The sequence below is a fragment of the Gymnoscopelus microlampas genome, assembly GCF_963454915.1.
Source record: "Gymnoscopelus microlampas genome assembly, chromosome: 21".
In the NCBI taxonomy this organism is placed as follows: domain Eukaryota; kingdom Metazoa; phylum Chordata; class Actinopteri; order Myctophiformes; family Myctophidae; genus Gymnoscopelus; species Gymnoscopelus microlampas.
This window is the reverse complement of record NC_139958.1, coordinates 4,031,308-4,103,396: the sequence shown is the minus strand read 5'-3', so window position 1 is coordinate 4,103,396 and position 72,089 is coordinate 4,031,308. Positions and strand designations below refer to the sequence as shown.

Below are 72,089 nucleotides of genomic sequence, written 5' to 3'. Positions count from 1 at the left end.
TTCTTTTGGGTCTTGAGTCGAACCAATTACTCCCGCGGAGACATCAAATTTCTCTTTTGGGCCTTGAGTCTTGGGACTCATGGCCCAAAAGAGAAATTTGATGTCTCCGCGGGAGTAATTGGTTCGACTCAAGACTCTTTTGGGTCTTGAGTCTTGGGAAAGAAAAAAAAGTGTGCCAGTTGGATTTGAACCAGGAATCTTCTGGTTGCAAGTCCTGTATCTAAACCACTGCACCACAGAGGTCCTTATATGTTCTGTTGACTTGCGTGGAATTTGTCTGAAAGATTATATAAAGGTAAAAGCCCGAGGTAAAAGTTAGAAAGATGTCCTTGCGAGATTTGAACTCAGGACCTTCAGTGTGTAAGGCCTGAATCTTAACCACTGCTCCATCATGGTACATACTTTCTATGGTGTCTTACACGCTGTTCAGTGAAAGATCAGATAAAGGTGCAAGAGTCAGGTATTTGTTGGAGACCTGTCCTGGTTGGATTTGAACCAGTAACCTTCTGGTTGCAGGTCCTGTATCTAAACCACTGCACCACAGAGGTTCTGACTTATTCTGTTAACTTAGCCTTGAAAACTTTGTACCCTTTTCCCTTTAAATATCCATTGCCATTGACAATGCATTAGGCACTTAAAGTTAAATATTTCAAAAACTACAAATCATTTCAAAGTAAAACATCTCAAGGATGCATGTCCACAGAAGGGGGAATTTTTGAACTGTGAATGGAGTTTCTAGGTGAAAGTGTTTTTTTGAGGTCCCAAAACCTTCCATCCGCCTCCATTCTAAATCTCTGAACTTTTAAAGGAGTACAATTCTAAAACTATGCAACATTTCAAAGATTCCTTTTCAGGCAAACATGTCCAGAGTAAGACGAACATTTTAAAGTATGAATGAGGTTACTAGGCGTAAGTATGTAGTTGTAAGCCTGCCTTTAAATGTCCATTGCCGCATCGACAATGAATGGGGCGCTTAAAGTTAAATATCTCCAAAACTACAAATGATTTCAAAAGAAAAAATCTCAAGCATGCATGTCCACAGTAAGGTGGAATTTTTGAACTGTGAATGGAGTTTCTAGGTGAAAGTGTTTCTTTGAGGTCCCAAATTCGTCCATCGACCTCCATTCTAAATCTATGAACTTTTAAAGGAGTACAATTCTAAAACTATTAAACATTTCAAAGATTCCCTTTCAGGCAAACACGTCCACAGTAAGATGAACATTTTAAAGTTTGAATGGGGTTTCTATTCTATATATGACATTTTGAATCATTACAGTCAGTTCACCTTCTTTTGGGTCTTGAGTCGAACCAATTACTCCCGCGGAGACATCAAATTTCTCTTTTGGGCCTTGAGTCTTGGGACTCATGGCCCAAAAGAGAAATTTGATGTAAGGGGTGTGTTTTTGGGACGAGCGTTCCGCAAATGGTAGATAAGCAAACTGAAAACAGGCTAACGACTAGCCTCAGTTAACATGCTGAACCCGCTGAGGCTGCGTAATGCTATCGTCAAAGATGTTTAATTTAGCAAGATACGCATTCTCCGGTTTACCTCCCGTTTCTACGTGACGTTGGTGGACACGCCTTTTTAGGAGACCGGAAGCAAGTTGGAGTCCACCTACGTCACGCAGAAACGGGAGGTAAACTGGAGAATGCGTATCTTGCTAAATTAAACATCTTTGACGATAGCATTACGCAGCCTCAGCGGGTTCAGCATGTTAACTGAGGCTAGTCGTTAGCCTGTTTTCAGTTTGCTTATCTACCATTTGCGGAATAGCTCGTCCCAAAAAAACACCCCTACAGTTTTGGCCATAATGAGGTTTCCGCCCGACAGACAATATATTTATATTTATATTGTACATGCAAAATTGCAGCTATACGAAAACGTATTGTTACTGCACTGTTTCTTATTTTTATTTTCATTTGTAATAAAATGTCACTGACATCACAAGGTATTTTTCATTTTACGTATGGTCCCAGTATATTATTAATTCATATCAGTCACTGTATTCCAGTGGGACATGGCAGCCTACTGTAAGTCTTAAACACATATATATAAAACAACCCTAACAGTGGGATAAAATCAATAGAGAGTAAGCACATGACATGCGTCACTTTTCCACCAGGAGATCTGAAATACATTTTACACCCATATCCTCAGACAGATGTAGTGTCTGCTAATGGACACTAGATGGCGTCCAAACAGCAGTTTTTAGTCTTTTTAGTCAGTCTGTCCAAAAAGAGGGTTAAACACTCAATCAAACATACCCCAAACACACATACACGAAACTTCTTTTTAAAAGCTGTTTATTTAAGATGTGACGGATGTCAACACAACAATCTGAAGGGAACAACAAACGCTTCAGTTAAAATAAGGTGACCGTTATTTAAAATGATTAAGCAACAAAAACAGAACAATTGATGGAGTAATAACCAAGAATTAAACATGACTAAAATACAATAATTATGGGTCATCAACCATCTGTAATCACAAAGAGACACAAGACACAATTAAGGGAACATCTTTATGTATCAGCTAACAGTATGGAAACTGTATAAGGCTATAAATATGATTTGTAATCAAACTGAACAATTTATTCAGTTAAATACAAAAATGTACCAGTCTGGTATTCACACTGTCACAAAATAATATATTTAGAGATTAAGCATCATTAGAATAATCTCATTGCGTTTATATACAAATGATAAATTATCAATACAAATAATCAGTTTTATTCCCCTACATATTCATAATCACACAGGGAAATATGTTTGTCACAGTCAAGTCCTGACAGTAGTACTGTATATCTGTGCTGTCGGGCAGAAACCAGCTGTGTCCAAAATATTAAGTAATTGGTTCGACTCAAGACCCAATAGTCTTGAGTCGAACCAATTACTCCCGCGGAGACATCAAATTTCTCTTTTGGGCCTTGAGTCTTGGGACTCAAGGGCCAAAAGAGAAATTTGATGTCTCCCTGGATCTAATTGGTTCGACTCAAGACTCTTTTGGGTCTTGAGTCTTGGGACTCAAGACTCAAATCCTGGAAATCAAATCCTGGAAATGGCAAATCAGCATGTGTCTGTCTCCCTGGGGTCTAGTGCTGTAATAGGGATAGACTCCTGTGTTCTTGGCTGTTGCTGACAATAAGCCCACTTGTTAAGTGCATGAGCCAAATGGCTTTAATTAATTTGGTGGAATGACCCATCACTGTGATTTTATTTTATTCTATATTTAATGATATGATATACTATATTTAATAAATACCCTTTGTTTTGCCGTTTTCAAAAAGTTTTTTTCACAGAATCAAACGTTTTATGGTCATGATTCACCAGGATCCTGGATAGCTTGATTCTAGGCTTAAATTCATTTATATAAATATCTTTGTAAAAGTCAATGGGAAAAATGCATTGAGTATTTACTTCCTGCACCAGGAAGTGGGCGGGAACTGCGACGCTCTATAGCTGAATGGTTAGAGAGCCTGCCTGTCAAGCCATAAATCCCAAGTTTGATCCCAGGCCTCAGCAATGTGTCAAAGTGTCCTTGAACAAGACACTTAAAAGAATAGTTCACCCAAAAAATACTTATTTTCTATCAATTACACACTCCATGAAGCCTTGAATTCATGGAGACTGTTTTTGTTTTTGACACATTCCTGAGCACAGACTCAGACATATTGGTTGGATGCATGGCGCATATAATAGGCTATCGCATTGTAGATTAGTAGGCGATAATTCCAATATTCACTATACATTCCTCATGTTTAAGCCTAACTGAATTATATATTTATGAACTTATATTTTAACATGCGTGGGTGTGAGAGAGATAAACACAACCAACCTGTTAATGGAACTCCAACCTTCCTCTCTCGCCTCCTCTCTTCTGCTCCTCTCTCTCGATCTCCACCTCCTCCTGTTCCCATCCGTCAAAGTCCACTTCCTGCTCTAGCCCCTCCTCTTCCTGTTTCTCTATCAGCGCTCGCACTATATACAATACTTAATAGACCAGAGAGAGTATGAACCATGGTGTAGCAGTGGTTAAGATAAAGGCCTTGCATACAGAAGATCATGAGTTCAAATGCTGCAGGGACATCTTTCCAACATTTACCCGGGGCTTTTACCTGGCAATGGCAGTGGACATTTAAACTGGGAAAGAGTGCAAACTTTGGCAGGCTACTAGTTCTACATACTTACTGTAGATCTATAAACCCCATTCAAACTTTAAAATGTTCATCTCAATGTGGACATGTTTGCCTGAAAAGGAATCTTTGAAATGTTTCATGGTTTTAGAGACATACTCCTTTAAAAGTTCAGAAATGTATAATGGCGGTCGATGGAAGATTTTGACATCTAAAAAAAACACAAAAAATACTTTCACCTAGAGACTCCATTCACACTTTTTTAAATTCAGCTTAATGTGGACACACATGCGTGAACTTTTTACTTTGAAATGTTTTGTAGTTTTTGAGATATTTAACTTTTAAAACTTACATCTTAAAACTTTGGCAACTCGCTGTTCCTTCATACTTTAACCTATAAACTTGATTCACAATTTAGAAATTCCACCTTACTGTGGACATGCATGGTTGAGACCTTTACTTTGAAATAATGTGTAGTTTTTGAAATATCTAACTAAGCGCCCAATGCAATGTCAATGGCCATTATAAGGAGGAAAGAAGTTAGTAAACCAGCTCTGATGCTGATTTACCTGTGCTGGGAGTCGATCCCATGACCTTCTGGTCTGGAGTCAAGAGCTCTTCCGACTGCATGCACAGCAACATCCTATGCCTATGCTTGAACCACAATGAAATTAAAACATGCAGTCAGCATGTGGTGAATATTCTGTGTTGCTCAGTATGCAACCATCTTTCACATGAACAGCTTTGTCGCTGTCTATATCAGTCTAAAGCCCATTACAGTGTCAAAGACAGCCCAAAGTACTACTACTACATCTTCAAATATCTCCCCTGTTCAAGGGAGGGGCTATATACAGTATAGTGGTTTGGCCTTAGGTGTCCCTTACCATGCTGGAGACTGGGGTTCAAATCCCGACCGGTACATTCAGAAATTTCCAAAAAGTGCCTATCTACAATCTGCACTGTATGTATGTTATTAGACACTAAGCTATCCATGTCTTTAAGTCTTTAAGCCCTAGGAGTCTCAACAGTTATAAGTGACTACTGTTCAATCTGGCTGAAGAGGCAATTCATTGACCACAGTTTTGCACAACTTTAACATCCCAGATCGATCGAAATATTTACCCACTGTGCCGACTAATACACCATGACATAGGAGGATATAGCCCTGGGATTACCTGTGATTCCATCTTTACCACTAAAGATGTAATCACAGGTAATCACAGGGCTATCTGCTTGATATATTCTAATAAAAAGTGCATTCAGGTATTATGAATCAATGAATTGAGTGCTAACATTTAATGTAAACATACGTTTCAGGCAATTTAGAGTTGATTGGTAGTACTTTGTAGTGACTTTTTTGGTCCCTAACACCACAAATGGTTTACATACTCTTTACGAATGTCTTACGCATCATTTGCTTAACATGAATGATAATTCTAGTAATTGTTTGGTGTCTGCATTCATGAAAGCCAGGTAGTTTGCAACAGGTAAGGAGAAAGTCCACATTAACAGACAGTCATAAATGATGAACTGTCTTCACTTTACTGTAGGGCACATAATAACATGTACAAAGGATTTATAGATATTTTAGGAATGTTTTACAAAGCATGTTAAACATGAACAAACACATTAACAGACAGTTGTAAATGATGAACTGTCTTCACTTTACTATAGGGCACATAATAACATGTACTATGGATTTATAGATACTTTAGGAATGTTTAACAAAGCATATGTTAAACATGAACAAGCTACCAATAGCTTGTATGTATTATGTAACATCAGTTACAAATAATCATTTACAGATGTATTATACATGGCTTATTCATGAATAGTTACTAATACCTTTATAGATGATTTGTAACCGTAGTTATAAATGTAACCAGATGGAGTCACCAAGTACTCCTTTATACACAGTGTGACTACGCCACTCCCAATTACAGGGTGGGAGACCCGAGGTACATGTTATTATATCCAGTTAACTTCCCCAAAGGTAAGTGTTCAGTTTGAGTGAACAAATAATGGTCGGTTTGGAATGCAAAAATGTATTTATTCACAATTGATAAAGTACAATGTATTAGTAGATTTAATGATTAAAACTCTTTCCACATGTCAACCAGTACTAAAGTGCATAGGGCTACTAGAGAGACAAAAAGCTTGGCCAAATAGCTGTACTGAAATGTAGGCCTACTCATTGAAGTCTGCACACACACTAGTTAAACACTGCAAATCAGCAAGATATAAACACTCAGAGCCATGTGTAATTTGGCATTAAAGATCACTGCAAATGTACACTCAAAAAGGCCAAAAGCCATGAACACCACAAAAAGAGACAGCAATCAATTAAGTGCCAATCTGCAGTATAACTATTAGCCAAGTATCTTCTCTGTCTCAGGCCGTAGCCGAATTAAACCTGTGGTTGGTTAGACAGCTTGTTGTGACGTTTATAGCCGCATGGGCTGTAGCACTCTTACTAGCAGTGCACAAATAATAATAAAAAAGGTAGCAACATAAAGCATAAAAACAAAGGTTAAAAGAACAGCGGTCAACAGTAAACAGGCACAAGCTGTAATAAAAACAAAACATTGAATTAGTCTCACGCTCTACCCTGGTGCTATAGATGTTCTGCTGATGCCTGGTTGCAATCAGAATCACATTCTGACTACCACATCAGCATCAACCAAACATCTACAACAATTCACAAGTACCAGTAAAATGCATTCAATATACTTTACAAAGTTTATCCTTAAAATCAACACATACCCTGTTAACATGTGAGGGAATGCCCAGGTTGTTGTCGGTGCAACACAGTGTAAACGGCAAGCTCTGTCCTAGCACCGCCTGGATGACAAAATAGACCAGCGTGAGAACTCATTCATTTCATTCATAAAAAGAGTTGTACTGTTGAACCACAAAAAGTCAGCCTACCTCTAGACCCGTGTGTGAACGCACACACACACACACACACACACACACACTCTAACAGGGCTCTAGTTGGCGCACGTCTAAGAAGAGATAAAGACATACATAAATAACCTGTAGCATGTTGACATATGAAACTACAAACAGATCACGCTACATCATTAAAACAAAGGCTTACCTCGACGCTATGAGCACAAACCAAACGACCCGCCATGAACAATGAAGTGGGCGGGGAACCTGGACAAACGCAGTCTGACACTCTGCCTGGCCAGCTGACTCATATAGTCATAGACATATAAAGGTAGACGCCTCCTCTGGCTCTGAAGCGTGTGTATCTCGGACGCACTTCCGCTTCCTCTATGCTTGTGGGGGCCAGCTGGAAACTTCCGTGTGCGTCACAGAAGGGGGCGTTCGGTAGGCCAATCAGAGGAAGGTGGGGGCGCGTCTTTTCCCGGAAAAGACGCACTGTGATTGGCCAATAGTCAACGCGCTGTGATTGGCCAGTAGTCAACGCGCTGTGATTGGCCAGTGCCCGTTCCCCCCGGAAATGGCGGCCACCATATCAAGCACGTCGCTCCAATGAACTGCAGAGGCCAATGAGGTATCTAGGTTTATATATCTATGCATATAGTGCTCTTAAAGGGGCGGTGTCGCTAAGCGCACCAGTTACCAGTCCCACTGACTACATTCGCCCCCCCGAAATGCATCGTCGCCCCGACGATGTACCAACGGAGTGACCTGACCACTTGGTACTGAGACTAACAGCCACTTATTCTCCCCCACTGTGCTGGTGACATACTGGCTGTCGGTATGGCAGCCGGTGAGGGTTTGAATGGAAACCAGCATCGCGTCGACCGCTGCGGCGTAGACCAGGGGCAGTTGGGGGTAGGTTTTCGTCTGCGCTCTCGGTTGCTTCTGGGTCACTTTCCTGGTCTTGTCCCGGACTGCCAGGTTGCGAAAGGTTCTCCTGATTCTCCATTTCTGGTGTTCGTACCCCTGGGCCTCTTCTCCCATTGTCCTCCAGGACCAGAATTATGGAGTCCTCAGAGTCACTGGTGGCAGCAACCGGAGGCGTGCAGTCCTGGACAACACATACTGGATTTGCCGGCTGGGCCTCGGGTCCCTCCCTCTCGGGTGCGCTTCGCAGCTCAGTCCGGTGTACTCGCAGAGCGGGGCCAACCTGGTGGACAGGGGTGATGGTGTACACTTGCCCTTGGTCCTGGGGTCTGTTCACCACTCGATAAAGGCAGGAGTGCCAGAGGTCCTGGATCTTATTCCTCCCTCTGACCTGGCGATTCCTCCTATAGACGAGTTTACCCTCTTCGAGACCAGGATCAGTCACCTGCTGGTTATGCTTTTGGTTCCTTTGTTCCGCTTTGGCATCTAGTTGTTGTTGGACATGGTCATACACGGTCCTTAGGGATTCTTGATGTTTCTTCACCCATTCCTCTGGGGCTCCAGAAGATCTTGGGTGCAGATCTTCTGGAGCAGAACATCAGAGAGTAGTAGCAGCTCCAGGAAGTCGAGGGCCCGGTTTCCCGGCAGTAAAGGCGATGACGGTCGGATGCCAGTCTGTGTCAGACCACTCATCCACAGGATCTGCAGCTGGACCGCTCTTACGAGCTGTAAATTATAGAAATACATAATTACCATTATTTTTATTTTTTAAAAGACATTTGTAGAATCCCCCAGAAGCAAAAGAATGGATTTAAAAATGTTCGCTTTAAAAAAAAAAAGATATATATATTCAAAGATTTGCACACATGTTCACTATTTTTGAAATGCCCAAAGACATCTAAAATGACACTGATGTGTTCCCGGATTTAATGGGTTAAGGGGGTTCCGGGGGGGTCCCCACCAAAATCAGTTTAACCACTTAAACCCCATTTTATTATTTGACTATTACATTATAATATCCATAATTTTTTTTAAACACATGAAAGATCTGTGGGTTAACATTAGGTGAAAATCACAAATCTTGCCGTCTAAGCAGGGGCAGCCGATAGGCTGATAAGCTGCCGTGTTATGTGGCATCATGACACATTGTGAGCTTATAGATCTGCTATTTTCACAATTCATATTTTTGGGGGAAAATCTTTCCAAAAACAAATTGGTATTAAGAAGAAAATGTACTCTGTCATTTTTACTTTGTAGTTGAGAGTAATATTTGACCAGGAGTATCTATACTTTGTATAAGTACTGTGGTTGAGTATTTTGTGGGGCGGCAGTCGCTCAGGGGTAGAGTGGCTGGGTAGAGTGAACTGGAAACCACAAGGTTACCAGTTCGTTCCCCAGAAGTGTCCTTGAGCAAGACGCTGAACCCCTAATTGCTCCCGATGAGCAGGTTGGTGCCTTGCACGGTTTCCTCCGCCATCGGTGCATGAATGGGTGAACGTAATGCACAATCTATGTAAAGCGCTTTGGATAAAGGCGCTATATAAGTGCACCATTTACCATTTCTTTACTTTGTCTACCACTAAAAACATAGCAACTGTGATGTCATAAAAATACTGTCCAATCAGCACTCAGCTGTGTGATGCACCTACTTGGGAGACATTGTTTGATTATATAAAAATATACATTTATTTGATTACATAGTAGTTGAGATTGAAGCACTGAAATGCAATTGCAATAATGGTTAAAGAGAGTGTTGTGCGTGGTTACGCTTATATGCTGAAAATAGAGAAAAGACTAGAGACCGCCTTCCTGAAAGTCAGTCAGGCCTTCACCAAGAAGAACAAATGTGGAGAGACGAAAGACACAGGAGACAACGTTAAAGACCTCGAGGAGGAGAGGAGGGAGACGAGAGGGATCAAGGTCCTAAAAACGGAAAAGAGGTTGGAGGGAGTGGAAGAAGAGACGACAACAACAACCTACCATCTGACATCTGCAGCCCTCAAGGAAGAGAAGAGGGAGGACAGAGAAAAAGGGTACTTATCACAAAGGTTTCTCTCAGCACAGAACAAGGTAGAAAGGACAGAAAAAGTAAAAGAAAGGCTAGAGAACGCGGGGAATGTTCGACCAGAGAACAAGTGGACGAATCAGTTCTCCTCATCGGGCGCGTGTGAACTCACACCGAACCCGAACACGGCAAACAGAAACATCTCTCTGTCCGAGAGCAACAGGAAGGTGACGTGCGTGACGGAGGAGCAGCTGTATCCTCCTCACCCGGACCGATTCAACCGCTGGGAGCAGGTTCTGTGCAGACAGGTGCTGACCGGACGCTGTTACTGGGAGGTAGAGTTGAGCGGATGGGTGTCCGTGGCGGTGACGTACAGAGGAATCAACAGGAGAGGGTTGCACGACGACAGTCTGTTTGGATACAACGACAAGTCCTGGAGTCTGGAATGTGACGACGGCCTGCTCGGGTACAGCTACACCGTACATCACAACGGGACGACAACGGAGATCCCCGTCAGTCCGTCCGACTCCAACAGAGTAGGGGTGTATCTGAACTGGCCCGCCGGCTCACTGTCCTTCTACAGAGTCCATGACGCTGACGCACGGACGCACCTGTACAGCTTCCAGTCCAGGTTCACCGAACCGCTCTACGCCGGGTTTGGGTTCTTATCGTATGACTCCTCAGTGTCTCTGTGAGATATACACGAGGGGGGGTACTGTAGCATCCTGTGTCCTCCGAGAGCACCGTATCTCCAACGTCAGGAGGACCACCAGGGGTTTAAATGGACCCCTAAGTGCAAAATACATACGCCTTCTGACGTCGGGGGTTCGGACAGGCTTTACCAACGACTATAGTTGAGAGTCAGGACATCTGAAGGTGCCACGTACAGGTTCCGTGACTGCCCCGATCCGAAGTTCGATATGGTCGTCAATTCGTAGTTATGTCACCTCCCTTTCCGAAAGAAAGGTTCGGAGTGTGGACCGAGGAGTTGGTCTGTACGTGTGTGTGTGTGTGTGTGCGTGTGTGTGTCTGGGTCTTTTTTGTTGTTGCATGCAAGTACAGTGTAACTGACGAGTTGGCATTTCAGTGTGTACACCGGCGTACTGCATATAGCTGCGATTGGTACCGGTTCTGGAGCATACGATGAGCTGGAGGGCCCAGTAGGGCTGTGATGTATTCGGTTTCTCAAAGTCAGTGCCGTGGCACCGTAGGGCATTGGTTCTCAAAGTGGGGTCCTTGTGGGGGGGGGGTTCCAGAGGGTCCCCAACAGAATCTGTTACATATGATATAGCATCACAACCATTTTAACCACTTTAACCTTTTATACTTTGGCTATTCAAAAATAGCAGATATAGAAGCTCATAGCGCGGCACCGAGTGCCGCGCTATGAGCTTGTAGATCTGCTATTTTTGAAAAATCGTGACAATTTGTGCAAATCTTTGAATATAATATATATTTTTAAAGTGAACATTTGTAACTCAAATCTTTGCCTCTGGGGGGTCCCTGGGTTCCTTTGAGGTGCCGTGAGGTTAGGGTTAAGTAATAACGGTGGTTCTCAGATATTTTCATGTCAAGGAAATATTTATATGTATTTGGCCATGGACCCCCCCATCTGAAAAGAGCCATAAGAGATAAAAAAAAGTATTTGAATATTTTTTAAATGTTTCTAAAATAGCATGATCTACAAGCTAACAACGCATTGCATCCACGTCGCGTCACGTGAGCCTGTAGATCGGCTATAGTTTTGAATAGATTAAGTATAAAATAGGGTTAAAGTGCTGAAACTGTTCCTCATTTTGCTGGGGACCCTGTGGCACCTCCTCAAGGACCCCTAGGGGGTCCTCGGACCCCACTTTGAGAACCACTTATGGAGTTATAATGCTCGCCGTCGGACCAATGGTCCTTCAGAACGTTGGCGCCATCACATGATGGAGGTAGAAAAAGATCATGTCAAAACTCTCTCTCCCAGGACATCCAAGGAATACACGATAACTCTCCCAAAAAAGTCGGCACTGTCCTCAAACACTATCCTCAGTTTGTGAGCTGTCGTGGGCGAGGCCTCCTGTATGGGAAAGCTCTGAAGCGAGTTGTCATCCTCTGGGTAAAATCGGCCGATCAACAGGAAGCCTCACTCTTTTTGGCGCCCTTCCAGTTTGCATGTTTTCCCAGAGAATCCGCCCTGGAACTGGACTCTGAGCTCAGACACCTCGACGAGCCGCGGGAACTCCACGGTGACCCCACTGTCCGTCTCCCTGGTCCTGGAGTTCCAGCAGGTTTCTTCGTCGCGGTCGAACATGCGCTTCTTCCCGAACCGCCTCGCGTCTCTGTTCAGCACCGAACTCACCGAGCTCCGCGTTCCACCGCAGATCAGTGAAGAAGCCATGTTGGAGGCACTCGCCGTGCTCCGCGTTCCACCGCAGATCAGTGAAGAAGCCATGTTGGAGGTTTAGTGCGGAGACAAATCGGGAGGGTGTTGGGGCGGGCGCGTCAACCCAAGTGCAGAGAAAAGCAGGTGGGTTAGAGATGAGTTAGAACGATTGCTATGTTAAACTTTTGCTTTATCGTCACGATCATAGTAGAGGTGAACTAGGTTATTATACCGGTTTTATAATAGTCTCTGATACGTCATACTTGCATCACGCGACCCCGCAATGAGGTCATCATGGCTACCTCCATGGCTTCTGTCATCGCTACTGTCGTCGAAGGTGCATGCATGACGGGGGAGGTGTTGCCAGATTCTGTGAGAGAAACAAGCAACCAGGTCTAGAAAAAAACAGCCCAAAAGAAGCGGCTATGGGGCCACATGAGAACTTTAACATAATACATCAGCTATTTGAAAATAGCAGATCTGCAATCTCACAACGCGTCGTGTGAGCTTGTAAATCGGCTATTTTCAAATAAAATCTTGCGGGGAAATTATGATAAGCAGATCCCTGGGGGACCCCGGTCCAAGTATATCGTTGTTGTCGGGCAGAAACCTCTTATCTCCATATTTTAAACTTTTTGTGTTTTTTTTGTAAATTAATGCCCTACTTGATCATACAGCGTCACACAAAAGCATCATAAGTAGTAGATCTACAAGTTTGAAACGCGGTGTAAACAAGACCAGGAGACCTGGTTCTGCCAGACCCAGAATAAATTCCCTTTTATGCCCATGTATGGACGAAAGGGGGACAGACTTGTATGCCCATGTATGGACGAAAGGGGGACAGAAAGGGGGAAAAGGGGACATGCCCATGTATGGACAAAAGAGGGACAAAGCCTCATGTAGGCCGACCCTCTGGGTCTGGCAAAAAAAACATATTTATTGCTATATAGAGTGTTTGTTCAATAACAAGGGTTTTGGCTATTCAAAAATAGCAGATCAGATCTAGAAGCTGCGAGCTTGTATTGTACATATGCTGTTTTAGATTGTTCTTTAAAAAGATCTTGAAAGTGCGAGAACTACTAATTTAGAAGGCATTTGTAGAATTGGAATTTTTAACTCAAATCTTTGCTTCTGGGAGTCCCTTGAACAACATATTTTGAGATGGGGGTCAACTGACAGATACATAACATTTTGGGGGTCCTTGACATGAAAAAGTTTGAGAACCAGTGATTATAGCAACATACGTTTTTTCAAAAAGAAAAAACAAAGGATTTAGAAGACATTTGAAGAATCCCCTGAAGCAACGATTTGAGTTACAAATTTTGGCTTAAAAAAAAAATATTTGCAAAAATGTTTATGATTTTTCAAAGAAATTGCAGATCTACAAACTTATAGCGTGGCATCAAGTGCTGCGCTATGAGCTTGTATGTATATCTGCTATTTTTGAATAGCCCAATGAAATCTAAAAATAGATGCGTTCTGGTTTGAATGGGTTAACGCACATATATCACTTCCATACCTTCAAAGTGATTCATGTCCTCAAGGTGACATCATAAGACAGACAGACAGGATGATCAGCTGCTTGTAAAACTGTGATCCCGCCTCTGTCTCTCTTGCTCAAGGTGTGTGAGCTGTCACACATACACACACACAAACACACATAAACACACACACACACACACACACACACACACACACACAGCGTGCGCCCTTCATTCATTTGTTGTGAGTAAACAGGAAGCTCTGCTTCTGTGGAACGAACCAAAGACCCACTTGAGAGAGACTCATGGAGATTGACAACATGGTTGCAAATAGTGCTCTTATCAGAGCCAGGGAAGGTAAAAAAACAAACTATTTTACATACTATTTAATGTGTAATGTTGCAAAAAATATGTTTTCGCTGACTTGACATCTTTAAAAGCCTTTAACCACCTTAACCCTTCATGTCACTATAGGCGTTGCCAGTGGTGTAAAGTAACTAAGTACATTTACTCAAGTACTGTACTTACGTACAATTTTAAGGTATTGTTGCTTTACCGGAGTATTTCCAATTGTCTATACTTTTACTTCTACTCCACTACATCTCAGAGGCAAATATTATACTTTTACTCCACTACAATTATTTGACAACTTTAGTTACTAGTTCATTTATAGATTTAGATTATTATTACGAAACATACGTTACCCACTTCAGCTTTGTATACATTTTCGGCCATTTGAAAATAGCAGATCTACAAGCTCACAATGTTGTGAGCTTGTAGATCTGCTATTTTCAAAAGATTTGTATACATTTGAAAACTTGTGAAATAGGGCATTCTGCATAATGAGTACTTTCTACTTTTGGTATTTTAAGTACTTTTGATACCAATACTTTTGTACTTTTACTCGAGTACATTTTTTATTCCAGACTTTTACTTGTTAACAGAGTATTTCTACATTGCAGTATACTTATACTTAAGTAAAACATTTGAGTACTTTTTCCACCACTGAATGTTTGCAAAAACAATACGTTTTTGTTTGATGTTTTCGCTCACTTAACATCTTTTAAAAGCCTTTCACCGCCTTAGCCCTGCATGTCTCTATTAATAGGCATTGCACGTGTTTGAAATTGTTGTGAAGAATGTTTCATTGTCGTATACTAGGGGCTTTTAAAGTGGTTGAAACGTTTTTGTTTCGTTTCCTCATTCTAATAGCTTTAGTTATAATTGGTTAAATTAGGTAAACAGAAAACAAACCAAAAAGCGCTATAATACTATATCTATCCATGTGTGATACAACTCCTAACTTCATGGATTTGGTTTACAATTGCAGTCACACACTTAAATGTTCCTCCAAGCAAATAGCGTATTCATTTACACTTAAATATGACAGGTCAAGAGTGCAGGCGCAGCTAGCGTACCGTTCCTATCGGCATCAGGAATGTTCCCGGAGAGAGGAATAAGGAAATGATTGGACATAATAATGAAGAGAGGGAATTCTACTTTCTCTCGCCTTTCTTCGGCTGTTTCCTCAACGGCACGGCAAACATTCCATCTTTACTTAAGACCGCTGTTTGTCACAATGAACTGAGGCATTGCAAAAGCACACTGGATGCTCTCCAGCCTATTATGAGAGTTTCAGCAGAAAGCAAAATGTGCGAGGCGATTGCTTTGGGTCACTAGTGGAAGAAAACACTCAGTGATTTAGTAACACGTGAGAGTAAATGTACTTTATAGTTACCAGTGGTCTAAAGTACAGTAACTAAGTACATTTACTCAAGTACTGTACTTGAGCACAATTTTGAGTATTTCCAGTCTTCAGTGCTTTTACTTTCACTCCACTACATCTCAGAGGCAAACATTGTACTTTTACTCCACTACAATTATTTGAAAACTTAGTTACTTTGTTACTTTGCAGATTTAGATTATTATTACAAAACATACATTAACCACTTCGGCCCTATATATACACACACTTTGGTCATTTGAGAATAGCAGATCTACAAGCTCACAATGCGTATAAAACATTTTTATACGTTTGAAATGGGACAGTCTGCATAATGAGTGCTTTCTAGTGTTGGTACTTTAGGTACATTTTTATACCAATACTTTTGTACTTTTACTCAAGTCAATTTTTAATTCCGGACTTTATTTCTACATTGCGGTATTGCTACTTTTACTTAAGTAAAACAATTGAGTACTTTTTCCACAATGAACTGAGGCATTGCAAAAGGTATACTTGGACGCTCTCGAGCTTATGAGAGTTTCAATGGAAAGCAAAACGTGCGAGACGATTGCTTTGTGTCATTGGTGGAAGACGAATACTCAGAAATTTAGTAACACAATGAGTAAATGTACTTTATAGTTGCATTCCAGCACCAGTGGCTCGTGTCCTGGCGTGCATGTGTGTGTGTGTGTGTGTGTGTGTGTGTGTGTGTGTGTGTGTAAGCAAGGTGAGAGTAATGTAGTCCCACAGGCTTTAAGCTCCTGCCTGCTATTAATAGCTCATTGTAGTGCAGCCAGTGAACTGAGATGTGGAACCAGATAGGCCAGCCAAACACAAACACACACGCGCTAGCCTCTTTGACACACACACACACACACACACACACACACACACACACACACACACACACACACACACACACACACACACACACACACACACACACACACACACACACACACACACACACGTTTGTATTACTATTCTTGTGAGGACATCAACACTTTAGGACAGCCATTTTATGAATGCAATTTAAAAAAATATATATTTTGCCATTTTTAACCGTAAGCCTAAAGGTCATTACACACCGACGATTATGCGAATATACGCAAAATTCGGACTCGGTCCGAATAAATAAAAGGCGCTTTTTCGCTCCGCGAAAGTGATGTGGAAGCTTGCATTGACTTTATAAGGTTTTTTAAAAAAACGTATTATTCGCATGAAAAAAATCACGCCCGGTGTTTAAGGACCTTAAAGCCGAAAAACATCAGATCTATAAGCTCACAACGCATCGCGCTGCGACGCGTTGTGAGCTATTTTTCGGTGCATGACACTGGCGCGCAACTAAGTATAAATCATGTTTAACTCCAATTCCAATCCCTAAACCTAACCTCTAAATGTCTAATCCTAACCTGAATGTTTTTCTGATTGTTAATTTATCTCTAAAAATCGTTTTTTTAACTATAAAACAACCATTTGCATTGTGAGGACCAGGAAAACGGTCCTCACAATATCTATTTCTTCAAATTCCACTATACTTGGTCCTCGCAAGTATAGTAATACAAACACACACACGCTACCCTCTATGACACACGCGCGCAAGGTGAGAGTGTGAGAGACAGGTGAGAGACATATTTGACAGCACATTATAGCAACTCTGCAGAAGCAGCTCTGATTTGTTGGCCGACTTCGCTGTACGACGGCATCGCACGGCAAACACAAGCGAGAGACACCACAGTAGAACACGTAGATCACTACTTAAGCCCTATTTAATTATTATTCAAATATTTGTGTTGAATTTTTCAAAAGGTTATACACACATACAAACACACAACAAACAACTACAAAACACCACTGGTACTCAATACGAGATGAAACGGGTACACTGACTGACATGCCATCCAATTACTGATGGACCACAAATGAAAGGAGATTTTAGTGTCTCCTTTCATTTGCATTGACTTTATAAGGTTTTTTTTTTTAATGGCATGGAAAGCGGCATTAATAATACAAATTTAAAGTCAATAAGAAAAAAATAGAAGAATAAATGAATACAAAATATTTTTTTTGTTTTTAAGTGAAATGCAATTACATGCAAATTCAAAAATCTGTAAAATAAATAACATAAATCAATAAATCAACTACAGTGTAACTGGGAGGAAGGGGGAAAGGGAAGCCCTACTCTTTTATAGTTTGTTGTACAATGGTGTAGATCTTGCAGATCTATAACATATAAAATATATCTACAAGCTCACAACACCTTCAGAAGGATTGGAGCAACGGCGCACCTGTGGCTTGTATAGGCACCCCCCCCCCCCCCGGTGTATATTTGTATATTTGACAGCAAATTAGCAACTCTGCTGAAGCAACTCTGACTTGTTGCATGTCAAAGACACCGTAGTAGTACGGCAAGATCACCACTTGAGCCCTATTTTATAGTGTGCTGTACGATGGTGTGGCTCATTGGTTCTCAAGGTGGGGTTTTGCAGAATGTCCCGGATTTCACAAGTTTTTTTAATGTATAAAAATGCTTTGAAAATAGCAGATCTACAAACTCACAATGTGCCGCAAAGCAACGCGTTGTGAGCTTGTAGATATGCTGTTTTCAAATAGCCTTAGTATGCATAGGGCTGAAGTGGTTAATGTATGTTTTCTAATAATAATCACAATCTAGTAACTAACTAAAGTTGTCACACCACTGGATTCCATAGATGACTGATAGTCTTCTACGGAAGCAGATTGTGCACCGAAAATAGCCTGCTCAATCTACAAGCTCAATCTACAATCTACAAGATCAATCTACAAGATCAATCTCTGTTGATTTTGTATTGCTATTTTCGGTTAATATTTGAAGTGGTCGAACCAGTGGTCGAATAGTGAACTATCCCTTTAATATTTGAAGTGGTCAAACCAGCAATAGAATAAAGAGAGTTTGAATTGGTCACACTGGCTTTAGAGTTCATGTTTAGAAGCGTCTTCAAGGTCTGGGATATTTCATAAAAAGCAAGAGGTTAAAGCCTCAATCAGCAATTTCTTCAGCTTGTATGTAGAACAGCGAGGACAGAGGCTTAGAATGATCAGTGGTGGAAAGTAACTAAGTACATGTCTGTGGTTGTTTCTTAAAGTAACTAAGTACATGTCTGTGGTTGTTTCTTAAAGTAACTAAGTACATGTCTGTGGTTGTTTCTTAAAGTAACTAAGTACATGTCTGTGGTTGTTTCTTAAAGTAACTAAGTACATGTCTGTGGTTGTTTCTTAAAGTAACTAAGTACATGTCTGTGGTTGTTTCTTAAAGTAACTAATTACATGTCTGTGGTTGTTTCTGCAGGTGGAGGAGGAAAAGGCCGGAGCTGGAAATGGAAAGAGATGCTTCGTTTCCCGCATATTAGCCAGTGTATGGAGCTAGCCAATAACATCGGTATGTACAGTACTGTGTGTGTGTGTGTGTGTGTGTGTGTGTGTGTGTGTGTGTGTGTGTGTGTGTGTGTGTGTGTGTGTGTGTGTGTGTGTGCCTGTGTGTGTCTGTGTCTGTGTCTGTGTCTGTGTGTGTGTGTGTGTGTGTGTGTGTGTGTGTGTGTGTGTGTGTGTGTGTGTGTGTGTGTGTGTGTGTGTGTGTGTGTGTGCGTGTGCGTGTTACAAGTCTGGACCTTATACAGTATCTGGTTGTATTGTGTGGTTTCCTGTAGGACTGGACGATGTGAGAAAATCAAATACCACAATATTTTTTTACCAAAAACATCTCCATATTGATATTGTGACGACGATATAAATGTTCTTAACAATCTTTTAAAATCAAAGATAGCAGAAAATAATAGTTTCTGACAATTTATTAAAGTATTAAATGTACTTTTACCATGATATCCAAAATCCCGAACGATGTCTAGCCTCATATCGCAATATCAATATGAATATGATATGAACATGATATATTGCCCAGGCCTGACATTTTCTGTTGTTGTGTGTTTTTCTGTCAGAACGGGACTACTTCAGTCTGTGTGTGACGCAGGCCATTGGCAAAGATCTCTTCTATCAGTTCTGTCGTGGTCGACCTGATTTACACAACTGCGTCTGCTTGCTGGAGGCACTGGTACGTAACGGTAAAGGACTTATCGTAGTTTGTCAATATATTTCATACATGGGCAACTAGCGGCCCGGGGGCCACATGCGGCCCCCACCTTCACTTAATGTGGCCCGCAGGTTAATATGGGAATACTGATATATTACTGATTGCAGCTGTTACAATTCCAAACACGCAAACAAGACCCGCTTTAATTGCTTCAGTCTATATTAGTAGCTTAATGACTAGTATTAACATTCTATTGTCTTTTTTATGCCCAATGTATCTGTATTTAAGTTCGTAAAGTTAACATAAGTATAACTAAATGCATTTGAAATTAAATAAAAATGTTACTTTTCAGGATTCCAATTAAATGTTTTTAAAAATGACAAAAATTGCAGATCTACAAGCTCAAAACGTGTTTTGAGCTTGTATATCGGCTATTTTTGATACTTTTGTGTGACATAGAATGGCGAAAAAAGTTTAAATACGGCGAGACAGTATATGCAATGTGGCCCTCTAGAGTGAGTGTGGAAATATAGTGGCCCTCTCCATCATCAAAGTTGCCCATCCCTGGTATATTTAGTCATAGTTTTAGTCATCATTTAGTTTTTATGTAGTTTTCATCAGTAAAAAAGGTAGTCGGCGAACATTTTGACTATTTACTGTGTTTATGTTTCTATGGCTTCTTCAGGAGAACTTTGACACCAAGCCGGACGAGGAGAGGACGGATTACGGCATTAATATCATTCAAGCGTTTCTCAGCAGTCAGGTTAGGCTGCCCTCATAACTATTACATCATCGTCTGATTGCATTTTTTTGTTTGTTGATATTCGCAATTATTTTTTGCATAAGAATAATGTCTTTGTATATTTAAGTTATTTGTCATAATATCTGCCCTGTGCAATTTTAGTCTACGAAACCTAAACGCCAAACAGAAAAGTATATACTGTATTTTTATATTATGGTCCAATGTTAATGTCAATACCAAAAACACAATTAATCGTCAAGTAAAATGTCATGATTCTGACATGGTATGGTTATGGTACTGTATTTGGTTTGAACTGGGGACCCCACCAACCTGGGGACCCCCCACCCTGACAAGCACTTGGAATTGTAGGAGTTGAGCAAGGCATTACATTTAGTTTGACTCGGTTCCACAGATAAAAATAGCCAAACTTGTAGATCGACTTTTTTCACAATTATTTCCTCATTCTTATGTAATGTTTGACAATTTGTTTTTAGTTATTTCATTTAGAGTTGCCAACTATTTTTACCCCCTTTTCTCTCCCCAATTTAGTCGTTATGCCAATGAATTCCTCCCCACACACATTTCTGTGTTGTCACCGCTGTCGTATCCTACTGGCTCACCTGCCAGTGAGGAGCCCCCACCAGGAGGAATACTCCTCCCGCCTAACACTCCCTGATGACAGGTGCCGCCCCCAGCCTGTATAGGAGTACGTGCAATGACCAATATCACCCTCCCTGCATGGCTTCCCTCCCCTGAACACGAGCCAATTGTGTTCGCACAGACGCCCGACAAAAGTCCTTAAATTGTCACTTTTTCATTTGAGCTAAAAAGCATTATTTTACACTTTGGCTATTCAAAAATAGCAGATCTACAAGCTCATAGCGCGGCACCGAGTGCCGCGCTATGAGCTTGTGGATCTGCTATTTTCGGAAAATCATGAAAATGTGTGCAAATCTTCGAATATATATTTTTTCAAGCGAACATTTGTAACTCAAATCTTCGCTTCTGGGGGGTCCTTGGAACAACATATTTTTAGATGGGGGTCCTTGGCCAAATACATATACATTTTGGGGTCCTTGACATGAAATAGTTTGAGAACCACTGACATAGTAACAGTTTTTTCAAGAAACTGTTTTTAGAAGAGATTCTAAAAACAGACATTTTGTAGAATCGGCCTCAGGTCTTAAAGGGTTAAATACTGCGTGTTGGTTTGTTTACACAGTCTAAGCAGTGTGTGGAGGTATAAGAGTATATATTTATGATATATTTACTGTATCAGTCTAAGCAGTGTGTGGAGGTATAAGAGTATATATTTGTGCTATATTTATCAGTCTAAGCAGTGTGTGGAGGTATAAGAGTATATATTTATGGTGTATTTATCAGTCTAAGCAGTGTGTGGAGGTATAAGAGTATATATTTATCAGTCTAAGCAGTGTGTGGAGGTATAAGAGTATATATTTATGGTATATGTATCAGTCTAAGCAGTGTGTGGAGGTATAAGAGTATATATTTATGGTATATGTATCAGTCTAAGCAGTGTGTGGAGGTATAAGAGTATATATTTATGATATATTTATCAGTCTAAGCAGTGTGTGGAGGTATAAGAGTATATATTTATGGTATATTTACTGTATCAGTCTAAGCAGTGTGTGGAGGTATAAGAGTATATATTTATGGTATATTTATCAGTCTAAGCAGTGTGTGGAGGTATAAGAGTATATATTTATGGTATATTTACTGTATCAGTCTAAGCAGTGTGTGGAGGTATAAGAGTATATATTTATGGTATATTTATCAGTCTAAGCAGTGTGTGGAGGTATAAGAGTATATATTTATGGTATATGTATCAGTCTAAGCAGTGTGTGGAGGTATAAGAGTATATATTTATGGTATATTTATCAGTCTAAGCAGTGTGTGGAGGTATAAGAGTATATATTTATGGTATATTTATCAGTCTAAGCAGTGTGTGGAGGTATAAGAGTATATATTTATGGTGTATTTATCAGTCTAAGCAGTGTGTGGAGGTATAAGAGTATATATTTATGGTATATTTATCAGTCTAAGCAGTGTGTGGAGGTATAAGAGTATATATTTATGGTATATTTATCAGTCTAAGCAGTGTGTGGAGGTATAAGAGTATATATTTATGGTGTATTTATCAGTCTAAGCAGTGTGTGGAGGTATAAGAGTATATATTTATGGTATATGTATCAGTCTAAGCAGTGTGTGGAGGTATAAGAGTATATATTTATGGTATATTTACTGTATCAGTCTAAGCAGTGTGTGGAGGTATAAGAGTATATATTTATGGTATATTTACTGTATCAGTCTAAGCAGTGTGTGGAGGTATAAGAGTATATATTTATGGTATATTTATCAGTCTAAGCAGTGTGTGGAGGTATAAGAGTATATATTTATGGTATATGTATCAGTCTAAGCAGTGTGTGGAGGTATAAGAGTATATATTTATGGTATATTTATCAGTCTAAGCAGTGTGTGGAGGTATAAGAGTATATATTTATGGTATATTTATCAGTCTAAGCAGTGTGTGGAGGTATAAGAGTATATCTTTATGGTATATTTATCAGTCTAAGCAGTGTGTGGAGGTATAAGAGTATATATTTATGATATATTTATCAGTCTAAGCAGTGTGTGGAGGTATAAGAGTATATATTTATGGTATATTTATCAGTCTAAGCAGTGTGTGGAGGTATAAGAGTATATCTTTATGGTATATTTATCAGTCTAAGCAGTGTGTGGAGGTATAAGAGTATATATTTATGGTATATTTATCAGTCTAAGCAGTGTGTGGAGGTATAAGAGTATATATTTATGGTATATGTATCAGTCTAAGCAGTGTGTGGAGGTATAAGAGTATATCTTTATGGTATATTTATCAGTCTAAGCAGTGTGTGGAGGTATAAGAGTATATATTTATGGTATATTTATCAGTCTAAGCAGTGTGTGGAGGTATAAGAGTATATATTTATGGTATATTTATCAGTCTAAGCAGTGTGTGGAGGTATAAGAGTATATATTTATGGTGTATGTATCAGTCTAAGCAGTGTGTGGAGGAGCTACAGAACTATCAACAGAACTGCAGACAGAGTCTGGAGGCTGATCCCTGTGGAGACGTGTTTTACCACTGTAAACGGTAAGCAGTGGTTCTGGGCACAGCTGTAAATAACCTTTTTTGAATATGTTAATCTTTACCACCCTAAGATACAGTATGTCACAAGGAAAACATGAGAGAATATCCGTTTCCATTATTAGGACAGATTGTAAATAACTTTATAATTGAATCTTTTTATATAAAAAACGCAACGTGCCACGTTGTGAGCTTGTAGATCTGCAATTTTTGGCAAGGAGATTGGGTGTGTATATCGACAAAGAATGCACCAAGTACAACACAACTCAGTGATACTGATGAAAACCAAATATTATCAAAGTTTTCTGCAGGTGCATCACGGCACACTAGGGTGCCGTGATGCACCCACTTTGAGAAACCCCCAGTTAGACTGTGTGTGTGTGTGTGTGTGTGTGTGTGTGTGTGTGTGTGTGTGTGTGTGTGTGTGTGTGTGTGTGTGTGTGTGTGTGTGTGTGTGTGTGTGTGTGTGTGTGTGTGTGTGTGTGCGTGTGTGTGTGTGTGTTAGGAAGCTTCATGAACACCTGAGCGGATCTCCCTTTCATCAGTACCAGGAGAGCATGTTCTTTGATCGCTTTCTACAATGGAAGATGTTAGAGAGGTCAGTATGTCTGTATCACTGTTTCTACAATGGAAGATGTTAGAGAGGTCAGTATGTCTGTATCACTGTTTCTACAATGGAAGATGTTAGAGAGGTCAGTATGTCTGTATCACTGTTTCTACAATAGATGTTGTTAGAGAGGTCAGTATGTCTGTATCACTGTTTCTACAATGGAAGATGTTAGAGAGGTCAGTATGTCTGTATCACTGTTTCTACAATAGATGTTGTTAGAGAGGTCAGTATGTCTGTATCACTGTTTCTACAATAGATGTTGTTAGAGAGGTCAGTATGTCTGTATCACTGTTTCTACAATGGAAGATGTTAGAGAGGTCTGTATCACTGTTTCTACAATGGAAGATGTTAGAGAGGTCAGTATGTCTGTATCACTGTTTCTACAATGGAAGATGTTAGAGAGGTCTGTATCACTGTTTCTACAATGGAAGATGTTAGAGAGGTCAGTATGTCTGTATCACTGTTTCTACAATGGAAGATGTTAGAGAGGTCAGTATGTCTGTATCACTGTTTCTACAATGGAAGATGTTAGAGAGGTCTGTATCACTGTTTCTACAATGGAAGATGTTCAAGGTTCAAGTTAACTTAATTTATCATTTACATGCTCGTACATGAAACACAAATCGTACTCAGGAACAGCAGTGTACAATCAAATAACTATCAATAAATTAAAAATAAGCATAACAATCCTAAAGTGCAGTGAACTAAAACTGAGCAGCATATTAAAAACGGTAGCATCCATTATTTATCAAAACCAGATAACATGACAGCATGGTGTGGCCCTCGGCCCGACACAGGCTAATTAAAGTGCCCAGTGCTGTGTCGAGATCTTAAAAATGATAAAAAACGACTGCGCCACCTTTTTTTTTATACAGAGGTGTTGGTCCTCTGATCTACTACTTGAGGCTAAAATATTAAACAGGCTACACAGTGTTCGTGGAACAATAAAAGCATTGGCAAAACTTGTGAAGCAAGGCAGTGTTGAAGGTTAAAAGCTATATACCAATTTTTCATAATAAAAGCCCTTTACAGTGGCAGGCGCAAGTGGGAAGGGAGATCAAACATTAGAACAAATAAAAGCCAAACAAGTTATCTAAATATTTACACTAGTACCTGAGATAAAAATATGACAAAGGTGCCTGAGCATAGCAGCAATGTATACTGGACGTTGGTTAAGGTGCTTAGAGAAACAAAAGTCAGTGTGTTATACATGGGATTAAGGTGCAAAATGTCACTCCTAATACGTGAGGGGGCCGTGTTTTTTCGATTACTTTTTTCATTGATTTTTTATATATTTTTGGGAAAATGAAAACATTTAAATACAATAAGATTTTTTTTTTTTTTAAATCAATCAATGGGGCGTGTCTGATAAAATGAATATCAAATATCTAAATACTGAATCAAGCAACTTAAAAACGGTCTGGGGGGCTCACAAAAGCCTGAGTAGACGATAAAATTACCCAATGTTTTTTGAAAATGAAATATCCCTTTAACCGTTATACCTGTAGTGAGCCACACTACGTAGGCCAGGTGCTGTGTAGTCAGAGACATACCCACGAGGCAGAGTCATAGACCCTGCCGCGGCGGTTGTTGTGTAAACAGCACTGACGTCTCCACACGGCACGGTGTGTCTGTCTGGCTGCTGGTCCGGTCCTGGGTTTGGTCCGTTCTCCGTCTGCTCACGCTGTCTGCTGCACTCCGTCGGCGTGTGGGAAGACAGAAAAGACTGGGCAGATCTCTGTTATAATGGCTATAAACTGTTGTAGCGGCATAGCCACGCTGTCGCTATGAATAGGTCAAGTGTTGTTCGGTCAGAGACTTACCGACCAGGCAGAGTCAGCAGCCCGATTTTTGCAACAAAAACTAATTTGATATTACTTCTACAAATCGGTACACATCATCTCTATAGTCATGTGATCAAGACGGATCTGTCTGATGTTTCATATTTCATCCTGATTGACTAAGATTGGCATCTAAATTCCGAACATTCCCCATCACAATAACCTACCTGACCTGGCGGAGACCTGTGCTGAGAGGAGCAGTTTTACCTAGTATAATTGTGAAACTGCCTTGTTGTTAAAATGTGCTGCTAGACAAATAAAGTTGCCTTGCCTAAATGTCAGTCATCTACAACAGTGGTTCTCAAACCTTTTCATATCAAGGACCCCCAAATTGACACTTATTAGCCCGCGGACCCCCATTTGAAAAGATATGCCAGGGACCCCCAAATTTTATTTTTAGGACCCCCAGTTTGACATGCATTAGGCTAAGGATCTCTTGGACCCCAATTTACATTGTAAAATCAATGTTAATTTAACTCTGAGAGTGTACAAATGGAACCAAATGGACCCTAACGGGTCCATTTGGTTCCATTTGTACACTCTCAGAGTTTCAGACCCATAAGGGTTCATTTGGTTCCTAACTATCTATCATTTAGCTGGGGACCGCCTGGAATCCCCTCATGGACCCCCGGGGGTCCCCGGACCCCACTTTGAAAACCAATGATCTACGACATCAGTCGTCTTGTCTATATGAGTGACATAAACATGTCATGTCTTCCAGGCAGCCAGTCACAAAGCAAACATTCAGACAGTACCGCCTACTGGGGAAGGGCGGCTTTGGAGAGGTAAGAGACTGCAATCACACCACATTCATCCTGTATTCAAAGTCCTAATGGGTGGACGCCTGGGCGGTGGACGTCACAAACGAAACATCCGGACCACAGGCACACTGGTTGCTCTGATGCGCACCAAACTGGTGTGTAATTGATAGAAAATAAGTATTTTTTTGGGTGAACTACTCCTTTAAGTAAAAACTACTACCACTACTACTACTCCACCTCTGCTCAGCCTGGTCTGAGCACTGTTGACTTCCATTATGAGAAAAAGAAAAAAGGAAAAAAAAGGTTGAGCTGCTTCTATAGCCTACTGGCACTGACCACGAGACATATGCTGATCGGTCCTGCGGTTTGAGAGATTAGCTCCGGACAGTTATCACATTCGACAACAGCATGATGGAGGAAATGATGTTGTCCTCCCTTCAGCTGTATCGTCCAGTGCAACATATCGCGGTACAAGTTGCTAAATGATGTTTTGTTTATTGAAAAACTCATTTTAAAGGACAACAACAACATGGTTGTGATGTCATTGCATGATGACGTCCTTATATAGAATAGCCAATAACGTTACTCAAACGTGACGTTACTCAAACTGAACTGTATCATTTGAAATGTGCTAGTTTAACACATTCCCTGCTAGTTTAACACATTCCCTGCCAGGTATTAATTAATGATTATGTAGCTTCTGCCTCTGTTGTGATTTGGCAATTGGCACTTTCACAAAATGTATGTTATTGAAATTGAATTAAATGTACTTAGTGACATTCCACCACTGTGCGTGCCTCCTCCCCATGCAGGTGTGGGCGTGTCAGGTGCGCGCGTCAGGGAAGATGTACGCCTGCAAGAAGCTGCAGAAAACCCACGTGAAGAAGATGAAAGGAGAATGCATGGCTCTCAACGAGAAACAGATACTGGAGAGTCTTCACAGTAGGTTTGTGGTAAGACTGATGCATGTTCTGTTCTGTTCAAAGGGGGTGAAAGTGATGTTTTGTTTTCCTAAAAAAAGTGTAAAATGAGAAAATAATACTATATTCTGATAGTAATGATTGCTATAGCGATCTCCCCGTCTCTCCAGCTCTATAGTAAACAGAAAATACATTTTCAGGTGGGTTGACAATTTGATCCAATCAGAAGAGATAAACCCCCTCCCCCCATTTTTCTGAGCTGGAGACACACTATACACACTATACACACTAGCAATGATTACATTACCATCAGAATATTATAGAGCTATTTGACACTTATTTTTCAACAAAACAAATCACGTACAACACCTTTAACCAGCGTCACCTCCATCTTTATTCATCTCAAGTTTGCCCTGCCACCATTTACTGATAATGCCCTCACACATATAGCTACCTTTTAACCCATTCAATCCGTGAATGCATCCGTGTCATTTTAATATCTCTTTGGCTATTCAAAAATAGCAGATATACAAGCTCATAGCGTGGCACAGAGTGGCGCGCAATGAGCTTGGATCTGCTATTTCTGAAAAATCATGAAAATGTTTGCAAATCTTTGCATTTATATATATATATTTAAAGCGAACATTTGAAACTCAAATCTTAGCTTCTCTGGGATTCTACAAATGTCTTCTAAATCCTAACAGTTTTTTGAAAAAACTTATGTTGCTATAATATCAGTGGATCTCAAACTTTTTCATGTCAAGGACCACCCAAAATGATATGTATTTGGCCACGGACCCCCATCTCAAAATATGTTGTTCCAGGGACCCCATCAGAAGCACAGATTTGAGTTAAAAATGTTCGCTTAAAAAAAAAAAATTATTCAAAGTTCAAATGTTCACGATTGTATGATGATCTTGTAGAGCTGCTATTTTTTGTAATATGCAAAGAAATCTGAATAATGACACAGATGTGTTCCCGGTCTAAATGGGTTAATCCATGTTAGGTAATCATCTTAAACTGTTGTTCTTGGTTTCTAGGTGAGTCTGGCGTATTCCTACGAGAGCAGGCATTCCCTGTGCATGGTGATGACCATCATGAACGGAGGAGACCTGCGCTTCCACATCTATAACATGGGTTCCCCGGGGCTGGACAGAGAGCGGGTGTGTTTCTACGCTGCAGAGGTGTGCTGCGGTCTGGACCACCTGCACCAGCAGGGCATCGTCTACAGGTACAGACAGTGTTATCTTATCCCATTAAGACCCATTCAAACCGGGGGAAGCATCTGTGTAACCACTTTATCCACATTTTATACTTTGGCTATTAAAACATAGCTTGAAGATCTGCTATTTTTTAAAGAAATCTTGAATATTTGTGTACATATTTTAATATATATATAGGGAAACATTTTGACTCAAATCTTTGCTTCTGGGGGTTCCCTATTACAAAAAAAATTTAGATGGGGGGTCCACAGCCAAATACATTTTGGGGGTCCTTGACATGAACAAGTTTGAGCACCACTGATATAGCAACATACGTTTGCCTTCCATTCAAACCTCAGGTCTAAATGGGTTAAGTGGTCAGATGGGTGTTTAATTTAATGACCAATCAATCGATTGTGGTCCCGGCTTGGACCAATGGAACTTACATGGTATACCCTACTTTAAGTTCCTATCTATCAGTATCACAAAGAAAAGTCATGATTTCAAGGTTTTAAAGAAGATACATTAATTGAATAGATTTATTAAAAATAAAATGTTCTCTTCAGTTATTTGGAGGCCCACTTGAAATATCCTCACGGCCCACCATAGATTGTGTGTGCTGATCCCAGACCTGTGTTTGGTGTTGTATAGATTAATGTGTGCATATACTGATCTCAGACCTGTGTTTGGTGTTGTATAGATTAATGTGTGCATATACTGATCTCAGACCTGTGTTTGGTGTTGTAGGGACCTGAAGCCAGAGAACATTCTCCTGGATGACTATGGTAAGGGAACCAGTAATGACAACACATGCAACTTCTGTCTTCTGTCAACTTGTTGCACAGAAAACAGAGATCTTTAGGCGCTGTGTCCACAGAAAATGTCTTATGAGCGGAGGGGCGCTTTGGATACCATGTCCACAACGCTCACATGCAGCGTTTATTAACACACGCAACGTTCAAACAGATCAACCGTTGCTGTGCACGAATGTCATGACAGAAAGATAGATCATGACATTCGTGCACATGCAGCAACGGTTGATTAGTAGAAAACACAAACAGCTGAAACAGAGTGAACAAAAGGCCTCTCATGGTCTGTGGTAACAATTCAACGCCGGGTCGTAAATTACCGGGTTGTCAGACACATTCAGGAGGATCAAAAAGAGCAACGATATCCTCTCCAGAGGTTTGACCTTTTCTCATCAAACTGTCACTGTTTTTCAATAACTAATAAACCGATGATGATTGATTGCTTAACGTGACAGTGCAACCTTTGTCAACTGAGATGCAGACGTTTACGTGCAGGCATCTCAGGTGAACGGGCTGTGGAGAATCAGGAAGTAATGATGATATTTTGACACGAGTCACAAACACAGACGTATAGAATTACAGGAAGTTAAACGTGTGGGAAAAGCGTGGTGCAAAAATGTGTGTTCTATTTTAAGAAGAGCGGTGCGTTGCATTCCTATTGGTAATTGGACTTCCTGTTGGCGGTGAGGTAAATTCCACACAATGTTATGTCTTGCCGTGGTTCTCAACCTTCTATGTATCATCATGGCCCACTTGAAAATCTCAAGTGACTTTCGGCTCCCGTGTTTAAGTGGTCAGATAGCAGTGCTGTCATGGGGGCCACACGAAGTAGGACAGTGCACGCACGTGCACGCTAGAACGCCCCCCCCCCCGGTAGATTCACGAGCCAAGTACCCAATGGCTACTTTGCATAACAGGTTTACAAGTGAGTGTGAAAATGTTTCCCCAGTAAGCAACACAGCATGTTGGCTTCAGTAGGGCTGCTGCCAGTATCCTATCTGCACACAGCAATGCCGCAAACTTTTAGTTTCAGCTCTAAAATTCATGGCATTCCTTGAATTTGTATTAGTTTAAAATTACTAAAAATAAGCTAAAAAACAATTCCTATACAAACTCATTTCCTACTTTAAGGTAAAATAAAATGTGTGCGGTGTGTGCGTTCCGCGTGTGCGCGTGACGTCATTAAACTATTGTATTGCCTATTTTAATGTTTTATGCTTTTGCTTTTATTTTATTTTATTTTTTGTTTGCTTTATTGTTAAATTGGTTGTAACTGTAACTGTATTCTTGCTCTGTAAAGCACTTTGCGCTGCATTTCATGTCATGAAAGGTGCTATACAAATAAAGTTTATTATTATTATATTATTATTATTATTAAAATACCGTCCACTAATACACCCCTGGTTTTCAGAGCATGTTTATTTTTAATGATCAATCAATCCATTGTGTTCCAGCTTGGATCAATGGAGCTAACGTAGTATATAAGTCAGGGGGTAGCTGCGGCCCACCCACATAGAAAGCTGGCCCACCCAATCGATTTTGCAAAAAAAAAAAAGTTGAATATTAGTTTTTATATCCATTTTTTTTTATAATAAATCGGTAAAATCAAGCAAAAATATGAATTGAATAACATAACCCTAAAGGTCCTTACACACCGGGGGCGTTTTTTTCATGCGAATAATATGTTTTTTTAAAAAACCTTAATACCTTAAGTCAATGCAAGCTTCCACATCAGTTTTGTGGAGCGAAAAATCGTCTTTTATTTATTCGGGCCGAGTCCAAATTTTGCGTATATTTGCATAATCGCCGGTGTGTAATGACCATAACACGCGATGTTGTTACCCACTCTCGCTTAGGCTCAGCCTATACTAGCGCTCTGGCTACGCCACTGATATAAGTTCATATTCATTGGTATCACAAAGAAAACTCATTTCTTCCAAGGTTTTAAAGAAAGAATTACCATGGCATTTTTTTATATTAATATTATATCGTCATTAAAATCCGTTTTTGCCGATCCTTTGGATGCCCACTGGCCAGTATCCTCGCGGCCCGCCGCCACCCGTGGGACCCGGACCCACAGGTTGAGAACCACTGATGTAATCCAATCGTCTGAAAGCTGTCAGGCGTGATATACGGCCCCGCTGAGGGAAGGAGGAAGTAGAACATGTTGTCTAGAGAGTTTAAAAAACATGGTTAACCACTTAAGTCCTATTAGTACATGCACTTAGTTGACCGGGGTCTCCCAGGGCTCTGAACTAGTACCCCCTCCTGTTTTCCTTCTACATTTCGTTACTGTCGGGCCTTATCTCCATGTTTTAACTTTGTGTGTTTTTTTTGGGGTAAATTAACACCCTACTTGATCATACTACAGTCACACAAAAGTATCAAAAGTAGCAGATCTACAAGCTTGAGTCAGGCTGCGTTTTGAGCTTGTAGATCTGCTACTTTTGCTGATTTTGAAACCCAAAAAGTAACAGTTTTAAGACATGAGGTTTCCACCCGACAGCAACTATTTGGAAAATCTACAACTTTACAACGTGTTCTGAGCTTGTAGATCTTCTATTTATTTATTTTTGGGCCAAATGTTCTTCTATTTTTGCCAAATGTTTAACCTATTATGATATTCCCAGAATAGAGACACGAGGGTTCATGAGGTCCAAAAACATAACTTAAAGGGATAGTTCACCCCCAAAATGTATTTTTTTCCTATCGATTAGTCACCCCATGAAGACTTGAATTCATGGATATTTTTCTCTTTTTGTCACATTCCTAAGCCAATAATTTGATGACTGGTGGCAGCTCCGGTAGGGGACTCAACGTGTCAACTTTGAGTCCCCTAGCATCTTTCCGCCGGTCATCATATTATTGGCTTAAATCCATGAATTCAAGGCTTCATGGGGTGTGTAATTGATAGAAAATAAGTAATTTTTTGGGTGAACTATCCCTTTAACAAAAAGCATCCGTCTGTATCAGTTACGTGTTGTTGATTTTTTTTACATCTGCTTCTTCCAGGACACGTACGCATTTCTGACCTGGGCTTGGCTGTGCGTCTCCCAGACAGGAATCTAGTGAAAGGGAGGGTGGGAACTGTGGGCTACATGGGTAAGCAGCACCATATATCTATACAGTTCAGTTCTTTTCTCCACGATTTTTGCTACCCATTTTTTTTCACCCAGTGCCAATTGTCTAAGCTGTAATCCTGGGCACTACTCTCCCTCTGCCAGCCTGGGGAGAGCCCCGAACTGAGCTCATGCTTCCTTCAATGCATGAGAAGTGAGCAGGCCGCTTCTTATCACCTGACAGGGGGGAGTTTCCCCGGTAGGACGTATAGCGCACCATGGAAGGAACACGTTATTCCAACCAGTTCCTTTCCCCTCAGGCAGTATCGAGACCAGGATTACTGCATATTTTTTGTCAGGGTACCTACCCTCTGGGACACGGGGAGAACATGCAAACTCCACACAGAAAGGCCCTTTCACCAACCCCACCTAGGGTATGGGCACTGATGATTTTTTAAATTTATAAAGCCAATTATTGTCTCCGTAGACTGTTTTCGCCCCCGTCCGTCGGTCCGTCCGTGTCTGATCTCCGGCACCACTGGACCGACGATTGGACGGCGATATGACAGGGGTTTATAGACCGAAGGTCTAGGGTTCAAAACGGCTGCGGATTATTTTCGGTTTACATCTAAACTCTAAAAAGATTTAGTATTTCGTTCTCACTTGCGTCTTCCGTCTTTGCCGTGAGCGCCATGTCCATGGTTTGTGAGCCAAAGGTATGGGGCTCAAGCCCACCATATGGCAGATTTTCACTCTCCATCTAAAATTCTACCTGGTTAAGTATGTCATTCTCACTTGCATATTCCAAGCCAGCATGGCTCAAGAAATAAGGTCAGGGGTTTGTCGCTGTATGTGATGCTATGGATACTGGTGAAGATGATCGAAATAAACTGAACTATTTCACTTTAAAACATACATTTCCCAGGGTAGTTAATACCCTCACAAAAACATGTAGTAATCCTGGTCTCTATACCATTGGTTCTCAAAGTGGGGTCCGGGGACCCCCAGGGGTACTTGAGGGGGTTCCAGGGGGTCCCTAGCTAAATGATGGATAGGAACCAAATGGACCCTTACGGGTCTGTAACTCTGAGAGAGTACAAATGGAACCAAATGGACCCTAACGGGTCCATTTGGTTCCATTTGTAGAGTTAATTTAACATTGATTTTACAATATGAATTGGGGTCCCAGAGATATAAATGCCATTAAATGGGGGTCCATAGCCTAATGCATGTCAAACTGGGGGTCCTTAAAATTAAAATGGTTGAGAATCACTGCTAGAGCCGTAAAAATCTTCTCTTATGGGGGTCCCTGGCTTATCTTTTCAAATGGGGGTCCGTGGGCTAATAATTGTCCATTTGGGGGTCCTTGACATGAAAAAGTTTGAGAACCACTGCTCTATACTGCCTCCCCCATGACAGCCGGGAAGCCTGATGGAGGAGAAGGGAACTGGTTGGAATAACGTGTTCCTTCCACACGCTACGTCCAACCAGGGAAACTCCGCCCTGTCAGGTGACAAGAAGGTCAGTTGGCTCTCATGCATTGAAGGAGGCATGAGCTCGGCCCTGGGCTCCCTAGGCTGGTGAGGGGAGTGTAGTGCCCAGGATCACTTAGAAAATTGGCACCGGGTTAAAAAAGGGTTACAAAATCGAGGGATAAAAAAACATAATTTCCCACCGACAGTGACGATATACACAACAATTACTATCCATTTTCTTCCTTCCACATCCCCCCTCCCACAGCGCCAGAGGTGATTGGTCAGGAGTATTACGGGGTGAGTCCCGATTGGTGGGGACTGGGCTGCTTGGTGTACGAGATGACGGACGGACGGCCTCCCTTCAGGAAGCGAGGTGAACGACTCAAAGCGCCGGAGATGGAGAGGAGGATCCGAAAGGCTCAGGAGGACTACGGCCAGATGTTCAGCAGCGAGGCCGAGGACCTGTGTCGCTCGGTGAGCGCCTCGACATTAAGAGATTTTCTCCACCTCTAAACCAGTGGTTCTCAACAGGGGGGGGGGGGTCCCCAAATGATTTTGTCGGGGTCCCCAGATTTGCCTTTTAGTGCTTTTGAGTTGTTCTTTTGTAGTTTGACCTTAAAGGGATATTTCACTTTAAAAAAAACTTTGGGTCATTTTATCGTTCTGGTGACTCATCCTGCCGAGGGGGGGCGTGTTTTTTCGATTACTTTTTTCATTTATTTAAAACATGTTTTTTATTGTATATCATTTTCCAATTTTTTTTTTTTTAATAAATGAAAAAAGTAATCGAAAAAACACGAAATTGATAATTCAAAATATGCTCCTCATTGAAATACATTGCACAGTGAAACAGCTCTCAAAGTCACTCTTTTACCACGTAAACGGACATAAACAAAGCTGATTCAGACAACATAGAACATCACCAAACCCAGTACTGTTTTTTCTTTTTTTATTATAAAAATGTTTACTTTCTGCTGAATTTACTTTTTGAAGATCTGGATTTGTGGATCCATTTCGGGTTTTCTTCTTAATAAAAAATAGCTAAATCAACAGGAAGCAAAAATTGTATTCATTATTATTTTGTGATGTTCTATATTGTCTAAATCAACTTTGTTTGTGTTCATTTACGTGCTAAAAGTAACTGAGAGCTGTTTCAGCGTATATGTAAGTCAACGAGGAGCATATTTGGAATTATCTATTTCTAATCAGTGGAGCAATTGTTTTTTATTTCTTGTCCACCTGTGGACACCTCATGACAAGGTAAATACACAACCCAAACCTCTACCAAAATGGTCTTGCCCTCTAACCGTTAACTCTAGAATAGATTAGATCAGATGTCCTTTATCCCATTAAGACCTGGAACGCATCTGTGTCACTTTAGATTTCTTTGGCTATTCAAAAATAGCAAATCTACAAGCTCATAGCGCGGCACCGAGTGCCGCGCTATGAGCTTGTAGATCTGCTATTTTTGAAAAATTTTGAAACATTTTTCTTTAGATTTAAAAAAAAAACTGTTAGGATTTAGGTAATGTTTAAGAATCGCCTCAGGTCTTAATACAGCATCACAATCATTTTAACCGCTTTATCCATTTATACGTTGGCTATTCAACGATAGTAGATCTACAAGCTCGTGCCGCGCTGCCAGCTTGTATTATTCTTTCACATAAACCTTCTCTCCTGGGGGTCCCTGGCACAAAACCTTTTCAGATGGGGGTCTGCTGCCAAATATATATCCATGTTGGTGGTCCTTGACACAAAAAAAGTTTGAGAACCACTGCTATAGGTCATTCATTACCTGCTTTAATTGTGTTCCCTGTAGCTGCTGACCAAAGACGCCGGACGGCGGTTGGGCTGCCAGGCCTCGGGGGCGGCCGGCGTCCGATCACATCCGTTCTTCAGCACCGTTCAGTTCAGAATGCTGGAGGCAGGAGTCCTGGACCCGCCCTTTAAACCTGATGTATGAAACTTCATATTTCTCAAACACACTTCCACAGAGGAGTCATTTTCAGGGGGAAAAGAACAATGGTGGAGAGGGAGGTGGCAAAAATCTGTTACCACTGCACTTACCTGCCAAAAACGGACATGTCCGTCTTTTAAAATACACCCGTTTACCACCAAAGACGGACATGTCCATCCGTCTCTTTTTTTTTACATTTTATTTTTTTGAAAAATCCCACACAGAACCAGAGATATCGCTATCCAAAGATTTACTGCTCCATTCACTCCCTGGTTAACTTATTACTTAAAAATCTCCATGGACCCTCAGGGTTCATTGAGGGGGTTTCAAATGGCATGACCCTTGCAGGTCTGTAACTCTTTGAGAGTGTACAGCCAAATAGACCCACTGTACAACTCTCAGAGTTGTGTGGCCTTGAAATGTTTGAGAACTACTTTACAAAGCCAATGGGTTGGGTTGGCCAGTCAAGGTAATTAAATGCATTGTTTTAACCCAAAAATATCACTTACACTATCTTGAACTAACATGTATTTTATTTCCCGCCCCCCCTCAGCCCAGACTGGTGTACTGCAGCGATGTGGACGACATCGATGAGTTCTCCACTGTTAAAGGAGTCAGTCTGGACGAGACGGACAACGACTTCTACTCCGAGTTCAACACAGGCAGCGTAGCCATCAGCTGGCAGAATGAGGTAAGATAAAACAGAGGCAGAGTAGCCATCAGCTGGCAGAATGAGGTAAGATAAAACAGAGGCAGAGTAGCCATCAGCTGGCAGAATGAGGTAAGATAAAACAGAGGCAGAGTAGCCATCAGCTGGCAGAATGAGGTAGAAGACAACACAGGTACCCAGTGTTAATTTTAGCAGCACATTTTGGTTTAGTTTTAGTCCATAGTCTTTTGAATTAAAAAAGCTAAAAGGATAACACAAACAAGTCATGGGGACTTAATTCCATTGTGGTCCTATGTATTCAAATCATCAACATAGCATACAAAAAAAGAGACGGGGAAAATTACATTTACTGGTGGTCTCCTGATAGATGTTTTTTCAGGCCAATTTAGAAAATCTGCAGAGGGCTATTCTTTTTGTTGCACTGGCAGATTTGTCTGGTTTCCAGGCTAGGTATTGAGGGCACAGTCTCTTTGATTATCTTAAAGGTGCTTATATGGTGCTTACTATGGTGCTTACCTGTCTTCTATGGTGCTTACTATGGGTGCTTAACTGTCTTCTGAGCGGCTTCGAATGCCATCAATGCATTGCAGAATGGGACATTATCACATTTTATCAGACCATTGAATGGGAAAAGGCGGCGACATACTGACCTACCCGCCATTTATCAGACATGATACCCGCCATTTATCATGTCTGATAAATGGCGGGTAGGTCAGTATGTCGCCTTCTTTTCCCATTCAATGGTCTGATAAAATCAGTATCATGTCAGTATCAGGGTAGTATCATGGTCAGTCTCATGGTCAGTATCATGGTCATCTTGTTAATCTGACCTACAAAAGAAAATCTAGTTTTCTTTTTCAAAAATCTTTTAAAAGATTAACAGTGAAAATATGCGATCAACAAGCCCACAACGCAATGCGATGCGTTGTGGGGAATCCTGGGGATATTGAATGGTCTGATAAATCGCAGGTAGGTCAGTATGTCACCTACTTTGCCCATTCAATGCATTGATAGCATCCGATGGTGCTTACCTGTCTTCTATGGTAGCACCAAACATTGAACCGTTACACAATGACTAACCGTATATAACCATGTCCTGTGGTGTGTAGATGATGGAGATGGGCTGTTACAAGGAGCTGAATGTATTTGGCCCCCAGGGGTCCCAGCCACGTGACCTGGACTGGTCCCAGGCCCCTCCCCCCGCCAGCCCCAAGCGCAGCCTGCTAGACCGCATCCTCCGCAGACATGTGAGAATGGAATTATTACATTTATATTATGTTTACATACCCATAAAAAATAGATTGTTTTCATTGTGTGAAATATCCATATCATGGTCAGTATCATGGCCAGTATCAGGGTCAGTATCATGTCAATCTGACCTACAAAAGAAAATCTAGTTTTCGTTTTCAAAAATCTTTTAAAAGATTAACAGTGAAAATATGCGATCAACAAGCCCACAACGCAATGTGATGCATTGTGGGGAATCCTGGGGATACTTTCACTATTTTGGATATTTCAGATATTTTAACTATTTTTTTAAATAGGGCCCCAAGTGATTTTTGTAAGTTTGGGTTATGGGGGAGACAGACACTACATTTCTCCTTTGGGCTGGAGCTGAAAAGGTTTTTTGGAACACCGATATGTCTCCTGGGTAACCGAAGACTCGCCCCAAAACACGCTCGCCCTCATTTTTTCCGGGGACCAGCGGTATTCTTGTATTTGTTTTACTGAGGATAAGGTTAGGCATAGTTTTACTGAGGTTACGTTTAGGAATACGTTTAGGGTTAGGCATAGTTTTACTGAGGTTAAGGTTAGGTTTTGGCACTGTTTTACTGAGGTTACGTTAAGGAATAAGGTTAGGTTTAGACATAGTTTTACTGAGGTTACGTTTAGGAATAAGGTTAGGTTTAGGCATAGTTTTACTGATGTTACGTTTAGGCATAGTTTTACTGAGGTTAGGTTTAGACATAGTTTTACTGAGGTTACGTTTAGGAATAAGGTTAGGTTTAGGCATAGTTTTACTGAGGTTACGTTTAGGAATAAGGTTAGGTTTAGGCATAGTTTTACTGAGGTTACGTTTAGGAATAAGGTTAGGTTTAGGTATAGTTTTACTGAGGTTACGTTTAGGAATAAGGTTAGGGTTAGGCATAGTTTTACTGAGGTTACGTTTAGGAATAAGGTTAGGGTTAGGCATAGTTTTACTGAGGTTACGTTTAGGAATACCAGGTAAATACCACCAGATTTGCCCCGGGGCGACTGCGTTTTTGGGGCGAGCGTTTTGGTATTTGTATCCTGGCATTTCCGAAAGACGCCGTGTTTGTATGTTTGTCCGCTCCACAGCATTCATATGTTTGTGTGTGTTTGTGTGTGTGTGTGTGTGTGTGTGTGTGTGTGTGTGTGTGTGTGTGTGTGTGTGTGTGTGTGTGTGTGTGTGTGTGTGTGTGTGTGTGTGTGTGTGTGTGTGTGTGTGTGTGTGTGTGTGTGTGTGTGTGTGTGTGTGTGTGTGTGTTTCTTCTCTGCTCCACAGCATTCAAACAACAGCGAGCACTCCGTCTCTAGTGAAGGCTCCCTGGAATCAGCAGGTCTACTCAGCACTGCCCTCTAGGGACGATTCTGTGCCATAAATACAACTGATCCATCATATTATTGACAAAGTTTCTTTCACATCACTTAAAGTCCATGAGCCAGAGCCCCAAAATTGAGCAATGATTACCGAAAGAGTGGGCAAAACCATACCTATATTAGATTGTTCATAGGGTCAATATAAGTAAATAAATATATGATAACCTTTCCACAGGAGTAGCTATTCCATAGTTATCACACATTTTGTTATTTTCCCCATACGTACATAACAGGTGAAAGAAATCACAACATTTTAAACATGGTTATCATAATGAAACTTCCCCAGTTGATTACTTACAAGTAGATAAATGACAAGTTTTCTGAAATTGTATATTTAAATGGCATGCTTTCCTATATAATGCCTAATTTGCATATTTAAATATACAATTTCAGAAAACTTGTAATACAATAAATCATTGTCTTCATGTAAGTAATCAACTGGGGAAGTTTCATTATGATAACTATTTTTTTAAATTTTGTGATTTTTTTCACCTGTCATGTACGTATGGGGAAAATAACAAAGTGTGTGATAAATATGAAAAAGCTACTCCTGTGGAAAGGTTATCATATATTTATTTACTTATATTGACCCTATAAACAATTTAATATAGGTATGGTTTTGCCCACTCTTTCGGTAATGAAATCTTGTCTGGCTCATGGACTATTACAAACATTTTAAATGTGTTGTAAATGTGTTAAATGTGCCAATACGAAAATGTACTTAAGTAATACCCCACTGAAACCTAATTCCAGTGGTGGAAAAAGTGCAAAATTATTTTTACTTGAGTAAAAATATCAATACTGCAATGTAGAATACTGTTATAAGTGTGGTCCAGGCATCTATAGGCTCAATGTAGCCGGACAGCGCGTCGCGGGTTCGACTCCCGATCCCCCAGACTATGCTGTCACTCCCCTTCTCTCTCCCCATTTCCTGTCAAATAAAGGCTTAAAAGCTACAAAATAAATCTTTAAAAAAGAATATATATATATATATATATATATATATATATATATATATATATATATATATATATATATATTCAAAGATTTGCACTAATTTTCACGATTTTTCAAAAATAGCAGATCTACAAGATGAGCTTGTATATCTGCTATTTTTTGAAAAGCCAAAGAAATCTTAAAATGACACAGATGCGTTCCCGGTTTGAATGGGTTAACCCATTAAGACCTGAGGCGAGTCTTAAAAATGTTTTCTAAGTCCTAACAGTTTTTTGAAAAAAAAAGAAAAATCTAAAAAGATTTTTCAAAAATAGCAGATCTACAAGCTCATAGCGCGGCACTCGGTGCCGTGCTATGAGCTTTTATATCTGCTATTTTAGATTAGCCAAAGAAATCTTAAAATGACACAGATGCGTTCCCTCAAACTGTTGGTTTGTCCTTTCCTTGCGTTCAAATGATGTTTTCCATGTTGCTGTTCTAATACAAATGTCAGAGACATACATGCTGTATACAGAATACTGATACTTTCACACCATGTCTTCACCTTTGTAATAATAATAATAAAAAGAAAGAACATGCATGACTTTTTAGCATGTACAGAAGGAACTTTTATTTAACCAGGAATATAAACAATTGCAAACTTTACAACTGAACAGCAATATAAAAAAAAGTCAAAATTCACAAAGACAACAAACATCTCTCATCAGACGTCAAGAGTCAACTCTTTGTTTAGAACGGGAAAAGACCAGAGTCTTAAAAACACTTGAACTCCAAGCGTCCATATTCTGGGAAACGACTTTGGTAGGAAAATAGCCTGTAGCTCTCAACGCTGCACGACACGTTGTGAGCTTATCCATCGGCTATTTTCAACCAAGATATTTAATGTAGAGCAAAAAAAAAAACAGAACAGACACCATTATAGAGCCCTGAGGGACTCCGCTCAACGAATGGAGGTTTAAGTGGCTTCTACTGCATCAACGATAGCTTCAAACATCACAGAGCTCAGAGACCATCCACACGCACCCCCACAAAATAATCATATTATTTTGGCAAGCACTTGGAATTGTAGGAGTCGAGGCATTTAATTAGTTTGACAGATATTGTGAAAATAGCTGATCTACAAGCTCACAACGCCTCAGATCAGCCATTTTCACAATGTGTGCCTCTTTCTTGGGTAATATTTCACATTTTGGCGAATGTTTGACCATCTTTTATAGTATTGTTTGTTGATACGTTTGGCGCCGTAATGCTTTTCTCTCTCTCTCTCTTTAATGTAGAGGTATTAAAAAGGTCTTTCAAAGTGCTTAAATTGTAACTTTAGAACTGTGCCGATAACACTTGTTGCACATTAAGCCTATGATCTGGGGACCCCTCAATATCATTTGGGGACAGCCCTGGGGGTCCCCATTGACAGTTTGAGAAACACTGCTCGAACCACGCTCGCTGTATTTTTTTTGCCATTTCTGTGTACACCACCAGTATACAACAAAGTATAACACAGGGTTAATTGGTTAATCAATTTAGTCGATTGTAAACAAAAGAAAATCTATTAGAATGTGTTTGTCGAGTCGTGGAATTATGAAAATAAAGTGCTTCTCTATTATTCATTATAAGTCAGTTATTTGTTCTAAACGTGGGGTTTGACATTATTGTCAGTTCGTTGCCCAGCCTTACCATGAGATCAAAAGGTTGATCACACTTTGAAATGGGTACGATGTACTGTATGTGTTAACACACATGGTTAAATAAACACCAATTGAGCTTTTTTTCCTTTTCAAATGATTAGCATTCATGACGCAACAGTAAAGTAAACCTTTTTGACCATGATGATACTAGGGCAGTGGTTTTCAACCTTTTTCATGCCAAGGACCCCCTAAATTGATATACATTTGGCCGCGGACCCCCATCTGAAAATGTTTTGTTCCAGGGACCCCCAGAAGCAAAGATTTGATTCTAAAATCTTTGAAAAAAATATGTATATATTCAAGGCTATGCACACATTTTCAAGATTTTTCTAAAATAGCAGATCTACAAGCTCATAGCGCGGCACTCTGTGCCGCGCTATGAGCTTGTATATCTGCAATTTTTGAATAGCCAAAGCTAAGTGGTTAAAATGATTTTTGACACTATGTTAACTAATTTCGCTGGGGACCCCCTGGTACCCGCTCAAGGACCACTGGTGGTCCCCGGACCACTGGTTGAGAACCACTGTACTAGGGCACCGCCAACCTCAACAAAATTCGTAATGTCAAAGTAATGTCTTTGGAGGGAGTGAAATCTTGATAATCATGGGGGAGCTTTCAACGCTCATGGTTGTATTTTGATGCTTTTTCAGAAAAATGTAATAAGAAAAGCATTGAGAAAAGATGAATTACTCTTTTGACTCTGATATCTTGAGCGATCCATCACGTATCACCACAAGACATCTGAGGAGCATAGACGGTCACCTCTGTGTTCACTTAACTCAAAGAGTTAAGAGAGATCTTTTTGTTAGAATAAGTGTTAAATAGCTCTATATTGTGATAGTAATCATTGCTACACAGTCAGTGTTTGTTCAGTAACAGTGTTAAATAGCTCTATATTGTGATAGTAATCATTGCTACACAGTCAGTGTTTGTTCAGTAACAGGGGTCTCCCCGTCTCTCCAGGTCCTCAGGAAACAGAAAAAATGATTTTCAGGTAGGCACCCCGATTTCATCCAATCAGGAGAGAGGACTCGTACGGTACACAGGATAAACAAGTAAAATTGGAAGTGATGAAACAAACAAACAAACACACATGAATGAACAGTGGAAATTGGCACTGACTTGGCTATAAAATTGAAGCTGATAAATTATCTCTCTCCTGATTTTCCCCGACCTGGAAAAGTTATTTTAAGAGTGTTACTGAACAAACATATATTGCAATAATTACTATTATCATAATTATTATCTGCAGCTATCCATCTATCATTTTTTTAACATAAACACATGACTTACACCCCTTTAAAAGCACTTAAACTCTGTCATACTTCGTTGACCGGGTTACCCCAGGGCTCTACACTAAGCCCCCCCTCCTTTTTTCCTTGTACACCAAAATGGTCTTTGGCGAAAATGACCGATCTACAAGCTCACGGCGCGTCGTAAAATGCGTCAACGCTGTGAGCTTATAGATCGGCTATTTGCGCTGAATGTTTGCCCCCCTCAGAATAGAGACACTAGAGTTCATGTGGGTTCAAAACGAGAGCTTCTACTGTGTATAATACGTCTAATAACAGATGTTATGCTGCCATGATAACTACAGCTGGCCTGTAGCAGCAGGCCACAGATGTTCACACCAGGTGTGTGTGGGTTCATCCCTGCACAGATGTTCACACCAGGGATGGGAACGATAATCGTCATTATCGTTTATCATGATCAAAAAACGCTCACAATAATCGCATCGCAGCGATTTTAAATTTATCGTGGAAATTGTCCTCCGTCATACACTGGGAAGAACGTACCTGTAAAGAACGTGCTTGGTACAGCCTTTTTCCCCCCCCGCTCTCTAAATCTCTTTACCAAAAATAGCCGATCTACAAGCTCGCAAGCTTGTAGATCTGCTATTTTTGGCAAAACGTTCCACCCTAGACTATGGTCGCTGAGGTTCAAGAAGTGGTTAACAAATGTGTCATTTTAACACATCGGGTGCCAAACACGGTCTGAACCGTGTTTTCAGTCTGTTTGTTTTTTTCGTTTTTTTCCACCCGGGAGGGGCTGGAGCAGCTCTGGAATCACCCGTGGTGATTCTGAGAAGGAAAGGACAGATGGATCACCGTGTCAAAAAACATGGCTCCCATCCGCTTCCGTTCTATCTCCTTCTCTAAAACCCCTATAACTCCGAAACTTTTTACGCTGGGGAAAACGACTCATTTTGTATGCACGGTCGCTCAGCCATTGTTACTCGCGTGAGAGATGTTATCGTTCCAGGCGTTAGCCAGGACCATCGGGCAAAATGGAGGCATGCTTTGTTTCTCATGGAATGCACGTCGTGGAGTCTACAGCTTAAACAGCGCCGCGCAGCTTAACGGTGAGATTTCTGGCACCGAACGTAATCTGTTATTATAAAATTCTGGCACCGAATGTGTTAAGAGTTTTAAACATATTTTTGATCATCGTGATAATATCTTAAATCGAGACTATTTTGTTCACAATAATCGTGACATGAAACTTTCATATCGTCCCATCCCTAGTTGACACCAGCCAGGTGTGTGTGCGGATCACCAGGTGTGTGTGTGTGTGTGTGTGTGTGTGTGTGTGTGTGTGTTGATCCCTCCACAGATGTTGACACCAGGTGTGTGTGTGTGTGTGTGTGTGTGTGTGGACCAGGTGGGGGTGGGGTTCACCCCTCCCAGGGGGGGCTGCGTCTCCCGTCCACGTCCGTCTCCACGTGGTACAACATGTCAGCTAGCGTGTGCTCGGTCACAGCTCCCCAGCCCATGTCGCTCATCTAAACCACAAACACAGCATCACACAAATCATGTCAGTCCCTTTGGGCACGAAAAAGGTTTGAGAACTAGTGATTTAGAACAGTGGTTCTCAAACTTCTTCATGTCAAGGACCCCCAAAATGGCACCTATTAGCCCGCGGACCACCATTTGAAAAGATATGCCAAGGAACCCCATAATAAGAGAAGATTTTTACAGCTCTAGCAGTAATTCTCACCCATTTATATTTCAAGGACCCCCAGTTTGACATGCATTAGGCTACGGACCCCCATTTAATGGCATTTCTATCTCTGGGACCCCAATTTTTATTGTAAAATCAATTAATGTAACTTTGAACATTTGGTTCCAGTACTCTCAGAGTTACAGACTCATAAGGGTCCATTTGGTTCCTAACTATACATCATTTAGCTGGGGACCCCCTGGAACTCCCTCAAGGACCCCTGGGGGTCCCCAGACCCCACTTTGAGAACCAATGATTTAGAAGAGGTCTTAGGGCAGGTAACACACTGTAGGACTTTTTTTTCTCTTTTCCAAAATTTGTATCCCTCGATTTTTGTAACCCATTTTTTCACCCAGTGCCAATTGTCTAAGTAATCCTGGGCGCTACACTCCCTCTGCCAGCCTAGGGGAGAGCCTAGAGCCGAGCTCATGCCTCCTTCAATGCATGAGGAGTGAGCAAGCCGCTTCTTTTTCACCTGACAGGGGGGGGAGTTTCCCTGGTTAGACGTAGCTTGTGGAAGAGGAACACGTTATTCCAACCAGTTCCTTTCCCCTCCATCAAGGGCCCACAGCGTCCCGGGCGGGAATCGAACCCAGGACCTTCTAGCTGTGAGGCGACAGCGCTACCGACTGTGCCACAGTGCCCCCCCTCACTGTAGGACTTTTAAAGTGGTCGGGGAGTCATCTGATCGTTAAGCATTTCATTCACACTACACTTGGAAGATTGTGGAATGAATAGGTGTCTGGCCTTGAGACTAGTGTTTGACTGATGACCTTACAGAAGCAGCATTCCACAAGCTGTTATTCATGGAGGAATGCATACATGTGTGTAGGTCATGTGTGTATGTAATGAGCTACTCACTGGCTGGTACTTGATATCCTTGGGAGGGTGCTTGAAATGTGGGCCGAAGTTAACTGACACCTGTCAACAAAACAGAAAGCATTCATTAGTCTGTCACTCTGCCACGGCAACATACATTAATTTGGGGTACAATTATTGTCTCCGCCAGGAGACATTGTTTTCACTTTCCACATGTCAAGCTAACATTGGTCAAGCCTCACGTGACACGTGACAATACGGTGAAATAGTGTGATCTGATTGGCTAGTGACGTATAGCGGCCTATAAATAAATGTGTCACTTTGAAAGAGTTTTAGCCTCTTTCAAAGTGAGGTAAGACAGGAATAATCACGAAATGTAAGGACAATTGGATAGGACACTTACACAGACAGGACGGATAGGACACTTACACAGACAGGACAGATAGGACACTTACACAGACAGGACGGATAGGACACTTACACAGACAGGACAGATAGGACACTTACACAGACAGGACGGATAGGACACTTACATAGACAGGACGGATAGGACACTTACATAGACAGGACGGATAGGACACTTATACAGACAGGACGGATAGGACACAACACAAGTCTGCTGGCGGAGACTTGTGCTCCGAGGAGCACTTTTTCTAGTTATTATTATTATTACTATTAATTCATTTAGAGTAGCAAATCAATCCTCTCCACACATTTCCATGTGATCACTGCTGTTGAACCCTACTGGCGCCCTACAGGAGCCCCCACCGGGAGGACGTCGTAGAGCGTAGAGTGATTAAACCCTGCACCACCTGAATGCCCAAATTAATATAATAATTACAAACTGTATATCAAAGCAATAGTTTCTTAATGTAAAACAAGAATGCATTCAGCAGAGTGTGAATGTTTGAGGTTTGACTTGATGAAACAGGGTTGTGGGGTCACCGATATCCATAGGTTTCTTCCTTGTCAGGGTGATTACAGACCGACAAACAAACAGGTGCGAAAACATAACCTAGTTGGTAATAATAATAATAATTAGCTGTCTGAAAAAAACATTGTTTGTGTGACTTGTTTGTTTAAGGATATTAAGTTGTGGGGGCGCTGATGGCCTACTGTAGTTCAGGGGTCTTCAACAGGGGTCCTCAGAGTTACTACAGGGGGTCCGCCAAATCTTTGTTTGATAGGATTTTTTTTTTTTACATGAACCCTAGCATCCCTTTTCTGAGGAGAACTTTTGTAAAGAGTTATAGGTGTAGAGGGAAAAAAAGAGAAGAAAACGTTTATCTGAAACACAATTTTATACAATACAGAGGGGGTCCCTGCTTCATCTCCCTCTCAGCCAGGGGGTCCTTGGCCTGAAAAGGTTGAAGACCCCTGGCCTAGTTGTTAAGGCTCATACCACATATAGGTTCTAATGCGGGCCGACAGCGAGCATTGCTGGTTCGATTCCCGAGCTCGACGGCCTTTGCTGCGCGTCACTCCCCGTTTCCCGTCTCTCTCAACTATACTATCCATATAAAAAGGCAGAAAAGCCCCAAAAATGTAATTAAATAATAAGAAATGAAGTTGTACACACCGTGCAGCCCTTGTAGAGAGAGATGGCAGGGAAATAGAGGCCCTCGAAGAGGTTCTCATAGGCCACGCCTTGGCTCGCCCCGTTCTTATAGAAGATCATCTGAAACGAAAGCAACACAAAGTTTATTATTATTATTATCCATTGGAATACATCAGGGGTCTTCAAAAGGGGGTCCGGGGGACCCCTAGGGGGTCCTCATAGATACTGCACGAGGGGGGGGGCTCATAGATACTGCACGGGGGAGAGGGAGCTGTTCCACGGGTTCGTGGCTTTATGTTGAAATCTCCATTTGGGAATGTTAGATCACGTCATATAAGAACTGTGTTCCAAACATAAACACACCACCCTGGCGTTTTTCGTCAGGGGCGTGGCTCTGCATTGTTTATGATATTCATTCATATTTGATACAGCCTGTTTCTGGCGAAAATGGAATTAATTCTGCCTTAAAAGTATAAAAATAACTACTACTTCCGGGTCTGATATCACTGTCCCTACAGCAGCCGCGTTCATGGGAAATGTAGTCTTTGGGTTGTTTGACTCGTTTCTAGTGTTTATATTGTGTTACTCTTTGGGTAAATGTGTACATTTACACCTTCAGTCGATGCTTCATATCCATATGAGTAAAATCACCAGGGTGGTGTGTTTATTTTTGGAACACAGTTCTTATATGAAGCGATCTAAGATTGCCCAATGAGGATACCGGTATCAACACAAAAAGTAAAGCCATGAACCTGCGGAAAGCGCCCTCTACTGGCAGTGACATCAGGACTTCGGTGCTCTATACAGAGTGCAGTTAAGTTTTCCACTGACCTTGCTGGGAGTGACGACCTTGAGGCTCTTCTCTGCTTTGTCCAGATAGTCCTTCTCCTCAAAGTACAGGTAGCTCTTGAACTTGATCAGTGCCTGAAATCACAACAACACATCAGGACAATTATTATGTCTGCTAAGTAAATTGTCACCATGATGAGATTGCAGCTGACGATTCATTTTTGACATATAATTGTGCTTTAACGATCATTTTAGATATCTTTGGCTATTCTAAAATAGCAGATCTACAAGCTCATAGCGCGGCACCGAGTGCCGCGCTATGAGCTTGTAGATCTGCTATTTTTGAAAAATCGTGAAAATGTGTTTTTGAGATGGGGTCCACGGACAAATGCATAATCTAATTTGTTTGTCTAAATCCTAACGGTTTGTTGCTACATCAGTGGTGGTGCTCCAACATTTCCATGTCAAGGACCCCCAAAATGATATGTATTTGGCCACGGACCTCAATCTCAAACTATGATGTTCCAGGGACCCCCAGAAGCACAGATCGGATTAAAAAACAAATCACTTTAAAACATATTCAAAGATTTGCACACATTTTCCAAGATTTTTCAACAAATAGCAGATGAATAGCAAGCTCATAGCACGGCACTCGGTGCCGTGCTATGAGCTTGTAGATCTGCTATTTTTTGAATAGCCAAAGAAATCTAAAATGACACCACAATGCTCTCCCATTCATTAAAATCAATATTTTTTGATTAGTTTGATTAACTGCTACACCCTTAGGTTAAATTGTACCTTGTCTTTGTAAGTATCAGGCAGAGCCTTGGCGATCTCTGTCCCGTCGGGCAGCTCTATGAAGAAGCCCAGGGTGTCTCCCTGACCGTAGGCCGAGGAGAAGTGCTTCCCCATGGACTGGTGGAATTTGGTGCCCTTCTTGCTGCGCCACGAGTAGCTGAACTTATCATAACCCAGAGGAGCCTGTAGGTTACCTGTCACCACAGAGGAAACATCACAGTATATAACTTATCATAACCCAGAGGAGCCTGTAGGTTACCTGTAATATATACATACATATTCTTATCAACGAATAAACACAAAGACAATATATAGATGTTTTTATTATTATCGACTACATCTATTAGTCTGGTTAAGGACTTAAGCCCTATTTTCTGTATACATGTCTGTGTACATCTGCTATTTTTGAATCTTGAAAGTGTTTGAAAATGTTTGAATAATTTTGAATTCAACGCAAATCTTCTTTTCTGTGAGACTTCTGGGGGGGTCCCTGGCACAAAACATTTTCAAATGGGGGTCCACAGCCAAATATATATACATTTTCAAAAACATTTGAGAACTACTGATATAGAAGACATTTGTAGAATCAGCCTCAGGTCTTAAAGAGAACCCAGATGACAAAAACAGATTGACAGACATTACATTAAATCGATTTGTTTGATTAACAGTTGCACTGTAGTGTGATGTGGAACGATTACCAGCCCTAGTTCGCCTAGTGTGTGTGTGTGTGTGTGTGCGTGTGTGCGTGTGTGCGTGTGTGTGTGTGTGTGTGTGTGTGTGTGTGTGTGTGTGTGTGTGTGTGTGTGTGTGTGTGTGTGTGTGTGTGTCTCTGTGCGTGTGCGTGAATAGTACATACCTAGTGGTTGGGACCAGCCTAGCCGGGCTGCGGTGTCTGGAGGCATCTCATCCACAGAGACCTCAAAGAACCAGGAGCCCTTGCGGACGCCGTGGGACGCTCTGACCATGGAGTAGCCCTTCTCCCCCGTCACCGTCAGGCGGTCGTCTGAGATCTTCAACTGGGGCGCTGGAAAAAAAACAGCAATGTCTACTATAGACAGCAATGTACAACTATACTGTATTGCAGGCGTGTTCAACTGATTTTGACCCAGGGACCACCATCCTGACTAAGAGCAACCTGGGGACCACCACTATTGTGCGTGGTGGGTCCATCATAGACCCATCCCACACAATAGTGGTGGGGGGGTTCATGCACCACAGGGAGCTGGAGAAAATAGCTATAATATCAATATAATATCTAATAAAATACAGTGATTTTGTTTGAATATGATGGAATATGATTAAGGATTACTGTGATTATGGTAAGCTCACATTTCATATCACACACACACACACACACACACACACACACACACACACACACACACACACACACCGTACAGTAAGAACTCCTGTAAGTTATTAAAAGTATTTTTATTTTATTTTTTTAATGCATGGCCAGGGACCACCTGCAATACCTCCACGGACCACCAGTGGTCCACGGACCGCCGGTTGAAAACCCATGCTGTATATCAGGGGTCTTCAACAGGGGGTCCGGGACCCCTAGGGGGTCCTCAGAGCTACTGTAGGGGGTCCGCCAAATCTTTGTGTGATAGGATTTAGTTTTTTTACATTAACCACTTGAACGCTAGAATTCCTTTTCTGAGGAGAACTTTAGCCAAAAATAGCAGATCTACAAGCTCTCAACGCCTCGCGCTGCGAGGCGTTGAGAGCTTGTAGATCTGCTATTTTTGGCAAAGAGGCTATAGGTGTAGAGCAGAAAAAAGAGCAGACTAAGTAAAAAAAAATAATAATCTGAAACACAATTTCATACAATATAGAGTAGGGGGTCCCTGCTTCATCTCTCTCTCAGCTAGGGGGTCCTTGGCCTGAAAACGTTGAAGACCCCTGCTCTATATCATTGTTGTCGGGCAGAAACCTCTTCTCTCCACATTTTAACTTAGTTTGTGTGTTTTCGTAAAATGAACGTTTCCTAAAACAACGAACAGAAGTACCTCTGTCGTGTAAGGCCAGCAGCACCCTCTCGTAGAGGCAGGCCCTGTACAGATCCCCCGGGATGGGCTTCCCCGCCCAGCAGTCCAGCTCCAGCTTCTCGGGGTCCGGGGCGTGGGGGTCCGGCTCCGCCAGGATGTAGCGGTAGCCGTCCTTGTTGAAGGGGTGCTCCAGAGGGTAGCCGTGAGGGGGCAGGCGTTGGGCCGAGAACAGAGGGTCACTGCAGAGACCACAGAGAACAGAGGGTCACTGCAGAGACCACAGAGAACAGAGGGTCACTGCAGAGACCACAGAGAACAGAGGGTCACTGCAGAGACCACAGAGAACAGAGGGTCACTGCAGAGACCACAGAGAACAGAGGGTCACTGCAGAGACCACAGAGAACAGAGGGTCACTGCAGAGACCACAGAGAACAGAGGGTCACTGCAGAGACCACAGAGAACAGAGGGTCACTGCAGATACCACAGAGAACAGAGGGTCACAGCAGAGACCACAGAGAACAGAGGGTCACTGCAGAGACCACAGAGAACAGAGGGTCACTGCAGAGACCACAGAGAACAGAGGGTCACTGCAGAGACCACAGAGAACAGAGGGTCACTGCAGAGACCACAGAGAACAGAGGGTCACTGCAGAGACCACAGAATTAACAGATTAACAGATTAAATCTTCGAAGTGGCGCAGAATAAAACGGAAATTTGATTGCAGTGGTTCACAAATGATTTTTGGGGGTTCCCCAGATGATTTAGCCTGGTAAACCCCCCTCCCTCCGGAAATCTCATTTCCATTTGATTTCAGGAAGGAGTCTGGCCTGAAGGCTTGTCTGGGCGTTTCTAGCCCGTTCACCAAATGGACGAGCCTATCAGTGTCGTCTCTCATCGTTCTGTGATTGACAGGGAAAGTCGGCCAATCAGGTGGCGAGTTCAAGTGAGCCCGAATGGAACTGAGTGCAGCCTGAGTGCAGCCGGACAAAAACAAACGGCAGCCATCTTTTTTGACCGCAGTGTTTTCTACTCTCTTTTAAACTTCAAAACGCTCTCAAACTTCTATTTTGAGGCACGGAATTTAATTTTAAGATATCGTTTGGATAGAATTTAGTTGTTTAACTTCATATATGTGGTCAATTTATCATGACAGAGCCTATTTAATAATAAAAATTCAAAGAACCGGCAAGGGCGGGCAGTGACACGCATGTATCCGAATAAGGCAACCTATTTTGGGCATGGCCGTCTCAAAAGTCCCGTTGCGTCACATTAGTCTGGAGGTGGTAAAAATGCACTGGCTGAAGGGGAACACTGCTGATTGGCTGAAGGGGAACACTGCTGATTGGCTGAAGGGGTTGTCAGTCAACGGTATTACTCCCGCCCAACTCCAGCCCACAGCCAAGTTGCAGAATGGGCGATCATGCCAGACTCACTCCTGAAATAAATTACACATGAGATTTCCGGAGGGAGGGTTTACCAGGCTACAGATTAGCTTAATGTGCAACATTGTTTTCTCACTCAACAGTAAACAAACCAACATACAGTATACGTGTATACAGGGTATCTGCACATTTATAAAGTTACAATTAAATGACTTATAGGACCTTTTTAAACACCAACTTGTTAAACATTACATAAGAAAGGCAAACGTTGCTCTAAAGGGCCTTCCGCAGTTCGAGGCGTTGTGAACTTTTAGTTCGGCTATTTTCGCAATATTTACTGTATCTGTGGAACCGAGTCAAAATAAATGTAATGCCTACAATTCCAAGTGCTTGTCAGGGTGAGGGGGGTCTCCCCAGTTCAAATACGATTATTTTGAGGGGTCCTCCTGGCTTGAAAGCTTTGGGGGACCCCTGGTAAAAAGGCTGTACCTGCGTGTTCTCTTGGCTCCTGCTCCTGCCGTTGCTCCTTCTTGTTGTTGCTGTTGCTTACGCTTGGCTCCTCGACCCTTTCCTGGACCGGCGGCCAGAGCACCTTCAAACAGATGAAACCACGTTATGCTACTGTACAAAAAACTAAAACACACATGATCAGTGTTGCCAGATTCTGTGAGAGAAACAAGCAACCAGGTCTAGGAAAACCAGCCCAAAAGAAGCGACTATGGGCCACATATGAGCACTTTAACATGTACATCAGCTATTTGAAAATAGCAGATCTACAAGCTCACAACGCGTCGTGAGCTTGTAGATCTGCTATTTTCAAATAAAATCTTGCGGGAAATTATAATGAGCAGATCTGGCAACATGATAGGACACATGCGGGATTGAGCACGTGTGTGCGTGCGCACACACACACACACACACACACACACACACACACACACACACACACACACACACGGCACCTAATTGATGGGTGGTGTACGTAGGTTGACAGCAGACTCAAAGAGGCAGGAATTATTAGTCCATAGTGCAAACTATCAGCCACAACAAGAGCAATAATATAAAGATAAATGCATCGTTTTATAAATTGTGGATGAGCACACCTCAAATATAACAGCAGCGTTGCTGAGCGATGTCATTGGGATCGCTTTCAGAGCGTTTCGACGAACGATCGAAAAAGTAGCCGATCTACAAGGTCGCATTGCTTGTAGATCTGCTATTTTCGTCATATAAACGGACAACAGCGTTTACATTTGAGAAAATGTTTGAGAAGGCCGAGTAGTAAACCACAAAGAAAAGGACGAAGCAAAGCTTCCACACACTCCATAGTTTAACTTATTATGATGAGGCCAGAGTGACGGGGGTTTCAACTGGAAACATTTGTCACATGACACTTTCTCACCAAAAATCTGCCTTAAAAGCTCCCATCACAGTCAGGTTATAATAAACAACCAAAAACATAGAATGATATCATATGCAGCAGCCGTTACTTGGAATGACACCAAAGCTAATATTTAGAACCAGATTCCTGCACATACCAAAGGAGAAAAAAATATGCGACTGAAATTACATTCATATATATCAAAAAATATATATCAAATTGTATTACGGTTTTTAGCTGTAGCTAAGAGCCAAGCAAGAGTAGTAAAAACAAAAAAACAAAACAAAAGCCAAGACAAAAAAGGAATTCTGATAAACAATAGGGCATAGCAGTGGCAGCCATTTCTTTTCCACCGGCTTTAGTTCCACAGATAGACAGCCCATTCATTCAGACCACCGAAACGTCAACAAAAATATCTATGTTCATTATTTCAAGCCTGGCTGGAACCAAGCCAAAGCCGGTGAAAAGAAATGGCTGCCACTGCTATGCCCCCCTGGGGTTCCCGTAGTTTTTCAGTATGGGATCAAAAAAGGGACATTTGGTGTCTCCCCGGGACCCAAACTGAAATACACTAGGGCAGGGGTCTTCAACAGGGGGTCCGGGACCCCTAGGGCATCCTCAGAGCTACTATAGGGGGTCCGCCAATTCTTTGTGCGATATGATTTATGTTTTATACATTAACCACTTGAACCCTAGCATCCCTTCTCTGAGGAGAACTTTAGCCAAAAATAGCAGATCTACAAGCTCACAACGTCTCGCAGCGCGAGGCGTTGTGAGCTTGTAGATCGGCTATTTTTGGCAAAGAGGTATAAGGTGTAGAGGGAAAAAAGAGCAGACCAAGTAAAAAAAAAAAAAAAAGTCTCTGAAACACAATTTTATACAATATAGAGGGGGTCCCTGCTTCATCTCTCCTTCAGCTAGGGGGTCCTTGGACTGAAAACATTGAAGACCCCTGCACTAGGGTTCAGTGATTAAGGATCACCCATGTACCTTTAACCAAATTACAACAGCTGTATTATTTCTAAGGCAATTTGTTTCAATGGAATTGTTCTCTAAGCATGGAAACCAGGGATCTGACACAACAGGTGAAGCTGGGGAGAAGGAGCAGGATGAGGCCAATTAGTATTGGATGAAAGCCGCACGGCAAATTCCAAAATGGCACCCTACTCACACATGTATGTTATGTGTGAAGTTAAAGAGTGCCATTTGAGACGGCAGATTTTCAGGGGTTTTCCAGAACCAATCAGCAACAAGCCAGAGGACGAGGCACACACACACGCACACATAAATCCACCAATAGGAAGGGAGGAAGCTTCGGGGGCCAACAACCATAATGCAGAGCACAGTGCAGACAGGGAGGAGGTTACACAACTGGACCTGGATGAAGTTGACCGTTAATAATAAGCCCCTATTTTACACGTTTCATGCGGTGAAAACAGATCTACAAGCTCGACAAGAGAAGAGCTTGCTATATATTTTTTAAATGTTTGCATAAAATGACATGCCCAAAACAGGGACACCAGGTTGAAAGTGATTAAGATGTTGCATGCCCAAATTCAAGTCCAAACTGGGTTAGGGCTGGGTAATAATATCGATATTGTGATATGAGACTACATTTTGCATGTCGTAATAATGTAATTAACTAAGTCTTAAGTGTTGTCTTTTCTTGGTTTTAATCACTTACAGTAAGCCTTTTTTATACTTTAAAATCTGTGAGTTTCTAGTTTCAGCCATTTTTAAAGAAAACAATCGATATCGTAGCCTGGTAAACCATCCCGGTTGCGTGAATTCACATTATCATGCGTCTTCTGCAGACCGGTCTGGCCCCAAGGCTCTCGATATCGAGGCATTTGGTAAAAGAATAAAATAAAATACTGTAATATGTTATTGTGTCCATATCGCCCAGCCCTAAATTGGGCTACGGAGAAAAAAGAAAGATGTTTGATTTTAAGCTCAGGGCCAACTTCGTCTTCTATCCAGAGGGTTACAGGAAGCACACACACACACACAGTTCAAAATGCTACATCATATATTCACCTGAGAAGGTTGATCCACCTGGAACACAATGCACAACACTTAGAACCACAGTCACCTCACCTTTTTTTTTAAAAAACCCATTCAATCCGGGAACCTATCTGTCATTTTTAGATTTCTTTGGCTATTAAAAAATAGCAGATATACAAGCTCATAGCGCGGCACCGAACGCTTGAAGATCTGCTTATTTTTTTTGTTATCATGAAAACGTGTGCAAATATCTTATTTTTTTTGCTTTTAAGCGGGCCTTAGTAACTCAAATCTTTGCTTCTGGGGGGTAAATATTTTACAAATGTTCGCTTTAAAAAAGATATAATCCAAGATTTGCACACATTTTCACGATTTTTCAAAAAATAGCAGATCTACAAGCTCATAGCGCGGCACTCGGTGCCGTGCTATGAGCTTGTAGATCTGCTATTTTTGAATAACCAAAGAAATCTTAAAATGACACGGATGATGCTTTCCCGGTCTTAAATGGTTAAGATATTTGTTTTGGCTTTTATGCCTGTATTTTTTTTTTTTCTTTAATTTTTATCCCGCGATTTTTGTAACCCATTTTTTTCACCTGGTGCCAATTTCCTAAGTGATCCTGGGCGCTACACCAGCGCTACACCAGTCCCCCACAGCCAGGGAGGCCAGGGCCGAGCTCATGCTTCCTTCAGTGCATGAGAGCCAACTGACCTTCTTGTCACCTGACAGGGGGGAGTTTCCCTGGTTGGACGTAGCGCGTGGAAGGAACACGTTATTCCAACCAGTTCCCTTCCCCTCCATCAGGCGCCCCGGCTGTCATGGGGGAGGCGGTATAGTGACCAGGATTACTACATGTTTTTGTGAGGGTATTAACGCCTGGTATTTATGCCTGTATTGATAGGACAGTAGGCTGACAGGAGATGGGGAGAGAGATGGGGCGTGAAACACAGCAAAGGCCGTCGGGATCGGGAGTCGAATTACCAGCCTAGGTACCCAATCGGTTTTTCGCCTAACGTCCGGGCCAGTCAACATCATCTTAAAGGCCTTACACACACACACACCGGGGGGGCCTGTCTCTGAATGAGGCTGAGCCGTCCCTCTGTATTGTCTTGTCTGTGTGTTCGGAGCTAATCTCACAAACCGCTGGACGAATCAGCGCCACATTTCTTGCGCACGCTGCCACTAGGCTAAATGGCTTTACTCTCCTATTGGGGGCCATTACACTGTCTGTGTCATTTTGACACCACCTAAAAAGGGTGGTACAGTAAGTCAACATGAAAAAGCCAGCAAAATATCTCCCTCATTGACCTCTGGAGATAAAACAGCTGCATGACGATTATTACGATGACTCACCATTTAGTCCTCCAACAGTAGGGGCAGCGGTGGTCTGTTTCTGTGTATCGTATGAGGGCCCGATGTTCCCCAGGTCCTGTAGAAGAAGAACGAATTCACACACAGACAAATCCTCAGTGTTCATTTATCCATTTGTACCTCCCATGGGGGTCCTTCAAGCCCCCCCCCCCCCCCCCCCACTAAATGACTGATAGTCAGTGACAACACAGACATGTGTGTGGGAAGGTATTAATTGGCATAATGACTTAATTGGGGAGAAAAAGGGGTTAAAAAAAATTTTATTACCTGATCCAACAGGCCAAACTTTGGATAATCCTCCTCTGGGTCCTTGCTGCCGGGGTCTGGGTGTTCTTTCACCAGAAACACATCTCGTTCTTTGCTCTGGAACGCAGACACAGGGAGATGAGCGCACACAAAGCACTGATATAGTACATTAACCTGAGGCCCATTCTACAAATGCCTCCTAAATCCTAACAGTTTTCTGAAAAACCTATGTTTCTATGTCAGTGGTTCTCAAAATGTTTCCATGTCAAGGATCCCCAAAATGATATGCATTTGGCCGCGGACCGCCATCAAAGAAGATTTAGTTCCAGGGAGTCAGGGACCCCAGAAGCAAAGATTTGAGTTAAAAATGTTTGATAAAAAAATAAAGAAATATTTAAAAAATATTTCTTTATGAGCGCCATGAGCTTGTAGATCTGCTATTTTTGAATAGCCAAAGTAGAAAATAATGGATAAAGCGGTTAAAACCTAAAATGACACAGATTCCTTCCCCGTCTTCCCAGATTCCGGGACCCCTAGGGCGTCCTCAGAGCTACAATAGGGGGTCTGCCAATTCTTTGTGCGATATGATTTATGTTTTATACATTAACCACTTGAACCCTAGCGTCCCTTTTCTGAGGAGAACTTTAGCCAAAAATAGCAGATCTACAAGCTCTACAAGCTTTAAGGGTTAAACATAGGAATCCATTACTTGTTCTAGTTATATTGCAATAATAATGTACATTTGTCACAAAATCCCAACGCAGCCCTGGACTTGTCTCATGGCAGACCAGTGTGCCTCGGCGCACCGTTTGAAAAACCACTGGCTTAGTGCAGTGGTTCTCAAACCTTTTCATGTCAAGGACCCCCAAATTGACACTTACTAGCCCGCGGACCCCCATTTGAAAAGATATGCCAGGGACCACCATAAGACAAGATTTATTTTTTACAGCTCTAGCAGTGATTCTCAACCATTTTAATTTCAAGGACCCCCAGTTTGACATGCATTAGAGGCTACGGACCCCCATTTAATGGCATTTGTATCTCTGGGACCTCAATTCATATTGTAAAATCAATGTTAATTTAACTCTGAGAGTGTACAAATGGAACCAAATGGACCCGTTAGGGTCCATTTGGTTCCATTTGTACACTCTCAGAGTTACAGACCCGTAAGGGTCCATTTGGCTCCTATCCATCATTTAGCTGGGGACCCCCTGGAACCCCCTCAAGTACCCCTGGGGGTCCCCGGACCCCACTTTGAGAACCACTGGCTTAGTGAATGCAATTTTTTTTACCCCTGAGAACCAAACTGAAATCGTAGTTCAATGCGTTTTACACAAAATAGTTCCCACTTTAAACCATGAAAAGGCTATACCTTACCATGGTTTTCACGATGTTATTGGGCCATGTGAGTTTCCCTGGTCTCTGACGCGTGGTCATGCACTCCCAGTGCTTATCGATGAATGGAATGATGTCCTGCAATGTGGAAAATCAAAGGAATAAGACACACATAATGAAGTACTAACATTCATGACTAATGATGCAATGTTCAAACAAAACACAAACGCAATTAGTTTGGTCACTGGACAGCTGGGAACCTTGTCTTTGGAGAACATGGTCTTTGGGTGTTCCTCCTGGGTCCTGGAACGCCAAGTCAGGTTAGCCAGAGCGGTCAGGCCAATCTCTTTAAGGTCTGAAACAAACAACAATACATAGTAAATAGCTAAGTAAACGTCCCATTCAAACCAGGAACGCATCGGTGTCATTTTGGATTTCTTTGGGGGTATTCAAAAATAGCAGAAATAACAGAGAAAATGTTCGCTTTGAAATATATATTCAAAGATTTGCACATTATGTTCACGATTTTTCAAAAAGAATAGCAGAGACCGAGTGCCGTGCTAGCCAAATAAATCCAAACAGATGAGTTCCCGGCTTTGATGGGTTAAGCAACAACTCGCAAACAGCCATACCGTTGCATTTCCTGAAAAGTAACGTTTTTTTTGGGCATACAAGGTTTCAGCCCAACAGCGATGATATACAAGTGAAATTCTTAGGTGTTTTCTGTGCATTATTTCAGATAATGTCAAGGGACATTTGTAGAGTCGGCCTCAGGTCTTTTTTTTTGGTACTTTATTGTTATTATTATTGTGGTATTGTACAAGTACAACTGAAACATCCACAGGTAAAGCTGAACACCTACTGGCTTGCTTCCTGAGGAAGTATGTGTTTCCGCTGTGATGGCACACGTTGCAGTGGAACACGTAGTTGGTCATGAAGGGAAGACAGGTTCTATAAAAAGGAGAGAGGAGTCGAGGAACAAATGTTAAACAATATGCTTAATTTGATTAAACCTGGGCATGCGTGTGTGGTTCAACATGAGCTGAGGTCACATGCATGTGCTCCGGAAAATAAACGGTGCAGGACACCGTTTATTTCAGAAGTGTATTAAAAAGTAAAGTTTGAGAGAAAATGTGGCGTTTTGGAAGAAATAAGGACACAGATTGGATACATGACACTTGGATTATAGTCTGAGAGCCATGTTGGAGTTAATAAACAGATTTCTGATATAGTTGTGTGCCGTCGTTAATCCTGGACGCCCATTTTCTTCAATTCATCATGTATTCCCTTTGTTTTTTGGATTCTTCATTCACCGTGAAGGAATGCAACACAAAGTTCGCTATGAACTCAAGGCTTCCCGGGGATGATTATTTGATAGGAAAAAAAAGGTAATTTTGTGGGTGAAGTATCCCTTTAAGTAGTGCTTAATCGCATGCCGAAAAAAAGCCAATCTACAAGCTTGTAGATTGGCTTTTTTCAGTGCCCGACAAAATCAGCTGCTGATAAAAGTCATTATAACCCAACTGAAAGGAGAAATGTTGCAGACTAAAAGTCAAATAAAACGTACGCCGTGTCGATGGCGAAGGTGTCCGCGGTGAACCACTTCATACACAGGGCACACTGCAGCTCCACCTCGCCCAGCTGGCGGCCGCTCTCCTCGTCCCCCGACCCCGTCAGGGTGTCGGCCGCTTCAGAGCCTTCGCCGACCGTTTCCTGAAAAACACCATGTGTTAGCTTTTTAGAAATAGTTTGCATTGTCTGAACACATTTACTGTTATGGATTATTAGCACATTGAGACCTGAAGTCGATTCTACATGTCTCCTAAATCTCAACAGTTTTCTGAAAAACGTATGTTTCTATATCAGTGGTGCTCAATCTTTTTCATGTCAAGGACCCCCAAAATTATATGTATTTGGCCACAGACCCCCATCAAAATATTTTGTTCCAGGGACCCCCAGAAGCAAAGATTTGAGTTAATAATGTTCGCTTCAAAAATATTTATATTCAAAGATTTGCACACATTTTCACGATTTTTCAAAAATAGCAGATCTACAAGCTCATAGCGCGGCACTCGGTGCCGCGCTACGAGCTTGTATATCTGCTATTTTTGAATAGCCCAAAGTGTAAAATAATGCTTATTAGCTCAAATCTAAAAATGACACAGTTCCAGGTCTTAATGGGTTAACAGATTTGGTGCCGAACACGGTCTGAACCGTGTTTTCAGTCTCTTTTGTTTTTTCCCACACGGGAGGGACTGGAGCAGCTCTGGAATCACCCACGGTGATTCTGAGAAGGAAGGGCCTTATAGATTACTGTGCCAAAAAACATGGCTCCCCATCCGCTTCCGTTCTATCTCCTTCTCTAAAACTCCGAAACTTTTCACGCTGGGGAAAACGACTCATTTTGTATGCGCGATCGCTGCGCCATTGTGACCCGCGTGAGAGATGTTATCGTTGCAGGCGTTAGCCAGGACCATCGTGCAAAATGCACGCATGATTTGTTTCACATGGAATGCTCGTCTTGGAGTCTACAGCTTAAACAGCGCTGCACAGCTCAACGGTGAGATTTCTGGCACCGAACGTAATCTGTTATTATAAAATTCTGGCACTGAATGTGTTAATAATATACATGATTTATCTGATAGTTTACAACTATATACAGTACACTTGATAGTAGCAAGGGCAGAGGTCAGACAGACATACATGTTGTGTGTACCAGTGACTCTGCAAAGTCTAAATAAAAACATGTCATAGGGGCGGCCATAGCTGAATGGTTAGTGAACCCGCCTAGGGAGCCAGAGGCCCTGGTTGCCCCACGTTCGATTCCAGGCCAGGTCAACGTTAGGGATGAGTCCGACTATTCGAATAGTCGACTAGTCGTTAATGAGATCAAATTCGATTATCAAAAAATTAAAAAAAAAATAAAAAAAGTTTTTTTTTTTTTTTTTTTTTTTTTTTAATTTCAAACTTATTATTTTATTTATGGCGCTATACTGCTGTCTAAAGGCTACCCACAGTAACTACATTTTAGCCTATGGATATGCATTTTGGTCTCGTGACTATCCGTGGTTTTTTTTATTGAATTGGGCTGGTTTTAACTTTTAAGTTATGCTTGGGCTGGAAACTGTCATTCAGATCTGGCAACCCTAGGGCCAGCCTTGACTTCACCGTCACTCCCAACAATCAACGCATGCAGCTTCACGTGTGTTTATCACGGTAGAAACGATGTCGCAGTCACGTACCAAAACAAGCTTTGTCTGGGCGTACTTCAAAAAAATAGAAAACAATTGTGTCAAGTGTGACATTTGTGATAAAAAAATGAGTTACCATTCCTCTACGTCATCGATGCGAACACATCTAGAAAAAGTGCATCCGACGCTGACTACAAGCAGTGAAGATGACGCTGCAGCTGGACCAAGCCAAACACGTATGACCACATTTATGGAAGGACCCCGAAAGTGTGACCGACACCGCAGTGAAAAAAACTCGGCCCTGATAGCCAACATGGTGGCCAAAGATATGCTCCCTATAAGTGTTGTTGAGGGTAGAGGATTTCGGGAACTAATGGCACACATGGAGCCAGAGTACAGAGTGCCGACTAGGAAAACCATCACCTCTCGTCTCGAGAAGATGCATGGTGAATGCTCAGAGCACCTTCTCCATGCTCTAGCCAACACTGACCGAGTGGCCATTACCACAGACGCGTGGACCTCGCTCACAGTGGAATCATACGTTACCATAACGTGTCACTTCATAAATAAAGAGTGGGAAATGAAGAGTGCTGTGTTACAAACACGGGCAATGCCAGAGAGTCACACAGCGAAAAATCTGGCCGATGTGCTAAAAGCAGCAGCCCGAGAGTGGGGCTTGGATAATAAAATAATAGCGTGTGTCCACGATAATGCTAGTAATATTACACTGGCCCACAAGGAGCTGGACTGGGATTCAAGCCCCTGTTTTGCACACACATTGCAGCTGGCAATAAATGATGGGTTCAAAGGCAATGCCATACATCACGTTGTAGCAGCCGCGAGTAAACTCGTATCCCACTTCCACCACAGCACCAAGGCTACTCAGGCTCTGAAAGTGAAGCAGGGTCAAATGAGACGGGGTGACGAGCCAGCCACAGCCTCTGACGAGCATCGTCTAATACAGTATTGCCGCACGAGATGGAATTCGATTTTGGAGATGTTTGAAAGACTAGTTGAACAGAGGTGGGCCTGTTCGGCAGTGCTGTCAGACAGAACGTTCACAAAATTGTCAGATGCGCGCACACTGGAGCCAACTGACGACAGCTGGCATATTATGGAGGAGCTGATACCTGTCCTACAATCCCTGAAGATGGCCACAACAGCACTCTGTGGAGAGTTCAACGTGTCCATCCCCCATGTATATCCAGTGACTAACACACTCCTCTCCAAGTATCTGGCTCAAGTTGAAGGTAATAATAATAATAATAATAATAATAATAATAATAATAATACCTGTATGTTTTATAAAGTAGGCTACCCAATGACGCTTTACATGTGAATTAAATTTACAGGCGAATCACGGAAGGTGTCAGAGTTCAAGCGCACAGTGTCGGAGTCGCTGAGAAAGCGCATGGACCCTGCTAACATCGAGACGGCCAGGAAGGTGGCGCTCATTGCCTCGTACCTCGACCCGCGACACAAACGCATGCGTTTCACTTCACAAGAGATCACAGATGCCGTAAAAGCAAGAGTTGCTGCCATACTTCAAAACTTTGAAGCTGCTCAGGCCCCACCGCGGCCATCATCATCATCATCATCATCATCGCCACCACCACTACCTGCCGAATCCGATGACGAAGAAGAGCCACAGCCCCCACCCCGCCACAAGCAACGCCGGGCCGACACCAGCTCAGCGATGGCTAACTTCTTTGGAGAAGAATACTTCTCTAATGCCCTGGACGAAAACACAGAGATGGACAGATATGATCAGGAGCCGTGCATCCCACCAGACAAGAGCCCTCTGGTGTGGTGGAAAGAAAATAATCACAAATATCCCCAGCTCTCTCGTGTGGCACGAGCATATCTCTCCATCCCCGCCACGTCTGTCCCATCTGAGCGGATCTTTTCCGCAGCAGGTGTTTTGGTGAACAGACTCCGCACCCGTCTCCTCCCAGAACACGTGGACATGCTTATTTTCCTGAACAAAAATCTGGATAAATTGGATGGTTGATGCGACAGCCTTTTAGTCACTTTATCTAGCTAATAGTATATAGTGAGGAAATATTGCTTTTCCCTGTCCAAAGAGGTAAGAAAAAGGCCAACTTAAATGTGTAACACAAGCCCACACCTACTTATATTTTATTTTGATTGAATGTGGCCTAAAGGCTAGCCTATTGTGTTTGAAATACACATTTTCTGTTCCACTTCCACAAGCCCATGTCTTCAGATTTCATTGGCCTATTGCAGGAGGCTTGCATTTTGTTTAAGTGTTTATTTTATTTATTTATTATTTATAAGGCCGACAAAAGCTATTTGTTTAAAAATATTAAAGTGAGGGCATTTTCTTTTAATTTTAATATGGTTAAAGTTATTTTTGTAATTTATTTTATCTGAGTATCTGTTCTGCCATTATTAGCCTTATTGAGGCAACATTTGTGTGGACAGCACAATAAAAAAAACCGTCTTGAAACTTCTCTTTTATGGTTTATTTATATTGATGAAAGATAATGTTGACTTTTGAAAAAAAAAAAAAAAAATCCCCCCCCCCCCCCCCCCCCGTCGGCCCGTCGACTATTCGGTAATAATGGAATTAGGTAATCGAATTTAGTTTTGGACACTTTTACACATCCCTAGTCAACGTATGCTCATAGCGCGGCACCGAGTGCCGCGCTACGAGCTTGTAGATCTGCTATTTTTGAAAAATCGTGAAAATGTGTGCAAATCTTTGAATATATATTTTCTTAAAGCGAACATTTTTAACTCAAATCTTTGCTTCTGGGGGGTCCCTGGAACAACATATTTTGATGGGGGTCCGCGGTCAAATACATATAATTCTGGGGGTCCTTGACATGAAAAAGATTGAGCACCACTGATATAGAAACATACGTTTTTCAGAATACTGTTGAGATTTAGGAGACATGTAGAATCGGCTTCAGGTCTCAATGGGTTAAGTCGTGTTCTGTCGTAACTTGGATAAATAAGTTGACATTACCACTGTAGAATGTGTGCAGTGGTAAATACGGTATGTAAGGAGATTAGTATAGTTGCTGTCGCTGGGCAGACACCAATAGAGAGCGGACACTCAAACAGCACAATCTACAAGCTCACAACACATCAAAGACATTAAACAAGGTGAGAATGGAAAGCTACATAATGTATGGAAATGTTTACCGTTCCCTCCTTTCCATTGGATGACTCAGTGTCCATGTTGGTTGCCAGTTCACCAAATCCAGCATCACTGAAATCAAAGAATATATAATAAGGTCATCGTGAGATTGACCAACAGACCCTTTTCACACACATGTGTCCGGGGACCACCCACCAGGGGTCCAAGTTGGACCCTTACGGGTCTGAAACTCTGAGAGTGTACGAACTGAACCAAATGGAGCAGTAAGCCAGCCAGGGTCTATTTGGTTCCATTCGTAACACTCTCAGAGACCACCAGGGGTGAAATGGAACCGAGTGGAACCAGATGGAACCGTGGCTTGTTTTGGGTCCATTTGGTTCCATTTGTACACTCTCAAAAGTTGAATTAACACTGAGGAATTCACGGTGTAGATTGGGGTCTCAGAGATAAAAATGGGGGTCCATGACCTAATGCAGGGGTAGGCAATTGAGATAAGCCTAGGGCCAATATCACTCCCAGACATTCCATCGCGGGCCGGGCCTCGTGCACAACACGCGCCCGCGCGCGAAGCGCGCGGGCGCAAAATTTTTTGGGTCTAATTCGGGTCTAACTCGGTCTAATTCGGGTCTAATTTGGGTCTAATTCGGTTCTGTTTGACCAATATAAATCAACATTTTTTCCGGTTTAAATATCAGCACAGGCGATTTTTCTGGTGATTTTTTTTTTTTCTCCATTTTCCTCTAATCTAGCTATAAAATGTTATAAATCCTTTAAAATGCATCGTGTTTATGAGTGCATGATTTCAAAAGTGGGTTCAGGTTCTATGAAATAAGTATTTATAATTATTTTAACATTCATTTTTAATACTTTTTTTATAACACTTTTCAGTAAATCATTCATACTGTATCTTTACTAATATGTGACTGATGGCACCAACAATGTGAACATTAACATAAAAAAAAAGAAAAATATTTTTCTAAAAAAAAAAAAAAAAAAAATTTTTTTTTTTTTTTTTTTAATTCTCAAAATTATCTCACGGGCCAGATATTATTTCTGGGGGGCCAATTTCGGCCCCTGTCCTGACCTAATGCATATCACACTGGGGTCATTGAAATAAAAAGAAAAGTTGAGAATCGCTCAACTTTTCGACCCATTCAATCCGGGAACGCATCCGTGTAACCACTTAAACCATTATTTCTTAATACTTTGGCTATTCAAAAATAAGCTCATAGCACGGCACCGAGTGCCGCGCTATGAGCTTGTAGATCTGCTTTCTTTTTTTTCGTGAACATTTTTGCAAATCTTTGAATATATATATTTTTAAGCGAACATTGTAACTCAAATCTTTGCTTCTAGGGGATTCTATGTTGCTATAATATCAGTGGTTCTCAACCTTTTTTCATGTCAAGGACCCCCAAAATGATATGTATCTGGCCGCGGACCCCCCATCTCAAACTATTTTGTTCCAGGGACCCCCCAGTAGCAAAGATTTGAGTTAAAAATGTTGGCTTTAAAAAAATAATGTATACATTATACAATATATACACAATGACACAGATGCGTTCCCGGTCTGCGTGGATTAAACAAGTATTACTACTTTAATTAGCTGCAGATGTTTTACCTGGTTCATTTAGTAATGTCTAGTATATCCTCGTCCCTGTGCATAAACACCATGACACATATTGAGGGCACGAGTGTATCTATGATTCAAAATCACCGTTTATGTCATTCTTAAATGTCTGTGACTGTGTGTGTATCCTAAGTGTTAGTGCATCAATTTGTCTGGGTAACATAACAGCATACGGTCTGTCACTGGAACCCAAAATGAACAAACATAATCAGAAGGCTGTTTCAATAGAAACATATCAAACTGGTACAGGTTAGAAATCACTAGCGTCGTTTGTAGGATGTGAATGTGCGTGCCGAAACAGTAGGCTGAACTACAGCGTAACGTTGTAAACAAACACATACAGTGAATAATTCAATGTTATGAATATATATATCTAACTCCACATTGCTTGCTGTTAGGAAAGCAGTGATGCAATTAGGAGAATGTATCCATTACAATTCAATTCATCAATTTACCAGAATATTCAGCTACATTCAAAAGGGTCAAAAGAGTTATTTTGTATGTATGTATGAATCCTGTTTGACTTTGAGGTCCATCATTTAGTAGCATTAATGTCTTAAGTGGTAGCCTTGGATACAGAGGGTCAGTCCCCCCCTAATTAATTGTATATGTGATGTTTTTGTTTTTGCATATTACTGTATACAGTTATTGATCGTCTATAAATGTCTCAATGAATTGAATACACAGGACCTTAATGGGAACAAGCCCTGGGCTTATTGGCTTGTCCTTTTAGCATTCTTCTGTATAAATCTGGGTCCCCATGCCTTTTTTTTGCAACTGTTAATAAAGTATTTAACCAATAAAAAAAGAAAGAAGTCTTGTATCAAGGCTAATTGTAACCAACTCATAAATGATGACAGTCTTGTATCATCAAGGCTAAACAAATGGATGTTTTAGTGAATCTTTATCAGCAATAAGGTGGACTCACTACATTGTGAGCAGTAACTCATATTACTAAGTAATGTTATATCTAACAGCAGCCTACTGGTTTAATGCTAATGCAGTTCAGTTGGAGGGTTTATGGACAATATTTGCATTCATCTCATTGATGGATCAGGTTGAATATAGTTGAGGCTATATTAGCTGAGGTGTAGCCTTGGATCACAAGACGGTGACCGTCATGGATGAACTTCAACATAGCGTTTGCACTTTCTCCCTTGTTAGCCCGTACGTCTACATAAACGTTCAGATGTCAAATATAAAGTGTTCACCTCATGGCCACGGATGTTATAATTATGTCCGGGCCCGCAGAAGTATCCGTATCATCCGTATTGTTCAATAAAAAAGCATTTTAAGCCAATAGGTGGCCATTTTCTCCGTATTTTCTCCATACGTTTTCAACTATGTGAACCTATCGGTTGGGATGTGTATTGCACTTCTATGATACATTATAACTCTACGAGAAAACGACCACCGATCGGATTAAAATGTTTTTTATTGAACAATACGGAAGATACGGGTACTTCTGAGGACCCGGACAGTATTGAAACGTCCGTGGCCATGAGGCAAGGCCTTTATATTTGAAATCTGAACGTTTATGTAGACGTACGGACCAAAAAGGGAGAAAGTGCAAACACTATGTTGAAGTTCATCCATGACGGTCACCTTCTTGTGATCCAAGGCTAGGTTGAGGTGCTACTTCTGCTATTTCTGACCCATGGTGGGACTTCAGGTTAATATAAATAGTTTATTATCTCCACACAGAGACAGGTAACGTGTCTAAAGTGGATCTCTACAAGAATAAAACGTGTTAATACGTGTGGTGGAGCATAACGCACCTCTCTGTAGGCTCTGGTTCCACTGCAGCCTCCGCTCCGGACGCCATGTTGGTTCAATAACAATAAAAAAGGAAAAATACCCCAAGCCCCACTGAACCGCGGAGAATGGTTGAAGCCTCAAGAAGCCTGGTGGCTAAATCTGGTATTGCAGGACGTCTGCGTATGGGATGCTACTGCGCATGCTTCTATCGTCTGAAATGCAAGTGCGCATGCTCTATTGGCCCCAACATTGGAGCCACTTCAGGAAGTAGAGGTACTTCTGGGTGCTCGGTGCGCTCGCGGTGAGCAACTTCCATTGAAATGAATGGGTGGGGGCGGGGCCGTCCGTTCTCTAGACATGTTATAAATCTATGGGGAAAATACCGCGAGAGACGGTTGGGACGTTGTTGTACTTCCGGGGTGACGTCGCGTGGTCCAAAACGGCAGATCTGCAAGCTCACGACGTGTCATGAGCTTGAAGATCTGCTGTTTTCCCAATATAATGGAATTGGAAAACGAAACGGAGGGTTAGAAAAAAGGAAACAAAGACAGGAAACGTGAAATAGAAAATATACAAACAAACAAACAAACAATAAATGAATGAATGACATAGATGAATAAATAAATATGTACGTAGAAAGGAGAAGACTGCTTAATTCCGATAAAATCCTTGAATTAAAGCAAAGTTCTGGTTCGTACCTCAAGTCATGCGGAATCCTAGGAAAGTGCCCCATCTGGTGGCCAAAAGAGGCACCTGCTGGCCTACCTCTATTCTAGAATCTATTTTGTAGAAGTTTAGTATTATTATTATCAAGATTGTTGTTATTATTTGGCATTATTAGTTGTATTAATTTCACGGATTATTGGTTTATTAGGTTATTTGTGGGCACCAATGGCACACCTCTCCAGGGCCTGGTTGATTGACAGAACAATGCCATGGAGGAATCTGATTGTATAAGCCAGGGGTCTTCAACAGGGGGTCCTGAGAGCCACTATAGGGGGTCCGCCAAATCTTTGTGTGATAGGATTTAGTTTTTTTACATTAACCACTTGAACCCTACAATTCCTTTTCTGGGGAACATTAGCCGAAAATAGCAGATCTACATGCAAGGCGTTGAGAGCTTGTAGATCTGCTATTTTTGGCAAAGAGGTATAGGTGTAGAGGGGAAAAATAGCAGACTAAGTAAAAAAAAAAAAATGTAATCTGAAACACAATTTTATACAATATAGAGGGGGTCCCTGCTTCATCTCTCTCTCAGCTAGGGGGTCCTTGGCCTGAAAACGTTGAAGACCCCTGGTATAAGCACATTTTTTGGATCAGTTAATATACAAAAATGAAATTCAACCGGTGGACAACTTAAGTCTCAAGGTGCATCAGTGGGTTTTGTTGATTTGTTTGGAGCCGAGGAAACGCCATCACACAAATTCTTCTTGACCTTTCTGAAAACTGTGGAGCTTGTACAAAGAAAAACCAAGAACGATTTCACCCATTTTATTTTACACCTCTAAACCTGTGATGATGTGACAATAAAGTTGAAGTTGATGTTTAACTGCAGTGAATACAAAGAACAGAACAGACACTGATCAAATGTATTGCTTAGAATTAAGATTTATTGTATACAAAAAACTGAAAGTCAGTGGATTATAAAAGCATAGGATGGTGCTCTTTGGTTAAAAAGGGGGGGGGGGGGGCCTTCAGAGTCACATAAGAAGAAAAAAATACAGCACTCTTCAAAAATATTTTGAAGAGTAAATATTAACAGCTTTAAAGGGTTAGTTCAGATTTTTTGAGTATTTTCTGTAGGAAATACTTACCATTAATGTAGTGGTTGCAAAGGTATTAATTGATTGCCCGAGTCCCGTGGTCAGAGTTATGGTCCGGTTCTGATAAATATGAAGTAGTTCCGGTAGATTAGTAGATTTGGTGGGGGCCGCTCATTAAAAATAAATTAATTTAAAAAACGAGCGTCACTTGTATTGTTGATCTATTTCTACCATATAGAGCAGGTTTCGTTCAATTTCGAGCCCTCTGTCATATGGTACTAATGTTTGTGTCCAGAATCACTGCGCCGCGGCAGCCTACTCACGCACAAAATATATGACACAAAAAATAGTACCATGTGACAGAGGGGTCGAAATTGAACGAAACCGGACCATAACTCTGACCACGGGACTCGGGCAATCAATTAATACCTTTGCAACCACTACATTAATGGTAAGTATTTCCTACTGAAATTACTAAAAAAAATCTACAACTAACCCTTTAAAGTGCCACTATGTAACTTTTTTTAAATTAACAAAATGTAATGTGTATGTGCATGTGTATGTGTCCAATCTGTATGGTAGAGTGTGTTCATACAATATAACTTATATCATTGGGGTGGTTGTATTTTGTCTCCCTGCTCTTCTATTGAGACATTTAGATGGTGTCAAAGGTCACGTCTCACCTAGACACAGGATCTGACACGGATTTTAACCTGATGGTCAAGACTCAATTTATCCCCTGAGCAAGCAGGCAGGCTCTATTAGCTCAATGGTAAATGGTATGTCAGCACTTGCGCAGGAAACCGGGTTCAAATCCAGGGTGGAAGAGGATAGTTACACAGTGCAGCTTTACTACAAGGGCTAGTTCATCTTTGAACAAAATGTAAAAACCAACATGCAGACAGGAAGACCACAGACACAAGCCTATAGAGCAGGGGTCTTCAACAGGGGGTCCGGGACCCCTAGGGGGTCCTCAGAGTTACTACAGGGGGTCTGCCAAATATTTGTGTGATATGATTTTTTTTTTTTACATTAACCACTTGAACCCTAGCCTCCCTATTCTGAGGAGAACTTTAGCCAAAAATAGCAGATCTACAAGCTCACAACGCCTCGCGCTGCGAGGCGTTGTGAGCTTGTAGATCGGCTATTTTTGGCAAAGAGTTATAGGTGTAGAGGGAAAAAAAGAGCAGCAAAAGTTTATCTGAAACACAATTGTATACACAATATAGAGGGGGTCCCTGCTTCATCTCTCTCTCAGCTAGGGGGTCCTTGGCCTGAAAACGTTGAAGACCCCTGCTATAGAGTATACTGTATACTGTAGCTACCATCAGCTTTTCAAATGTATAGGCTACATATCTTTTGAAAATAGCAGATCTGTAAGTAGTGTTCACAGCTATTTCCATTCATACATTGTACCGTTCTGTCTGTATTACAGTCATAGACTGAAGAAAATACTTTTAATACACGTTAAAACAGGTGTTAGGCTTGTCTACTGTCACTGTGTGTGTGTGTGTGTGTGTGTGTGTGTGTGTGTGTGTGTGTGTGTGTGTGTGTGTGTGTGTGTGTGTGTGTGTGTGTGTGTGTGTATATGTGTGTAATGTGTGTAATGTGAACAGCACAGGTGCTACAGTAGATTAATGAACCACTAGCATACAGTATCTCTCCAAGAGGATGTTTATCTATTCAACTGAACAGTTACACAACATATTAAATATCAAACATACAGTATATTAAATGTATTAAAACAATGACAGCGAAAATCACACTACGGTGAGTTTCCAATCTTTAACGTTTTGATATAAATAATGTTTTTTTTAAATACTCGTGTTGTAGATCGGCTATTTTCAAATGGCCAAAATGCAGTACAGTAGGGCTGAAGTGGTTAATGTATGT

General features: G+C 41.5%; 2 protein-coding genes and 1 pseudogene across 4 annotated transcripts; 1 reads left to right on the top strand and 2 right to left on the bottom strand.

Moving 5' to 3' along the window:
• Positions 1–11,902: 11,902 nt before the first annotated feature.
• LOC311037351 (nuclear receptor 2C2-associated protein-like) lies at positions 11,903–12,340 on the bottom strand (annotated as a pseudogene). The gene has a single exon. The product of its transcript is annotated as a nuclear receptor 2C2-associated protein-like (transcript).
• A 1,665-nt stretch (positions 12,341–14,005) lies between these two features.
• Positions 14,006–41,972, top strand: LOC311038054 (G protein-coupled receptor kinase 5-like). Its single transcript, XM_084047356.1, has 16 exons — positions 14,006–14,163; positions 18,858–18,947; positions 19,504–19,616; positions 20,281–20,358; positions 23,394–23,491; positions 23,991–24,083; positions 26,658–26,721; positions 27,510–27,650; positions 28,658–28,848; positions 29,567–29,604; positions 32,641–32,730; positions 34,428–34,636; positions 35,982–36,119; positions 36,673–36,810; positions 37,899–38,036; positions 39,317–41,972. Exons 1-16 carry the CDS (start codon positions 14,112–14,114, stop codon positions 39,392–39,394), a joined length of 1,749 nt encoding a protein of 582 aa, XP_083903482.1. The 5' UTR covers positions 14,006–14,111; the 3' UTR covers positions 39,395–41,972.
• A 438-nt stretch (positions 41,973–42,410) lies between these two features.
• On the bottom strand, positions 42,411–68,495 carry ash2l (ash2 like, histone lysine methyltransferase complex subunit). 2 transcript variants are annotated; one of them, XR_014600005.1, is made up of 18 exons: positions 68,454–68,495; positions 65,090–65,156; positions 60,295–60,440; positions 59,590–59,678; positions 58,988–59,082; positions 58,770–58,865; positions 57,414–57,509; positions 57,129–57,204; positions 55,809–55,826; positions 52,880–52,982; positions 51,030–51,247; positions 49,874–50,041; positions 49,018–49,211; positions 48,262–48,354; positions 47,452–47,550; positions 45,915–45,974; positions 44,162–44,835; positions 42,411–44,047 (listed from the first exon to the last, which is right to left on the bottom strand). XR_014600005.1 is itself a non-coding variant. In XM_084047357.1 (17 exons), the coding sequence occupies exons 2-17, from the start codon at positions 65,123–65,125 to the stop codon at positions 44,728–44,730; spliced, it is 1,695 nt and encodes a 564-aa protein (XP_083903483.1). In that variant the 5' UTR covers positions 65,126–65,156; positions 68,454–68,495; the 3' UTR covers positions 42,412–44,727. The 2 variants fall into 2 exon arrangements, 1 of the variants encoding a protein (XP_083903483.1); XM_084047357.1 differs by having other exon boundaries at positions 42,412–44,835.
• Between the last annotated feature and the right edge of the window lie 3,594 nt (positions 68,496–72,089).

Bases quoted from the DNA above. Each gene is read 5' to 3' on its own strand.
- LOC311038054 (XM_084047356.1), top strand. From the start codon at position 14,112: ATGGAGATTGACAACATGGTTGCAAATAGTGCTCTTATCAGAGCCAGG. The intron at 23,492-23,990 runs GTAAGCAGTGGT...TGTGTGTGTTAG, and splicing joins GTGTTTTACCACTGTAAACG to GAAGCTTCATGAACACCTGA. The intron at 34,637-35,981 runs GTGAGCGCCTCG...TGTTCCCTGTAG, and splicing joins CCGAGGACCTGTGTCGCTCG to CTGCTGACCAAAGACGCCGG.
- ash2l (XM_084047357.1), bottom strand. From the start codon at position 65,125: ATGGACACTGAGTCATCCAATGGAAAGGAGGGAACG. The intron at 58,866-58,987 runs GTTCCCAGCTGT...TCCACATTGCAG, and splicing joins CCATGTTCTCCAAAGACAAG to GACATCATTCCATTCATCGA. The intron at 50,042-51,029 runs GTACTTCTGTTC...TTTTTTTTCCAG, and splicing joins GCTGGCCTTACACGACAGAG to CGCCCCAGTTGAAGATCTCA.